The sequence below is a fragment of the Chelon labrosus genome (assembly GCF_963514085.1).
Source record: "Chelon labrosus genome assembly, chromosome: 7".
Taxonomy (NCBI): domain Eukaryota; kingdom Metazoa; phylum Chordata; class Actinopteri; order Mugiliformes; family Mugilidae; genus Chelon; species Chelon labrosus.
Genome location: NC_140343.1, coordinates 20,979,088 through 21,039,158, shown reverse-complemented (window position 1 = coordinate 21,039,158; position 60,071 = coordinate 20,979,088). Strand labels below are relative to the sequence as shown.

Below are 60,071 nucleotides of genomic sequence, written 5' to 3'. Positions count from 1 at the left end.
TATAATTGTTGCTTTTGTCAGCCCTGTGGGAGCACAAATTGAAGATGTTTTGGTTGCACAAAACAGGTTATAGATGACATCTAACTTCTGGCATTTTAGAGACAAAATGTTTAATCCGAAAGAAATGATCAAGCTGAATGCACCTCTAACTTGCATGTAAATATATAGCATAATTCTCTTGTAAATATAGTTAACAGGTGTGTTCTGTGTTTGTTTGATATTCATCTAAATGCATTCTACATAGAATTCATTGTGAGAGGGAAAAAAAAGAAAACAGCTGAACTAAAGTAATTTCGTGCAGGTGTAACAGCTCTTGTGAGAACTGCAAAGTAGTGCTTAAGAAAGTGGAGTGACGCAGACTTGGCCACGGAGGAGTTTTTAACGAATTGGGGGGCTCTCAGTGGGCACATTCAGAGAGTGCGCACCTGCGTAAAAGACCGGCAGTGTCCGCAATCGACGAGCTGCAAACCCTTTACAAGTGGCAAGCGGTTCCTTCGTCCAACGCAGAGGATATAGTTGAAAACGTCTGAGTGTAACAATGAGTGACAGTCCTGCTGGATTACAAACTATGGAGCGCTGTTTCCTCGCGTTCTCCTCTGAGCCACTGTGACCGTCGAGTCCAGACACCGATACGCACCGTCCTCTGTCACATCTCTGCCTGTCGTCCTCCTGCTAGAAACATGACATCCAAATTACTGGCTTATGTCTTGCTTCTGTCAGTCCTTCATACCTGGTAAGTGAGACATTTAAGTTCAAAACTCTATATGAAGGGAGGGAAGCGTGTTGCGTTAAATTCTGACTGCGTTATTTCCTAAAGAAAACTTTACGCACGGGTTTAAGTTTATGTGAAGGATTCTTGGTGACTCTGTATTCAGCTTACACGATGGTACTGTGCAGACTGCAAAGCGCAACCACAGTCAGGTCTGTCTTTTCAACCACCTTCTTTCATTTTTACCTTTGTAGCTCTCTAACAATGGAGTACGAGGAGGACTACGAGGATGTGACTGTGAACCAGATGCTGGCTCCGAAATCCCAGGAAACAGACGCCACGGAAATACTCAATAATTTACTGAAAGAATATGATAAGAAACTGCGACCGGATATTGGAGGTGAGGTTCACCTCTGTATAGTTTGTGCACAGTACTAGTCTCATACTGTAAATCAGCCATGTCATTATGCTCAGGTACTCTGGATACAAATGATCAAGCCTACAGATTCAGTGGGTAGCCTATTGTAACACTATAAATATGCAGGTAAGTGGTGCACTTAAGCAGCACTAATAGCCAACAACTAAATGAGTGAATAAAGAGTTTTATTTAATCCTTTGTAAACGCATGTATTTACACAGTTCTGACTCAAGCAACTCAAAGGGTTTTACAAAGGAAATCATTAGAGCAACATTCAAACCATGAAAGACGGTTAGGAACCAGAATAAAATCAATGAAGATGAGAGTAAAAGAAACATGGTAAAAATAAATTAAAGCATACAATTCGAGTACAAACTCAAATACTATATTGTATTCCCCAAAGAAATACAGGTGTGATGCAGAAATAAATAAATAAAAGCAGCATAGAGGATATAAGGGTCCACAGAAGACACCAGTCAACTAAATGACTAAAAGAAAACAACAAAGAATGCGATATGCAATATGATGACTTACAACTGATAATGCTTTTGCAATTTTGTGCAACGGACAGGTTATAATGAGAGAAGTTGAACCTGTGCTCTCAGGAATGTTTTTGGTTTTCACAGTATTCAAGATTCCCAGTAAATGTTCAGTGGGGTTGCGGTCAGGTGACTGACAGGTCAGCACTACTTGGTCTTCAAAGCTTTCATGTGTTCAGTCTCATTTTCCTGTTGCAGTACGGAGGTGCACACCAGGGTGTAGCACATCTCTGAAGGATAGAGTGCCGCTTCTCCTTTCCCAGTAGAGGAGACACAAACTTATATTCCCATGTCTCACAGTTAAATGCTGGCATATCTCAGTCCATCCCAAGCGCTCCGTCTTGGTTCTCCTACCGAGAAGTGGTTTAGATGCTACTCATCCTGAGACTCTACAAGAGTCTTCTTTTGACAGGAGTTTTCACTCTCTTTACAGAGCAAATCCTGTGTCAGTGAAGAGGCTGCTTTGCTTTTCTGTCTCTGAGCAAACAAAGCTTCATGTATTGATCTTTTCATGGTGTGATCACTTTTGGTCTTCCTGTCTGAGCTTTAGATGCAGTTTCAAAGTGTTTTGGAGCTCTGTGCACTGCCCCACTGGAAACCTTCAGTCCAGCCATGATCTGAGAAAGTTCATCTTTAATAAGAATACCAGTTTGACCTCGGACACTTCCACTTAGCTCTGATGCTGTGTTGTCTACTTTCACGATGCTGCTTGAGACACATTGCTGCTATTTTTCCTCAGTTCGTTTGCTGACCAAGTAATAGTGAAGAATCTTCCTGTGTTTTTAAATGTTTTCTGCATCCTCAAACTTTCTGATTATTTTCAGATTTATGTGAAAATATACGTAATTAATAATTTACGTTATCCTAATTCATGTAACTGTAGTCATGTTAGCTTACCAGTACCAATGGCATACTCATTAAACATGCTATTTTTAGGCTTTGATGATGAAAATATTCTCTCACATATTGTCTGTATGTGCAAAAGTTATGTAAAGAATCAATTAATTTATTGATAGTAGGTTTAATGAAACAACTTTAAATTATAATTTAATTTGGATGTGAATTGAAAATCATCACGTTTGTGATCTGACTGACTCTAACTTGCTGACCTATAGTGACAAAGGGTCAAGATGTAACTCATCAGCATGTCCTCATGAATATAAATTAGGTCTGAAGGTTGAAACATTGAGTGGAGGAGAGAGATATGAGGAGTTCAGTAAAGCATTGGCCATGTATGCAGTGAACGTGTTGTGTATCTGTTCAGGTGAGCCCATATTCCCCATCAGTTCTTTCACTGCCTCTGTTCCGCGTTCGGGTTTTAGGAAAAACAGCTTCTGGTGGCAGGATGCTGGCACGTGTGGTTTCAGTCGATGCATAACAATGGGGGGGGCTTTATGTAATACACATGTGTGACTGGTTGATTGTGAAGTGTCAAGCAAAATGCAGCTTTTAACTTGGTCAAAACAACGAGTGGTTGCAGGGCAGAGCTGGAATTCAGTTTTCATTCATCTATGAAACTCTAGTGTAAAAGCAGACAGATGAGCAGGAGAGGTCCAGCTGACACTTAAGACTTCAACAGCCCGTTTCAGGCAGGCACTGTCTCAGACATGGCAGTCGTCTCAGCTTCAGCTTCTGACCACAACTCTTCTTTACTTCTTTATGTTTATGCTAGTTTTGATTATCTGGATCACTAACTCGAATTATCATCCTTGACTAGAGTATGGTTTAAGGAGATCAGTAGACCTGTAGCGATTGTGTCTTTAAAGTTGCTGTGGTAAATATTACCTTATTAACAATGGATTGAATGACTGCTGGCAATGTGAAGACTTTTTAATTGCAGTCTTTGATAGTCCTCAGCCATTCAGATCATGGTACATCCAAAAGACAAATCTGAAACATGGAATTTTCTCTCACTCATCCCAGTACCTTCTTCAGCTCTAAATGACCGGTGGAGAGATTGGGATTACATTAGGAATACTGTATCTGAAATTTACATGATCAGGGTCTGCAACAACCAGGATCAAATCAAAGCCCTAAAGCGGAATTTATACCTCTGCGGTACATAGATGCCGTAACCTACGCACGTAGCCTACGCTGGTGTGAAGGCTACGTGATCAGTTGCCCTTCTTTAAGGTTTGGTTTTCGGAATTTTCTTTTTCCCTTATTTTCTTATTTTTTTTGCAAAAATGAACTCATACATACAAGTATCACCACCTTGTGCAGTTCAGGATTTAGCTCGTTGTTTTGGTTTAACTCATACTGTTTCAGGTCTTGTCATCTTTAAGGTGTAGAAATGACTGAGGTTTGTTGGCTAGCTGCTCCCTGATGTTTTTATCAGTATGCTGAGCTGACCAGCTGCTGACCAGTTTCATACTTCACCCGTATACAGATACAATAGTGGTGTGCATCTTCTCATCCAACTCTCAGCAAAAATGCACGGTGTAAAGTAGTAGTGCACAATAAAGCACCAAACAAATGTGTTATCAGTCAACTAAATGAACACTGGTAACATTGGTCTCAGACAAGAGCAGCAAGTACTGTGTCTCTGCTTAAACATGTAAAAATAAATAAAGCTTCATCAAAGTATTAGTAAGTATGGGGTCAGTCACAATTCAGGTTGGGCAGTAAACCAAGTGAAACCTTCAGTGTCACTATATTTCATAGGGATTGCTCTGACCAGATTGTTTCAGTTGTAACAGTCTTTAGCATCGACCTTAGTATAGACCTGAATCTTGTGTACTATAGCTGTTACTATGGATACCAAGCCACGTAAGCTCCGTTGCTCTGGCACACAGTGGATAGAAAACGACAAACGTGATTCACACACAAGCTGTAACCAAGGGGCACGCGTTGATGACCTCACACATGTAACCCTGTAAAAGGGCTCGAACGCAGCCCGGAGAGAGCTGATCCCTCTCTCACGACCTAACTGTCACTTTTCCCTCTTTGTGTCACTTTGACTGCAACCATTATCCTTAAGCTCTCGCTTTCCTTACGTGGTGTGACACATCTTGTTTTTCTTGTCCGTCCTCTCGCCCTGTGGCCATGTTCAGGTGCTTTTACAAGCCTAGATGCTCTTCTCCTGTTTCTTGGAGCACATACAACACTAATGTGGTGATCGGTTAGATTTATGACACACTGATTATCTCTGCATGACCTGAAGACGTACCCTCTGGAGTCACACTATGCTGGACAATTTACATTTAATTAAACCATTCATGTAACAGGCATTTTTTCTCTTACTGGCTTAATCTCTTATTGCCATGTATAGCCATGTTGCATGGTGCACTCAACAAGAAGGACATACTGTATTAGAGAGAATACATTTGGTGTAAATGCCCTGTAGCTTTGTAAAGTCCAAAGTATATTCTTTGTCAAACAGGGCTGCAGTATCAGTATCGTAAGCAGGAGTGGCCAATGACAAAACAGTCTCACCTCAAGATCAATTTAGTAGCTTCTATGAGCTTCATCCGCAAATATGATGGTCCAGGAGTGATAAGATTATTATTTTTTTAATGCCCTAACCTTCACACTACATCCTCACCTCTCAAGGGCAACTTCACTGCAAACAGCAGGCAACTACATACGCTTAACACTTCCAACATTACACAATTACTGGCTTGCAAACATTGGCTTTTTTCTACAGTCAGTGTCTTGCACTGTTGGAAATCATAATTGATATTATGTTATCCTTTTACAGCATTCGGTTATAAATTCACATTTTTCATTCAGTTGTTTATTACGACGTTGGCTCAAATAAGTGATACATTTTCAGCAAATTAGGTAAATATTTAAGGTTATTCATAACATCAGATGTCCTAGTAAAAAGTAACAGTGATGCACAGTTTTTCCTTCAGAGAGCGTTGCGTTATGGGTTGTTCGTAGTTTGTCAGCTCTAGACTCATGTGACATGCTTTGCTGTGAGGGAGGAAATAATTTTATCATGACTGTAAAGTTCATAGCATTTTACAACAACAGCTACAAGAAACAGTCCAGAGCACAGTGACTGGAACAGTGGTTAACTAGACAACTTGAGGAAAAAAAAAAAAAAAGGTTAAAAATGAATGTGAGCGCTTCAAGAGTGTTCACAAATGAGGATTTTACATGTTGTATTTAATGTTTCACTGACATATTCATCGATCTGCCACAACATTAAAACCCCTGACAGGAGAAGTAGATAACACTGACCATCTTGTGACAGTACAATGTTCTGCTGGGAAACATTTAGACCTGGCATTCATGTGGATGTTACTTAGACATGTACCACCCACCTAGACCAGACCAGACACCATACCCCATGACACTCCTTGATGGCAGCAGCCATCCCCAGCAGGATGCAGCCTGATACAGGAACACACAAAACAACAGTGTAGGAACAACTCAGACAACATGAAAAACAGCACGAGGTGTTGACCTGGCCTCCAAATTCTCTAGATCTCAAACTGATCAAGTATCTGTGGGATGATCCTCTCCCCTCAACCCATAGGACCCAAAGGCCCCCACTAACAACATTCTGTGTGGAGGCTCGAGGGAGACCTACACAATATTAGGAAGGTGGTCATAATGTTATGCCTGATCAGTGTAAGTTGGAATCAAAGTTTCAGTTATGTCTTTGGATTAATTGTAGCTCAGGGGAACTTACTTCCCAACAGGGCAACACATTTTTCCAGCTCTCAAAGTTTCTTTTTCTCAAAGGGGCTTGTTAGATAAGTTGGGCAGTGTAAGTTTATATACAGGTCAACATGGTTTTTGGATAATACGGTAACTTTATAATTTAAAATTTCCAGCCAGAAGTAGTGGTAGAAATAATATCCATCCTATGTATGACGTCAATAATATTTGAAATGTCAACATTAACTACTGCGTGGCGTTTGCAGAGTCCATTTATAACTTTATAATAAATTCTGGTTAAATTTGATCACATTAAATAAGCCGGAAAAAATTAGCACCAGCATAATATTTGCATATAGTGTCATTCTCTGTGTCATGGAAATCATTTAGTAATAAATGTAGTAACCGGCCAATAAATGAAAATCATGAAGAGAACAGGACTTTTTACATTTTCTGGATGATGTGTGTGCTGCACTGTTCAGGTGTCAACCACCGCACGTAGCAACTATGAGTCTGAGTAATAAACAAACAGTACAACAACAATGAACAGTAGAGACCTTTTCACTAAGCGACTACAGCATCCTCTTTTTCCTGTTATTTTTTTGCTTCTTTACCTCCACACACACACGAGAAACAGACACACACTCATTTGAACGGAACAATGTTATTCTGCTGTGTATCGGAGAGCTGCGTTTTTCCACGTTTCCCCAGTCAAAGCAGACTAAATTAACTTGTATGGTTAATTTCAAAGATGCGAATATAAACAGGATGCGGGCAATTAGCATTTCTTTTTAAATGTGCCTGACCGCAGATAAGTGAATTAGAAAGCCATTTGTTGAGTCGAGGACACTTTGATGGCAGATGGTGTGCTTAATTCATTTGACCTGGTCCTCTTGACATTAATGAATGTGACTTTCTGAACTCATGGTTGAAAACAACGCTTTCACTACATGGCTTGAATTTAAAGTGATACCTGCAGCGGTGACGCTGAGAGACAGCCGGAACTGAAAATAGTGTCTTAGTTTTATCATATCTGCTGGTAGTCATGTTGATGTTTGGTGGTTTCGTTAACTTGAGTGTTGTGAAATCTTTCTTGATGATTGATTATGTATGCTTAAAAACACCCTCTGCATGTTTCTTACAAAAAGGTAAATTCTTTGGCAATTAAACAAACTCTCACTGAAACAGATGAACATAAAGCAAACATGGAGGTGCCAAAAACTGCAGTTCCTCAAGTGTCCACTTGATGCTGATCACAGAAGTTAATCACCGCTGATCGTCAACATTTTGGTCAACAGTTACTCATTCATTTTCAACTGTATGGGGGTGACATTTTTATGTAAGTCACCCATTTAAATTATATTTCAGTTTATTCATTTCCATCAGTATTTAGCTGAGAGGTAGGGTACACCCTGGACAGGGATGCATTACAGTTTGCAGTGTATAGTATGAACAAATAAAGGTGTGACAGCTTTGAGGTGGCTGTCAGAGGTTTCTTGCTGTCTACCTTGTGTTTTCCTGAATTAGCTGAGTTTTGGGTGAGGTCAGGCATTGCCAAGATGACTGGAGCCACCACATTGAGCTTAAAAACTGCTGGTCCCGAATCTTACGTATGGGTGAAATCATTGGGGGTTGTTTCCTCCTTACTAAGAGTCTGATCGAGGTATGACTTGTGTTGCTATTCCATTCACTGAACAGCTCCTCAAAAGTGAAGCCAAAGGAAGTAGAACTCCCCCTGGTGACTGGCTGTGGTATAGGTCATAAGCTCCACCTCCTCCATGTTAGTGGATGAGACTTGGGCCAAACTAAAACACTAATATACACATCAAATATTTTTTTTTTCAGGGATGGATTACTATAATGCTGATGCATACTCAAGTGTAAATTTTTTGGATAAGTGTCGTTTTAGTCTATACAGATGGTAAAGGCGCTCCATGAAGCAGTACCATGGGACTGTGAGAGTTGGATTTTTTATTTTTTATTTTTTTAAATAAGTACAGTCTATAAGCCAACATTTATTTGTGACTGGCGGAGGTAGAGCAGAGTGCAGTATTAATCAAATGAAAACACAAGTGAGTCTGGCAGAAGTGTGGGCAGGTCATCAATAATCCATTGTCGGACTGCACTGTGCAGACTCTGGCTCCAAACTTGTGAGATGGCGCCACCCATATCCCCGCAAAAATAGCGTCAGTTGGACTAATGCAAGGAACTGGGGACACATATTATACACAGTCAATGTCACAGTCACATTGACTGTGTATAACTTGCTTTGGCATCTACCTGAGCTGAGCGTGCGCTATAGCAAAAGTCTCATTTCATTTTAAATGTAATTCTTCTGGGGGTCATTGGTAGGTCTGACACTGATCACACAATAGCCTATGTCAAGTTTACATTGTATCCATGTAGACATGTACACAAGCTCTTGACGAACATGTTTGCACCACTGGGCTGATATATCTTTGCTTTGTTCAAGGTGTACAAGCACAACTTGTAACCTGCAGCCACTTGTTAAAGCCAATTACTTTACTGAAGTTGTGCAGCGATGACAAAAGCTGAAAGCTGTGAATTTTTGATAAACAATTGCTGTCATCTAAAGCTAAAACTTGTGACAAATACATTGTGCTTTCTGTGACTGCTTCACAATGACATTTTAACGCTGAACAGTGGCAGTGTGAAATGTCAGGTACGCTTTAGCAGTGAATTCATACAACACTGACATGGAACAGTGACGCGAACAGTGAACAGACTCTGCCGCTAACAATAAAATAGACTAATGGACTGCAAATATCCCCTTGTAATTATCGTCTATGGATTTTTTTCCTCTATTGTGCATAATGCCAAGACACAAGCGGTTTAACGTTGACACCACGAGAGTAACATAATAGGCTTTCAAATGGCATAAAAGAAGAAGGAAGAAAAAAACATACAACAGGAATGTACTCGTTTAAACAGAACCCTTTCGCACAGACAAACAACTGAGACTTTTGTTTAGACCGTTACCTAGTAACTAAACCGAGCACTGTCAGAATCTTGTCAGACTCAGCTCAGCAACAGTGAGTGATTGATCTGGCTTACATGGCACATGGTGTTCACTGTAATTATTACAGTGTGTTGCATTGGAAAATAAGAAAACGGTTATGGTATTATTCTTGATATGTTGCAGAAAAGCAGTTCAGTCTTCATTGGTTAGCGTTACTAGTGTACTGTATATACACCGATCTGACGGTGTATATGACCACCTTCCTAATGCTGTGTAGGTCTCCCTTGTGTAAGTTGTGACTCATCAGAGAATGGACATGGTCCGTCTGAGGGTGTCCTGTGGTGTCTGGCAACAGAATGTTGTTAGTGGGGGTCTTTGGGTGCTATGGTTTGAGCGGAGGGACCTCTGTGGATCATCCCACAGATACTTGATCAGTTTGGGATCTAGTGAATTTGGAGGCCAGGTCAACATCTTGTGCTGTTTTTCATGTTATTTTTCTTTTGAGTTGTTCCTACAACTGTAAAATGTGTGGGGGCCTTTTGTTTGTGTGTGCCTGTGTTAGGCTGCATCCTGCTGGGGATGGCTGCTGCCATCAAGGAGTGTCATTGCTATGGGGTTGGGGTGCCTGGTCTGGTCTAGGTGGGTGGTACATGTCTAAGTAACATCCACATGAATGCCAGGTCCAAAAGTTTCCCAGCAGAACATTGTATTATCACAAGATGGTCGATGTTATTTACTTATCCTGTTAGTGGTTTTAATGTTGTGGCTGATCGGGGTTTGTATTTATATGTGTGTGTTTGTCCTACAGTGTATCATTTCATTACTGAATACATTTAAATTTACACAACAGTGCCACAAAAGAATGCAACTGATTTGTCTCATAATGCAAGAAACATGTGAAAAAGTAATAAATACACTGAGGTGTAAATACAATGCCCTGATTTAACTCTGTCTGTATTCCTACTATGTTATTTTCCACGCAAAGAGTTCTCTTTAAATCAGCTTTGGTGTCTGCAGAGTGACAGATTATTATTATTGTCCGTGTTGCAGTTAGCCAGAGGGTGGTGATTTCAGAGCCCTTTGGCATTTCTTCTAGTAATGAGCCTGGACAGTGAGAGGAAAAGTCGGAAGTCTTTGCGCCATCAGTCATCGTACTGATTCTCAGAGTATGCAGACGCCAACCAAGAACAGGCTGCGACTTTCCCAAATGTAGTTATGTCATCGGGAGTTCCTGCTAGCTTACGTGATTAATGTGTAGACAAAAATGTGCAGCAGTGGGGAGCAGTTACTCCAGCCATGGGGGAAGACGAGAAACAAGCAGCCAATGACACAACTCTAGGAGGTGCGGATAGCGGATGAAAGCAAGGTAACATTTTATTATGGTACGCTGGTGGAGGACCATTATGGCCATGTAAAGATAATAAAGAGGTGAACTGCAAAAATGTGACTACGTCAATATTAGGATAAATTATACAATTGGAAATTTGGTTAAATTTTGAGTCAGACAAATGTTTTCGTTACCAAAAATATTGAGTAGAAATAATAACAGTAGAAATAAATGTGACCTAAATTAAAATTTGTAGACCACAAACCCAAAAATGGGAAGTAAGCAAAAATTTAGAATGTATGATACTTAACCTTTTCCTTGTGTGAATTATGTTTATCTACTGTATTTGGTCACGATTATAAAATTATAAGACAAAATAATGAGTTAGTCAAATTATTACCAAGTTACCAAGGCATATCATCATAAGGAATAACCTGACTGATACTCAAAATTTTTGGGAAGTTAAAATATTTTTAATGGAGTCTTTTCTTCTTCATAATATGTTGGCATGTAATATACTATAAGTGATTGGCATTATATATTCTTTTTCCATTGTTTTATACTTTGAAAGAATAGACAGAGCAAATGCTATTTCTGTATTTGCATATACACAAGTTAAAAAAAAATAAAAAAGCTTATTCCAACTGTGACATTCACATGCCTGAAATCGCCTTTGCTCATTTGTTTTTCAATGAGCAAAGGTAAATCCTTTTTATTCCAGCACTGACCAACCATCCCTAATATGCAGCATGGGCAACACCTACTCACTGCGTCCACCTTTTTGTGATCGGTGTATGAGGAACTATTGGAAATCAAAGATGGATTATCCTCTTTAGTGAGGAGCCATTCAGGAGGGTGTGTAGTGGGAAGAGCTAAACCCACTCAGAATAACACTCTGGGCAGCAGAGGTCAAAAGAATTGATCAGTTTGAATCTTCCCATCAGAGGAAGTTTAATCAACTCATTAACTATTTAGATCCTCTGTAAGCCAGGAAAGTCACCCTTGGTGGTGAGGGCACAGATGATGAAGCTTCATCTGCAGTGCTGTGGTTTGTCAGTTGTTAGATAGACACATAGACAAAAGGTACATTTAAAGACAGAGAAACAATCAAACTCTATGTCTGTGACAAGCGGTGAGCTCTTTTTTAGCTTATTTGAATAAGGATAACAGGCTAATGTGGTCTGACAAGGACATTTCTGATTTAGTTTTCATCATAAAAAGGCAGAAATCCAGCTGTGGTCACATGTTTGCCATAAATATTCCTGTCAGCGTGTCAAACAGGGAAACAAGGCTGCTGTTTGTCTCCGCTTGTCACTGGCAGCTAATGTTCACCCATTCGTCAGAGCCGGGCCACGGTGCAAACCTGGAGAGAGATTAGCTCATGTCTCCATAGACCTGCTCATCATCCTCCGCTCACATCTAATGACGAATAAATCTCACAAGAGGTTACGGCTTCCCTATCCGTTCACTGGACCGTTTTTTTATTTTTATAAATGTCTCCAAGTAAGCGTTGGCCATTGCAGAGCAGATTATGGGCTCCCCAGAGAGAATCCATTCTCAGTTATTCTCTTGTTATTTCGAACTGCCCATCATCACATTTGTACTGTGCTGGCACCCGAGGAGATAGCATCCTGAACAGTACTGTATATTTAGTATGACCTCTGAGAAAGCTCCACTGGTGGCTGCACAGATAAATAACCCCCACACAACTGCTAATTAATTTCTAGTTCATGTTATCTATTTCCCTAAAGTTAATGAGCTGTCCCCATTTACTGAATGACTAGTTACAAACTAAGTGCTGCTAAGTGGCAGTGTAGGCAGGTGCCGAATTATAGCCAGCAACACAATTAGCATTGTATAATGAAGAAAGTAATATAATGCAGCTCCATTGCCAAGGGAGCAGCATTTAACAACCGAAATACCTACTATTTTCAGCTTTTTATCGCCCAGGCCTCAGAGTTTATTTTTGTCGTAGTGCAACACCAGCAGTGCTTTTTACCACTGATAGCAGTGGCAGTCGGCACAGAAAGTTTTACTTTACTTCGGTCAGAGAAATACCCAAGGCTTCTCATTTCTTTACACCTGAGATGCAGATTTTGAACACTTTTCTCATAGCTGACCTACTGGTTATGATTAATAGTGAATACTGAATGAATGTTTCAGTAGTTTTTTTTTTTTTTTTTTTTGATGTTTGAGTTATTTATATTTGTAGTAAAATCAGAGCACATTCTTAAAGAGGTTTTTGGACTATTTGATGAATGGAAGTTGTAGTAGCATGATCTGGGCAGTCAGAATATTGTTCTAGTAGCACACTATTTGTATTTTATTATAAGGCGTGTTTCAGCTGATAGAGAGGAAAAAAAAAATATCTCCACATGCATTTTGATTTGGAGTTAGTCCTACATTTGCTGTGAACGCCCTAACAATTGCATTTGGCCAAGAAGATCTTTGCCAGAGCATAATCAGTTCCCAACAGAGAGAATCTAGATCAACTTCCCACCACAAAAGTGTCTGGGTGGGGAAGTTTGTCTGGCCTCCAGGCCACCATCTAGTGGTATGCACTTCTTGTTGGGACAATGCAACGAGCCAGTTTGAGAAAACACAGTGTGAAATGGGGATGCAAAATGTTATCAGAGAGCCTGTAGGTCAACTTATGGAGACTACACGAAAACGTTTGAGATTCATAATGTCTTTTAATTATCCATCCCTTGGCTGTGTTTGTTAGGGAGACGAGAGGAGAGGAGAGGAGACGAGAGGAGCAGCAGTGTGTTGAGGTCTTACTATCAGATTGATTGTCTCCAATTAATTCCTTGTCTTGGTGGCTGCTCTGCAGGTCATAATACATCCTGCTGCAGGAGCTGGCATTATTACCTGACAGCTTTCACACAATGAGCTCACTTTGAAGTGTTTGCTGCCTCGTGCATTGTGCTGTTTATATGGCATGAAACAGAAACAGAGCTGAGGAAACCACGATTTATAAATGTATAAAGGTGCCATGGAAGGTTTAGAACGGTTGCGTCAAATATTCCTTTCAGATCTTTAGCTATTTTTTTTAGAGTTTCATGTAGATTAATTCATTTTATTCGCCAGGTGTTGTGCAGTTATGAACATAGCGCTTTTGAAAATGGGCCTCAGCGGGGACGCTCCAGAAGTGTCCTCTAGTGTGCCATCTGTTAGCACGTGAACCAAACGCTGGAACGGAGACTGGCAGGTGGAAAAATTCTCACTGTGGATTTAATTGGCAGAGACACGGAGACTCCAAAGACAGGTAATGTAAAATGATGGAGGGGCTCTTTGCTATGCAAATGTGAACGCTCGTGGCAACAGCGTGTCACAGCTGTCACTTAGACGTTTTAAAAGTTCTAGTTTAGACTGACACCTTTAGACCTGAGCGTGAAATCTCTGTGAGCAGCAGGGGAAAGCCAGGGGTGTTCCACTATGATTGCAGCGATAGTTGCTGAGAGACCTTCCTTCGTGACTTGCCTGAACCTTCTTGGTTGAGGTAATTGTTGGCAACGTGTGGCGTATAGAACGTGTAATTGCATGAATTATCACCACCAGCTGCATATAACAGTGGTCAGGGGCTGCACAGCACTGATGTTGTCAGATTAGTGTACTGAACTGGAAGTAATCAGAATACAGTATTTTAAACTACACTGAAAATAACTACAATAGATGGAATTCATTCAAAAAGAAAAAACACAGAATTCACACAAAAATCCAACCATTCTGGAGTTCCCCTCAGGACTGCAGACAGTTTTGGTGTTTTGGGTCACTAACAACTAGCAAGTGAACATACACTCACTTGCCAGTTCATTAGGCACACTATTGAAAACAAATGCATTCTAATGTAACAGTCCTGCTCTAAATCTTAGCTTCATGAAAGTTCAGTTTATGTTGAAACATCAAAAAGGTGGTAATTCAACTGTAAGATCATTTTGGAGGATGTAGTTTGTGGTGCTGTAAATCACCGAAGTGTTTCTGTCGCCGAGCCCATTCACTGCATCACAATACAATTCAATTGTCATATGCAGTAGGAAAAGTGAAAGTTAATTTTCAAGAAAAACAAACAAACTACAGGCACTGCAGAAAATGAGGCAGGGTAGATCCAAAGAGAGTCAACATATAATCCAAGAGCTAAGCCAAAAATAAAAGGAACTAGTGAACACTAGGAATCCAACAGGGAAACAACAAGGGAAGACCGGCAAGGGAACACAGCAGGAAACGTGCAGGGGGAAGACAGCACTTTATATAAACATACACACAAGGGCTGACAGGGTAACGAGAGAGAAATAAATTAATGAAAGTGGAGCACACAGATGACATACACGAAGAAGGAGAAGTAACAAGACAAAGGTGAAGATAAAAGCAGGAGAAAGTGTAGCATGTAGAAAAATGACTTTGACTTTCGGACAAATTGAAGACGCTAATTGAAGATGCTGGACACACTGCTGGCAAAGTTACATGTAATGTGGGTAATGTGAACCATCAAAGACAGAACAAATGAAATAATGTGAAGTTCTTCTTCTTTAACCGCTTGAGAGACAGACAACCATTCACCCTCACATGCACAAACTCTACACAGAAAAGCAAAGTCAGCCCATGGATTCGAACCCGGGACCTTCTTGCTGTGAGGCATCAGTACTAACTACCTCACCACTGTGTCGCCCTAATGTGAAGTTATTTTAGTCAAAAGGAGGATTTTCTTTCCTTTTTTCACTTACGGAAGGGATAGTTCCTTTGCATTTTAAATCGTGTGATGTTGTCATACTTTGAGCAGAGGACTGAGTGACCAGACCTTAAAGAGGTCTCCTACTGTAACTGAAAACTCAGCACATTGCCACTGCTGTGGTTTAAAATTTGTCGGCCCTCGGGGGCCACCTGTAGTGGCCTGGGGCCTTAAGCAGTTGCCTGCTTTGCCTGTTGACAAGCTGCAACTCTACATCAGGTTCTGGCCTATTTAGTTTATCTCCGCCCTTTGTACTACTGCCTGATGGAGGAAGCCATAAAACAGCACGGCGCTTCATCCCAGCCCGGGCGCTGACTGAAGCTCTGCTGGTTTATCAGTTAATTGCATTTAGCTGACGTCCCAGGTGTAGTTCAGTCCATGATTAGTTGGCTTTGATAAATAACCAGCAGGGATAAGCAGGATTGAAACCCTGTGGACTATGCTGAGCTTCCTCTTTGATGTTCTACACTGAGTTGTCATCAGTGATGTCTTTAAATACTTCATTAAGATGTAATAGTTTGTTGTGTTGTATAGTCTATGGCCTGTTGTTGGGTGCACAATTTCTATATTGCGAAGAACACTTGTTGTGGTGTTTCATCAAAACTGTCGTGATGAGGACTAATGTGTGACCATTGTTAACAACTACTACTACTACTCCTCCCTGGAGACCACTTCACTTAGCAGCTACTCACTCTTCAAAGGATTCTGAACAACAAAGTTTCATTCATTTAATTTATCTGTGGTTCTCTTTGATTTACAAAAGATGCAGGTTTAGTGCCCAAGAATAAAAGCCTTGATCACTCAACATTTCTGCTTTTTTTTTTCTCCACAGTTAAACCAACAGTCATTGATGTCGACATATTCGTGAACAGTATTGGACCAGTGTCTTCAATAAATATGGTAAGTCAGAGCTTTTGCTTGGTGTTAGCGTGAAATGACGTGCTGGTCGTATTGGTCTCAGGGCTTGAACTGCATGGGCGACCTGCAAGTTGGACTCCAGTCTCAGATAAATGGGATGTCTCAGTGGGTGATTTTTATGGTTCCATCAGGGAAAAAAAAGGCATGCTGGAAATACACATGTAACACGTAGTAATTTAAATGCATACATAAATTCATAATTACAAAAAAATTATATATTTGTGTTGTAATAATATATTTTTGATCTAATTATTGCCGGAATGCAAATTGAGAGCGCTGTGGATTCTGTTATCTGCACTTAATTGTACGTTAAGCATCCTACTTTGAGTGGACTAAATGCTTTTTTACTTCACTGTACTTACCCTTTATATTTATATATGAAGCCCAAACAAGCATTAACATTTTAATTTAAAGCTTTTTTCACACATCTTTGTTCAGGCAAATGTACAGAAATTCTGGATGATGTTATCAAATACTGTTCTGTATTACTGCTGATGTATTACATTATAGGATCGCAACTCCAAATTTGCTTCTTAAATTACTCCTGTTAACTTACTTCGTGTTAAAGGAACTCAGATCTATATGCTAGTGTATCACGTTTCTCCCATGTTAGCCACCATTTATTAGAAAAGAAAAAAGATATCAGGAGAATTTTAACCATGGTGCCTGGTGACAGGTATATTTAAATATACAAAAATAGTTCTAAATAATTTAATGTGACGAATTAAGGAAGCCTAATAGTTGGTCATATAGGTGGTCACCACGGTTCCGGGTTCAAATCCATGGGCCGACTGGGCCTTTCTGTGTGGAGTCTGCATGTCCTCCCTGTGTCTGCGTGGGTTCTCTCCAGGTACTCCGGCTTCCTCCCACTGTCAAGACATGCTGGTTAGGTTAACTGGTGATTCTAAATTGGCCATAGGTGTGCATGTGAATGGTTGTCTGTCTCTCTGTGTTAGCCCTGCGATAGTGTTTGTGACCATTTTGAGACTAATTTCACTCCATATTGGAGGCTTTAACTGTGGTGATGAAAAGATGAGAGGGACATCAGAGCAGGATGAAAGCGGAGGGATATTGAAATGGAAGGAAAGAATAGAACACGCTAAGAGCGAGGTGAGAGGTTAAGATGAATGTGTGAAGAATAGCCAAGTGAGGGAGAGAAACAGGGCTCTGAAAGGGAGACAGACTGTACTGGTGGTCAGAAGGACAGACTGAGAGAGGAGGTGTTGTGTAAGGGGTTAACTGATGTCTAAGGTAGCAACCAATTAGGTGAGCTGGTGAAATAACTAAAGTTCATTATAACCTCACTCCCTGCCTCGTTATTATAATAACAACACAACAGAGTTAAGCTTAGAGAGGAAATAGATTTCAAGTCGGATTGAAAGAAGATGGGCCAAACAGAGAAAACAGTTTCTTTGGGAGCTTATCTAGACCAACTAAGATCCCACTTTCCAACACCGTGCAAGTCATGAAAGAAAAACAAAAGTAAGTCGGGACGGGGTTAATGAATGTCACAGAGCATTGACTGAATTTGTAGTAAGTCATTCAGTATGTATGCATAATAGCACACTTTGCATGTAACTCAATACATATCTTGTTGTTGTTGATAACGGCTGATGAATGAGGCAAATACACAAAAGGCATCGGCAATAAATAAAAAAAATACATTAAATAAATGGACACTGGGAATGCAGCCATGCTGAGAATAATAAAAGCAAAATGTAACTAATAAACATTGATGAGATACTGCTGGAGGATTCACATTAGTGTCTGTCTCTGTCTAATGGCCATAAATATTGCAAAAAGTCCTTAATGTTATGTTCTATTCCAGTGTATCTCCAGCCTAATTTCAGCTCACTATGGTTATCAAAATCTGCTGTATGCAATGGCCACCTGGGGATGGCTATACGATGATCAGGCAAAACATTATGACCACTGACAGGAGAAGTAAATAACGTTGAACATCTTGTGACGATTCAATGTTCTGCATGTGGATGTTATTTAGACATGTACCACCCACCTAGACCAGACCAGGCACCCCCACCCCATAGCAATGACACTCCTTGATGGCAGCAGCCATCCCCAGCAGGATGCAGCCTGACACAGGCACACACACAAAAACAGTTTAGGAAATACTAAAAAAAAGTATCTGTGGGATGATCCACAGAGGCCCCTCCCCTCAACACATAGGACCCAAATGCCCCCACTAACAGCATTCTGCTGCCAGACACCACACCTTCAGAAGGCCCATGTCCTAGAGGTGTGCGATACCGCTATATTTGGTATCGATCCAATACCAAGTAAATACAGGGCTAGTATCGCCGATACCGATATCGATATCGATACTTTTTAATAATTACGGTGGATGCATTATCGGTCTGAATTAATCTAAATCTGAATGAATTTTCATGACATTAAAGTGTTTTTGCGATTTGCCTTTTGGATTATTAATCAGTTAAAATTCAGTACAGAATTTGGGCAAAGTTTATAAGTAAATAGAAAATACTTTATTATCACAATAAAAGTTTTTGTTCAGAAACAATACAAAATGATCACTTGAGGACAAATAAAAACAAATAATTTTTCAGGCAGAGTGTTCAGAAACTACAATACAATTATACAACCAACTCATTGCACTTCTTTCTGGATTTGGATGTACACAATTATCACTTCACAACAAATATTATAAATAATGTAAGGAAGTGTTTGGGAAGTGCAATACAATACAAAAATAAGACAACATTTCTCCCCTTTACTGCACTTTTTTTCTTCTTTTCAGGGGTCTGTCGGGGCCAGGGGGCGGGGGATTTTAAAGAATTCCATATGCTTATATAAGTTTGCTGTGTTACCACTGTATCTTACAGCCTTTTTACAAATAGTACAACTTGCTATTGTTTCATTTTCGGCCTGTAAATATAACCATACAGCCCATTCTCCTGCTCCGTCTCTGCGTTGTGTGTGATGCGTTGCTGCTGGCCGGGCCTGGCAGGTAGCGGTGGGCGGTGTTTGGTCACCTGGCGCCGCGGAGTCACGTGACGGTACAACAAACACACGAGCAGCGGCATTTAGACAGAGTCAGGCCGCTTTTTAAAACTTAAGTATCGATCTCATTACATTGGTATTGATCAATCTCGATACCAACATTGGTATCGATATTATCGACATTTGGATCGATCCGCCCTCCACTACCATGTCCATTCTCTCATGAGTCAGAACACTTTTGGAGGCACAAGGGAGACCTACACAATATTAGGAAGGTGGTCATAATACTATGCCTGATCGGTGTGTATCCCCATAGACCTCCATGTTAAAATGAACAACTTTACAGCAAAAATAAACATGTTTACAACTTGGTACGAAAGGCCAGCTCATTTCATTCAGCACTAGAGTACGAGGGTGAAGAACCCGATTATTATAAGGCTCAAGGTTCTGCATCATTTAGGGAGTAGTTGTTTTGAGAAGTTGGGGCCCCAAGCGTCATCCACTCACCTCAGCTCCACTCATGCTCTACTCCTTTAACCATTTTTGAGATGGCATAGATTTAAGAGAATTAGAGAATCTGCTTCAACTTAAAGCCCATGCTAAAGCATGCAGGTGTTTTCAGTTACTCTGAGCGGTTAAACCTTTCCAACTGTTCAACCACACATAATAAGTTCCCACCCTGACATTTGCAAAATTACTGCTTGACGTCGGTCAGTCTTAACACATTCACACAGTCTTGCAGAGGTCTAATTAGTAAAATAAAGAGGAAACAGCTGCGTGGCTGCACCATGGGTTTGCAGCTATTGCTATAACCTCGTCATCATGCATCGTTGCCGCCTGAGTTACTGCGTGGCCAAGAATAACAAATGGTCCATTCCTTTCACTGACTTTAATTCACACACACAGAAAACATTACTCGGCTACACCTGCAGACAGCTTTTCCACTTGATCCAGCTCTCAAGCTGAAAGGTACCTGCTGGTATCCCTCAATTCCCTCAAGCAACTCTATAGGTGCAATGTCCCCCACGTGTTTTGCACTGTCTGTATTGTATTGTCTGTCTTTGCACAGTTTGCACTGTTTACATTTGACATTTGCATTGTCACAGGAAGATGATAATAGAGCCATATCCCTAATGACTGAAGTAAATAATTTTGACGCGCTTGCTTAATAGTGTAGATAAAACCAGGCCGTCCCTGTATTTGCGATTCCTGTCTTATACTGTGCTGATATTTATTGCTGTGGCAAGGTGCTGGGTTTTCTATTCAGGAATGTGTAGTGGGGAAAGCACGAGAGCCTGTAATTTGCTTTAATTTGAATGAGAATTACTGCATATTCATTGCACATTCTTTGCTACTACAACAAAAGGTGAAGTGCCGTCTCTTTTTTTTTTTTGTATGACCAGCTTATTTTAAGCCACATTGTCACAGACGAATTCATATACTGGTTTTCATACTTGTATTGTTTCTAATTGCAATGCGGTGTATAATTTAGGGTGTCATGACTTCTCCAAGAGACAGATTGTAATTAAATCCTTTCTGAATGAACTCGGCGGACCATTGTCACATATAGAGCGCAGTCAAAGAGAAAAGATTCTGCACTCAGTGGAGAAATGTACTTGATTTTCTTTTTCAGTAGCCCACTAAAACATTATGCCATTGTCTTCTGACACAGTGGCACTTGGTACTAATGGTGGTACTGCCTAATTGAATGCTTCGAAAACTATATTAATTCACTGGCATTTGTACTGTTCCTTAAAAGTAGGTTGAAGATTTGCCGAAACCATCCATCCATCCTTCATCCATCCATCCATCCGTGTTTGAGACATTCCTGACATGTACTGTTTTTTTAACAGTGTCTTCTGCACACAGGTAATCATATAGTGTACTCTTGTGGTACTTTTGCAACCGCAGAACAATTCAGGCTAGAAATAACATTTTCAAAGTAATAATAATCATTAATATCAGTATCATATCACGTATCAATATCACATGAAGTAATGATATGTGAGTTGCTCCGGCAGACAGCGGTTGATCCACAGATCTCATCAATATTCAATATATGTTCTGATTAATAGCAGATGGGTGGGTAGAATAAAACCATACACCATTAATGACAAATATTTTGTAATCCCACAGAGAACTAACAGTAATGTAAAAAATAATGTTTCGCTGTGTGGCAAGTGGATTATGTATGTATGCATGCGGAGTCCTATTGTACCGCCAGTCAGTGCTAAATGCCTCTGTACTGTGAATGTTGTTGTGTCAAGCAGTTCTAAGGCAAAGTAAAATGTTTCTCCAGAGTTAAGGCTCTTTTAGAGTACTGTTGGGCCTAGACACCGTAACTTACGCATGCGCCGGTGCGAGCCATTTATACTTGTGCACTCGTCAGTCTGCCTCACTCTGTTACAATGTTTCTACTTCCTGCTTCACTTTCAACAATCGCGACTGGAATTCTAGCCAAAATTTTGCCGAACAAATGTTTGTATCTCTTAATCTCCTCAGATGATCTTTCCTCGACGTGTTCCATCTTTAATTAAAAATGTGCTAAATTAAAAATCCTGACTAGCATGATAACATGTCATGACGTCTAGCTGATACAATACCAAGTAAGCTCTCCCAGTTTACTAAATGGTGCATTATATTTACTTTGAAGATGAAATATATACACTGTAAGATTTTCTATTGATAGTGATTAGTAAATCTAATAAATCTCTCCACTGAGGAACTAATGAGCATCTATTAGACAGCCTGTGGCATGTGCAACCTGTTAGTTCATCTTGTAGGCATGCTAACGTTTGCTAATTGGCTTTCAACACAGTGTACCGGTATCCCTGGTATTACCATCGTTTCCAGCATCTCATGGAGCAAAATAGAATAACTTTACATTCATTAAATCAATGCATAGGATAATTACCAAAACATTAAAAATGATCAATTCTTGGAACACTTGGCATATTTCCTCAGATTTACTTTCCAAACTCACCATTTAAAAAAACTAATCATTCAATATGAAATGAATGCTTACATAAATTTGGAACCTAAATCTGCAAACACTGCACCTGGAAAACTGTCAGAAGGAGGCAAGTGCTCTCAAGATTACATATTATGTCTCGTGTCCTTATTGCTATTAAAACCGTGAGGACAGGACAAGGACTACTACATGTAAGAAATAATTAAAGCGCCAAAAGTTCATCTTGTCCCATAAATGCAATGGAAGTTCCAACGTCTGTTTTTATCAACTTTAATATAGACTTCAGCTAACAGACTCCTCTCTGAAACTGTGCTCTACTGTGCCAGAACAACTTAAACCTCTGTCTTTATAAATGGTTGGCAGTGCATTCAGACACACAGTTTGCACATTTAGACACACCATTTGCACATATTGGCTGGACATTACATATGATTAGTTTATTCATTCATTCATTCTCTCTGCATGCATTAAAGTAATTATTTTGAAGCGTATAATTTAACTTTGGCCCACATGGATATAGAAAATCTGGAAGTTCAACCGTTTAGGCGTCAAAGTCATGGATTTAATTACAGCCTGGATGTGATGGCTAAGTGAGTTTGTACCGCCACCCAAAAGATTTGGCTTAGGTTCAGATCAGCACTTTTATGAGCTTATTAACTAAAACATCATCTGAGGGTCCTCTGCTAAACTGCCAGAAAAGCATAAACACACACAGTGTGTGCGTATATATAAGTTTTAAGCCTAAGTGTTGACCTTTAGCAAATGCATTACAGACAAATGACAAACAATGACAAACGAGTTAATGTAGGTAAAATTATTCATGAAACTTTTCACCCATTCTGATTGACGGCAGAGTTCTGCATGAAATACTGTAGAAATACCATGGATTAAAAAACACACAAAATGTAGAACATAACATAAAGCGAAGGGAAACATAAGAGATATGAAAAACTATGATATTAAAAACGGATTATCCAAAAGTTGATCACCTGTTTCTCAAAAAAGCAACAAGTGTAGTATCTTCTTTACTTCATTGTGTGTCATAAAGCTGTGATTAGCTCATTACTGCCCCCTGGGTGTAATGGAAGGAAAACCCCCTTTTCACAGCTGGTGTAGAACAACAGTTTTAAATGTTTTTTAAGAAGGAGAAGCAATAAGGCAATTCCTTACCCAAGAACAAACTTTAAAGCAACACAAGGGTGTGATTTATGCTGTGTGGAAATTGTTTTCAGATGGTACTTTTTGGTTTTGAAAGAAAAAATATGCCGACATTACTTTCTTGTGCCAGCATAAACACTTGGCTCATTTCTCACTGCTGTTGACTTTGTGTCTAGTCTCCGTTGGCATTGTGAATGGTGATTATGCTTTCTCACCAGAATTCTGCTTCATGTCACCAAGCCAGAGGTGGTAGTGCTGAAGTCCATGCTTACATGAGCAACAATGGTTCCACCCTGCAGATAGCACAAGCTACATTAATTTCATTTGTGGGCGCCTTTCAGAGCTCTCAAGCTCACCTTACAAAAACAGCAAAGCATTAAGCACCTCGAGACTAAATCAATATAATAAAATAAAGGCTAACCTAAAGGTAAAACCAGGTTAAAATGGAGTAAGCGTTTCGATATTTTATTTTTGCGTTCATTTATGCGTTGAAGTTCTCTCTGTAATGTTGGTGGGCATCCACACAAAATATCCTGTGAATAGACTGCCGCTAATTGATTATCAAACAAGCTTAAGATGGTCATATGATAAAAGATTTAAAAATTGAGAGGGTATGCAGCTTGGGATAAAATATAATAAATACTAAAATATCTGCTTAATTTGAAAATACTGACAATGAATCAGAAGAAACATCATGCAGAGCTATGTTTTAATGAGCAATAAACAATATGTTAAGCCGGAGAAGACGGCATCTTTGTAATTATGAACAACTAATTTTATACTTGCGGGCCATGCAGTGTCCAAGGCAACCCCCTGTAATCTAGGAATTCCTGCCAAAAGAAAAGGTGGTGCCAGTGGAGTCGCTGATGCTATTCTCACCCTGTGGGGATAGCTGCCCACTCACAGGCTCTCACACACAGGATGCCCAGTGAAATACAACATTCATGCCAGTTCATTTCGCGTTGCATAAGTGAGCTGCTGGCAGGACTGCTGCAACATCTTGTCTTCTGTGGTTTTCCTTAGCTCCCAGCACAATATTCATTTAAATGTTCCTGGATTTTGCTGCGTACTGTAATTGTTTGGCTCACACCTGCTGTGTTACTAATGACCTTGATAATTTCATTCACAACAAACGTATCTTTTTACAATAGGTCGGTGAGCTGGTACAGCGTAGTTACGGGATGACTCGGGTAAGGAAATGAAAAAGTGTGTTCTGGCTTAATAAGACAGAGTGCTGCATCTCATTTTTTGATTTTTCTGGCTGGAAGATTTGGGTAATGAAGTCATCAGCATGAGGATCATATAATGAGGCTCTTGGTAACGCCACAAACGGAACAAACCTCAGCGGAATATTAATGTGCTGCTGTAGTGTGGTTCAGTCAGCATGTAATGAACTCCCAAAAATACCTTTCCTGTTTTACCGCTGTTCCTAAGTTTCATGATACCTGTCTGACCACTTTATGGAGCACCCTCCGTGGCTTTTACAGACAGTACCTCACCTGCAGAATTTTGTACTGTTCTGATTCCTGTCAAGAAATTAACAGATTGTACTATCACTGTCAATCACCATAACCTCCTATATTCAGTTTTGATTCAGCATGGGCCCACAGTACTTACACACGGAAAAGGAAATACATGTACGTTTTGAGTAGCAGTACTTGATGCCTGATTGACACTAACTGTAGCACTGTACATTAGATTCTAGAGCTAGACAAATACATGTGCAAACCACACATTTTGTTGCTTGTTGAAGTGAATATCAAACCACTACAACAAAGCATGACACCAAAAAATAACCCCTTCTTAAATTGTTGCTATTCCTCTTACGTGTTTAATTCATGAGCGTACTAGTGAGGAAATCTGAATAGAAAATTTTCAAATCTGTCCATGGCCTGGTGACGAGGAGGACAAGAATATTTAATTTATTTAAAAATTTCACAACATGTCTCTCATCTAGAGATCCCAAGGTTGTTCATTTTGGGTTTGCAGTTCTGGACGTATTCCTGACTGGACACGGTGCTGTTTTATCAGGGGAAAAATTCCTCAAAATAAGTTTTTAAAAAATGTGATTGAAAAAAAAAGTCTTTAAACACCCTTTAAATATATACACGATGCACTTGGTTGTAATAATAGAAAAGGGGATGTTAGTGAATTACAAAACAACATTTCCTATTTCATTTATTTGTAACTTATAAGATGCTAATAATTTTGAGAGCTCAGTTGGAATGATATAGGCCTTAGTTTTAGAGCAACTTGCCTTACGTGTAAATTAAATGTAGACGCTGGCTTCCATGCTCTGCAGAAACAGTTGAAGATTTTCAGTGATTTTCCAGTAAGGAGACTGTGAGAGCCATTAAAGCAGCTTCAGCTTGCATTTCGTGAACTAGTTCAAGAAATGTTTAATATTGCCACCCCCATTCCTAACATCAGGCAATGCTCTTTTTTGTGATGGGGTCTCACGAAAGGTGCATCAATACCATTTAGTAACATTTTGGACAGTAGATATTTCAAGCTGGAGGCACTTTAATATATTTTTAAATGCGTTTCCTTCCTTGTAGGCACCACTTAGCTTCTATTTAAATTTTTTGCTTAAAGGAGTCCACGATTGACTCACTGTCGAGTGCTCACACAAGGTTTGAAGAATAAGAGAATTGATCATCTTCGAAAATGTCAACAAATGACCGTTCTTAACCTGCTTAAAGTAAGTTCTGAGGTCCAAACTTATATAGACAATTAGAAGAAAATGTCTGTTTGCTATACGCTTTGTATTACTTGATAAATGATTTCAACTAAAACATAGTCTATGCCCCGTTCAGACGTTGTATTAAAATCCAATCTGGTCAATCTAATCAGTGGGGAGCTTTAAGTACCTATAATCACATCTGGCATGTATTTCCACATGCGTCCCCAGCCAGCCCTTGAGAGACCATCTCAGCTTTGCACTCTGTATGCAAATAAACATCAACATCAAGTGGGGCACAGTAGAATAAGATATCATGGGTCAATACCTCTGTTTGCTGTGTGTGCGTCATAACTTTGGGGAAATAATACATATTTTGGATCAAGCTAACTCTGTCTCACTAAAAGCACATGCCAAAAAAAAAGTTGCCACCTGGATTTAACTAACCAAATAGGTACGAGCCTCCTATTGGATAATTACTGGCAACAAGTTATTTAACCCCAACTGATGCAATGAGTAGCTTCTCATTTCTTAAACAACCATGTCTAAAGACACATCCCGTGGTCATGGAAAAGATGTTAGTCTGTTTGAGAAGGGTCAAATCATTGGCATGCATCAAGCAGAGAAAACATCGAATGAGATTGAAGAAACTACTAAAATTGGGTTAAGAACTGTCCAACTTATTATTAAAAACTGGAAGGATAGTGGGGAACCATCGTCTTAGAGGAAGAAATGTGGTCGGAGAAAAATTCTGATTGATCGTGTTCGGCGATCACTTAAAAGTTTGGTGAAATTAAATCGAAGAAAAACAACATTAGAACTCAGGGCTATGTTTTATAGTAAAAGTAAGAGCATTACCACACATACAATGTGAAGGGAACTCAAGGGATCGGGACTTAACAGCTGTGGAGCCTTAAGAAAACCACTAATCAGTGAAGCTAACCAGAAAAAAGGCTTCAATTTGCTAGGGAGCATAAAGATTGGACTCTGGAGCAATGGAACAAGGTCATGTGGTCTGATGAGTCCAGATTTACCCTGTTCCAGAGTGATGGGGGCATCAGGGTAAGAAGAGAGGCAGATGAAGGGACGCACCCATCATGCCTAGTGCCTGCTGTACAAGCCTGTGGAGGCAGTGCTATGATCTGGGGTTGCTGCAGTTGCTCAGGTCTAGGTTCAGGTTCAGCAACATTATGTGCCCAAAGAATGAGGTCAGCTGACTACCTGAATATACTGAATGACCAGGTTATTCCATCAATGGATTTTTTTCTTCCCTGATGCCATGGGCATATTCCAAGATGATAATGGCAGGATTCATGGGGCTCAAATTGTGAAAGAGTGGTTCAGGGAGCATGAGACATTATTTTCACACATGGATTGTCCACCACAGAGTCCAGACCTTAACCCCACTGAGAATCTTTGGGATGTGCTGGAGAAGGCTTTGCACAGTGGTCAGACTCTCCTGTCATGTTAATAAATGGTTTATACTTTTACAACAAAAGGTTTTGTTCTATGAGATTGCAGAAGTTTTTCTTCATTTTACAGTGTACAGTTGAAATAAATATCTGTCTGTTTGGTACCACTCAGTACACTCAAATAAAAGATATGTTCGATTTACTTAAAAAAGTTTCAAGTGGTTCCACATAAATTTGTTAAGTAGATGTTAATAAACCAGTTTTCATACAATTCACTCAATAGACTTAAGTGACTTAACTTAATTGGGTTACTTTCTTGTCTGCAGTGTCTGAACAGGGACCATGACGGAGTCACTTAAACTTTTGTGGACATCTGTACCAACTGTGAAATTTGGACTAGGGTTTAGTTCTCTCTGCCTTCTTGGCAGTTATTGCTGCTTTGTTGAGCAAAAGAGCTTGGTTTGAGTGCTCCAAAACCATCATAGTTGGGTGTGATAGCATATGCCGAGCATAATGTTAAAGAGACCTTTTTATGTTGGCCACATCTGTTGAGGGTTGAATAAGTTCATTGAACTGTGCAACATGAATAATACACAACAATACACAATACAGAACAAGCATTGAAGTACACGGAGGGCAGTGGAGCATGCTGTTAACAAACTCCAACCTCAGTCCATTCTTTTTATTTTCAGTATCCACTCAGTATCCTGTGCAGGGTAGCGCAGAGCTGAAGCCTTTCAGAGCATGCACTTGGTGATAGGTGAGGTACACCCTATAAGCAGTTTAGCTTCTAATCCATCTGACCTGCATGTCTTTAGACTATGTGAGGAAACTATTGCAGTTTCTGCCTTGCTTATTCTCTAATTTGGTTTCAAAGGGAAGGGTTGCACACAGTGTTTGAGCCATACAGTGTGTCAAGTTTTATCACTAAGGATCGCCCTGGGTTTTGTTACATCATAATGCCCTGAATCAAAATTTAATCTAATTGTGAATTATTGAGATTTCCATCCTCAGCATACTTGTGCACCCTGAGCAGTAGGACTCAGCAAAGGAGCATGACAAGATGTCTCAAAGCACAAGATAGATACAGTGTGTACTGTGTGACTTTGTCCTGAATAGTTTTAAAGTGCCAGGTTCACACAGCAGAGCTTCGACCTAGATTACAGTATCTGGTGCCATGAGCAGCACTGGACCCACCACTGTTACAGTAAATAAACTATACAACTGTAATGTAGTACAGATTTAGTGCATTTAGCACATTTTATTGGGTGTCTGGTGATTTCTAGAACGTCTTGATCTCCCACAGATAAATGCCAAAGTTAAAAGCTGGTAGGATGGATGGTCTCCTGGCCATGAAATCTCTGCAGAACAACTTATTGGTTATTATTGGTTATTCGTATTGGATATTCTAAGACTTTTGCAAACTGCTATCACCTCTTACAAACATGATCAAGGAAGTTTTGATTAACTAGACTCTACCCAGCTTCCTCAATTTAGCTACCATTACACTACTACCAAAACCTGACAAGGACAGACAACAAATGTAGTTCCTGTAGGCCCCTAAGTCTTCTAAACGCTGATTACAAGGTTATCTCTAAAAAGCTCGCAACTAGGTTAGAGGACATTATGCCAAAAATGATACACCCAGATCAAACTGGGTTCACCAGAAATAGGCAAGGATCAGATAATGTCCTCTGTTTATTTCATATAATTGACTCTGCAGATGACAAAAGGGTCTACGCTGATAATATCAATGGACGCTGAGAAGGATCGAAGCTACCTTTCTATTTCAAAGATTTGCAGCTATGAATTTTGGTGTAAAATTCATTCACTATATTAAAACCGCTTTTCAAGGCCCCTAAAGCACAAATCCTGTCGGTTACCTTCTTGCTCTCCAGAGGGGTCTTGCAGGGCTGTTGTGTCTCCCTGTTATTATTCTCACTTGCCATCGGACCATTTGCACGTTCTATTCGAGCCAATGCTGCCACCTCCAGCATCCAGTCTGGTGCCTCTCAGCATAAATTCTCTCTCTATGACAACTTTATCCACTTAACTGATCCAACCGACTAAGTCCCTCCACTCTTTCAATGTCTTCAAAAGTACAGCATTGCATCAGGATACAAAATTTAAAAAAAACAACAACAAGGTCCTGCCCTTAAACACACAGGATTTGGACACTGGAGCTCTTGTTGAACCGCTGACAGTACGTCCTCATGGGTTTAAGTACCTAGGCATAAATATTAGAAAACGAGAAGAACACAAAGGTGGATTGATCTGCCTCTATCTTTAATTGGGGGAGTAAATATAGTTAAAATGAATTTGTTGCCAAAACATATTTATTTACTCCAATGTATCCCTTTACCCCAGAGTAAAGCTTATTACTTTCCAAGCGCTGTATGCTAAAAGAGGCTTGAACCTCTCTAATTTTAAATGCTACTATTTGGGATCTCAGTTTCGTCCAATATAGGCTTGGTTACACGCTGAGAGTAGTGACATCAGATCTCTACATTATCCATTATACATTATACATTATCTCTATAGAGCAACATGTACTGAAAACTACCTCAATAAAAAATATCCACTTCTTGGGCAACAAAAAAATCCCATAATTTTGAGCACATCTTGGGTGTGGCAGGAAACTCGTGCATTGTTGGGATTAGACATCCCATTACTGAGAAAGACCCCTTTGTGAAACAGTCCCAATGTTCCTTACCCTATTGCAGATGGAACTTTACAGAAATGGAGCAAGAAAGGTATTGAAACAGTTAGCGATCTATATAGAAACAACGTACTATCGAGCTTCTACCAGTTATCTTCTAAATTCAATCTATCGCAGAACAACCACTTTAAGTTCCTTCAAATTAGATACTGGCTCCAAGATAACTCTCCTGACTTCCCAAATTTGCCAGAGGAATCCCCCTTTGAGAAGCATTTGCTTGATACACGAGTCTACTCCACAAGAGGACTGATATCCTCTATATACAACATTTTGAACAGAAATCTTATGATAGACTATTGATTAAAAGTAAATGGGAGACAGACCTAGGTACTATTTACAGACCACTACTGTACTGTTTAGAGTACAGGAGTTAAGTTACTGTCTTATGTGGTTTTGTATGTTTTTTTTTTTGTTTGTTTATTGTCATTTTATTTTATATGCTGTATAAAAATGGCACATGTACTTTGTGCGTTGTCAATATAAGAAGCGGATGTCTGAATGCTATTTTATTCCCTGAGTGAGATTTAGTTTTTACCTTGAACTGCAGAGAAGCAAGGAGAAAATCTTAACTGAAAAAAGAAATTTAGAACTAGTTCTAAAAGAGCTTCTGTTCAGTAAGTAGGATAATTGAAAACTAAGAGTGAGGGAGGTTATAAGTTCACAGGAGAATCAGGCAAGAATTATTACAAAAATACTGACAAAAACACATCATGGTCTTTGGCACACAGTTACTGTCTGCATTTACTACAAGTTTACAACTAGCTCAGACCAGCTTACTGTGTGTTATAGTATTGCATCTGTATGTAGAATAAAGAGCACATGATGCAGGTTATTGATAATAAGTGTAACATTATTTGCCCTGAGTTATCTCCTATCATGCTCTGTGTATATATAATCATATAATCAATAGAATATTTCTTAGTTAATGACACATTTTATGGAAACACATTTTTATGGGCACATTGTTATCATTTTACTAGTGTGTGTTGATTGTTCGTGGCTTTGAAGATATGGTGTATCCCACTTGGCTCAGGCAACATAGTGTGGAAGAAGGTTCATGTTTACTTTTTTTTATAATAAAATGAAGTAATTAATAAATTCTAATTTGCATAAAAGGGAAGGAAGGTCAGTGGAATAGGCCTCTACTTGCTTCTCATAGAAATTAAAGGCAAAGAGCAGCAGTGTCATTTTGGTAAGGTGGCTTCTGCCAGGCTGCCTCACATTTCAGTCCTATGCCCCTTCCTGAGCCATTAGTCAGCCCAGTGGCTGTCTGATTTGTATTCTGGTCATTTTAAACAACGGGCAGACAGTGGCAGAATAATTCCTCACACATCAGAGTCGACGTTAAGCCATGTGCAGATTTTTCAACAATGACTAATATTCTCATTTGTCCACATGATTTAAAAACGGATGGGGAAATATTCCATTATAGGAGTAAATCTGTTCAGTGTGACCCAACTTAACATCCCTTAGACGGTAGAGAATGATGAATGATGGAATTAAACATTTCACTTTTTCCCGCTGTGTCTTCAAAAAGTGAATTGTGTAGAACAGAGAGAAAGCAGGTGGAGGGACACCATGTAAATGCAACATCTAGCCCTCGTCACATCCAAGGTGTCACATTAGGTGGCGCTTGAAACTTGTTTTGACCTAGTATATACAGTCATTGGTTGTGAGACAGAGGCAACAGGCAAACTGCTTGCACGCTTGGAACATGCTAGAACAAGTCAGTCAAATGGCTATGCAAGTTAGTTAGTTAGTTGTGAGAGCTGTTGTGACACTACTAGCTTCATGACTAACAGTTTGCTTGTTAGCTTTAAAGAGAATATATATATAGATTATATTCAAGAGACCTTTAACAGGGAGCTTTTGTACAAAAGTGGCATTTTGTTTGGATTCCAGGTTATTATTCGTTTTATGCTAACAATCTTGGCAATAAGATAAGAGATACCTATGCTGTGGGAACAATATAATACACAGAAATTAAAACAACATAAAACATTCTCATAGAGATGGCAGCCACAATGCAGTTTAAAAACGGAAACAAGCAAAGCTGTCTCTATTTAACAGTCCAGTGTTTAGTTGACCCCTCTATCCACCCTCCTCACTTTGTCAGCTCACTTCTTCTTCCTAGACACTAGAGGGCAATGTCACCAAGAAATCTAATTGTGGATCGTAATAAGCTGTTGTAACTAATGACCCAAGGGAATTAATGCAAGAGTTTCGAACTTGGCTGCAGAGATTCAGCACCAGTCCTATTCAGCCAAACGAGCATCATCAAAAACCTGGCGCACAGCTGATATTCCAGTTCATTCCAAAGGTGTTGGATGAGATGGAGGTCATACCAACCTAGGGAAATAATTTTTTATGGACCTATATCATACTAAAACGTGAGAGAGCATTTCCCATACAGTCAGCACAAAGTTGGAAGCACTATTATGTACTGTATATATTATCATGATGCTTTTTTTCATACTTGTTATTGTGACAGATAACGTTTCCGTGTTCCAGATGATCATTTGCTCTCTACTTCAGTTTGAATGGAATTATCATGTGGGGTCAATTTTTACTTATCATCAGGCCATTTATATGTGAGTATGCATTGTACCTCTACATTAGCATCCTTAATATAGCAGTGCATTCAAGGCAATTGAGGTGAAAGGCCCATTTTCTTCACAGCAGAGTCTATTGTAGTGACTGGAGGCTGCTGTGAGCAGCAGGGAAGGGAAGTGGAATCAATATTCTTTCAGCATAGTTATAATTACCTTCTAACATGACATTACATAAGAGGCTACAAAACTCAACATTTTGATGAGTTGCGTGCGATTTACTTTTCACCCATCTGCAGCTCGATATTTCCAGATGTGATTGCTTCAGCCTCACATTAGTTCTGTTTGTTTGATTTGCAGCACTTTTCATTCACTGGTCATTAAATCCTGGATAATGTTCCGTTTTTTCAAATCTCCTGAGCGCTGCACAATTAAAGGTCATGAGCACCCAGTGGTTCTCTTGATTATAGACTTCATTCTAATTGGTGAGTTACTCAAAGCGGTGTGGAGTCTGGGTAAAAGGTCAAATGCAGCCGTATGAAAAGGTGCAGGTTCCTGGAGGGGGGCAAGGCTATCATTAATGTCATTATACTGTATATCTTTATCTGCATTGTTACTAAAGCTGAAGCCAAGAACTAATCTGTTGCCAAGGAGATTTTTGGCAGTTACACAGAGCATTTGCTGAGTTCATTCCTTGCTAAGTCAGGGCCGTTTTGGCAACATGAGAAGGACCAACAGAATATTAGGCAGGGGTGTATCAGTGTTTACCAAGACAGCGCTATTTTCCATCAGTACTTTTCTGTTCTTATCCTTGAGTTGAGTTAAAACAGAATATATAATTATTACCCATTCCTGACTGCCTTAAATGAAAATTAAATTAGGATGTCTCAAGTCAGTTGACAGGATCCAGATCATAGTTGGCATTATTTATTAGACAGAATTCCTTATTCCATTTTCATTGAGGCTGTATATTTTTGGCAAGAGGTGTTTTGTAATCGCACTGCTACATTGAGGTGCATAGACCTGAATAAAGGCAGGAGATAGACTCCCTGCACTCTAGACCCTGGTGGAAGGGTGAGCAGATGATAATGAACAATTGGGAGAGACTCTCTGGACATCCAGTAGGATGAGGTGTTCAGTGAGTAAGCGGAGGAGTGCAATATTAAGTCTGTCACACTTGACAGTGGGAGGTTGTGTGGAAGGAAGCAGGGACCAGCATGCAGGCGTTGTATTTGCAGAAAACAAGCATTTATTTAGACAAGTCACAATAATGAGAAAAATACACCTGAGACTTGATGATTTCAGTTAGAGGGGAAAACCTTCTTTAACATTAACCTTTCTCCATTTCCCAGGAGACAACAACAACAAACAGACCAACCAGTTTGCTATCTTCCAGTACCTTTTATACTAGGGGTGTCAAACTCATTTTAGTCCAGGGACTCAAGCGGACCAGAACAGTAAGATAATAGCATAATAACCTTTAAATAGTGACAACTCCAGAAGTTTGCCTTTGTTTTATTGCAAAGAAGTACAAGTGCATTATGACAGTGTTAACATTTAATGAACTCTCCTTTTACAAAACATTTTATGAGCAACCTAAAATTGTGTAAAAGTTAGGGTTCAGTGTTGCGTTATGTTTGCACTTCTTACTAAAACAGCCCAACTCTTAGTGGACAAATTAGGAACAGGTACCAATTTTATTGAAGAATTGCAGGTAATACCTTTATGTAATTTTTGTATTGTGGACCCCCTGGCAAGCCAGTTTTGGCCCACAGATCGCTTGGTTGACACCCTTGTTTTGTACCTTTTTACCTGGTTTCTGTGGCCAGTCAGGGAGGTTCTGTGGAATTAGTGCCACTTGGAACCAGATGACATAACTCACTGCTCATTTGGAAGTGAATGTGAGTAAATACTGTCATGACCAACATTACAGCAGTAAATGTAACGAATATATATATTTTTTAAGGATGGTTTCTGTAATTTTATGTAGTTAATATAACGTTGATGAATGTTCAATCAAGTGTTTTTTTTTTTTTTTTTTTAAGTTAGTTATTTCAGGACCTCAGGATTAAACAGTTACTTTTGTAACTTTTGCGTCCATTTGTATCCCTCTAGTATGGAGCGAGATATGCTTTCAGTGACTCTAAAGAATCGGAGAGTCACTGAAAGCATACAAGCATACATCTCTGCCTTCTCTGCCTCCAAATTAATGAGGTAGTCATATATATCCAGATACTGCAAGTCAGGAACATTGTCTGGCTGTTTCAATGCTCGAAAAAAGCACATCTGTTTAAAGCAGTAAACTCTGACAGCATGAAATCAGCACTGGCGCCATTCATTTTTTCATCAGAGTTTTCCTGGCAATATGGCGGCGTCAACAAAAAGTCACGTGACGCCCGGAACACTATAGAAACAGGATGTGACATAATGGCGACCACCAGTTGCCATGCCACCGTGGGGCCGTGTGAGTTGTAAAAAAAATTAGTGCAGTGTATTGTCCAACTTTTCCTTGTAACTGGTGGAGGTAGAGCAGAGCACAGTGTTAATTAAAGGAAAACACCAGTGAGTCTGGAGGAAGTGCGGTTGGGTCATTGATATCGCAGCTCATTGAGATTCAGGCTCAGTTTGGCTAGTGCAAGGACGTGGGGACACGTTGTCCGTACTTATGCGGTTTGCTGTCGTAATTTAGTGTGTTAGACAAAGTAATGTAAGAAAAAAAATTATATCAAAATTATATAAATGTCAAAAAATATAATAAAAATCTGGAGGCCAAGTTAATTATTAAAGAAATATCTTGTACTCCTTGAATAATGTCCAAATCACACAGGATATGAATATCCAAATTAATTTAATAACTACCATATCATATTCCAGGCATGATAAAAACCATCTGAGACTCATAACAGGGCCAGGGTGAATGGAAAGGTTAGCTAATAATTAACAAACTATATATTGATGATGACATTAGAGACTAGAACTTGAGTTGAACAATTAAATTAATTATAAAAATATTTCATCAGAGAAAATATCAAAATTAAAAGATCAGTAGGCTCCGGAGTAAATGTAGATTAAGTATTTAACTGTCATTTACTATCTCCATATTTAAATGGAAAAGTTCTCGTTTTGATTTCTGTTCAATACTGAGAACTGTTGTAGTGCTGAGCTGCAGCCTTGGAGAGGTTGCATTTAAACACGGTGAGTTTAGAAGATCACTGAGAGGTGCCAGGTGAGGGCTACACTCGACGGACAAAGAAGTAAAATGATAAATGCTCCTGCTGGTGAAACTGATGAATGATAGATGGCATACAGAGATGTGTTTCTGAAACACATGATCCTCCTTTTTGCTGTCTTCTAAAAAGAAAATCAATACTCTGGAGTTGCTGGTAGCTCCCTTTTTCTCTCCATCATCACACAACAACATTTGTGATCTGTGTTGGGGTTTTTTTTTTTTTTTTTTTATGAAATGACATCAAATGAATGCCCACATAAATAAATTTTGCTTTTATGTTTTTAGGAATACCAAATTGACATCATCTTCGCCCAGACATGGACAGACAGCCGTCTCAGATACAACAGTACAATGAAAATACTGACTTTGAACAGCAATATGGTTGGACTTATTTGGTTACCTGACACCATCTTCAGAAACTCCAAGAATGCAGATTCCCACTGGATTACAATGCCTAACCAACTGCTCAGGATATGGAACGATGGGAAGATACTCTACACCTTAAGGTAAAGACATCAACCCAGATATCTGCTGTGCTGATTTCACGCTGTGGCATGATAAGGGCCCCATAGCATGTTGCTGCTACCGCTATGCTTGGTCTCAGCAGGTGAGCAGTACCTGGTGTTCACCAGATACGATGCTTCTGGTTCCGCCGTAGGAGTTCAATTCTTTATCAGATCAGACCAGAGATTATTTTTTTCAGGCTGTTGGAGTCCTTTAAATCCATTTTGGCATGCCTGCCTAGCTTTTCTACCATACACCCACTCTGAAAAGAGACCACTGGGTTCTTGCCATCCTGACCAAGACCCTTGTTGCTTCAGTTTGTCAGGGCCGACAGCTTTATGAAGAATCCCGGTGGTTCCAAACTACTTCTAATGCAGAATTATTGATAAAAATGTAAAATGATAGCACATCACAAATTTAAAAATCCTTCCGCTTTGAACCTGAAACACGTAGATGTCTTTTGTGACGTGAGCCATATAAATCTGTGTAATGTGAGTACTTTGTGCTGGATTTAAACATTTGAGATGTGCTACCATTTTAATTTTTATTGGAATACACTCCGCAGAAGTTTTTATTGTTGAAGTGCAACCTCTTTCTGAAAAGCAAATATTGACGAGTATAGGTTGATGAGGAAAACTTCAATTTCATCCACCTAACAACATTAAAAGTGAACTCTGAATACTTTCTGAAACGACTATGGTATATAGACAGCAGACTGTTTGCTGGAGTTGGCATAAGAGGTGATGTTAGGTGACCATTCAGCCTGTGGGACTTTCTTCAGAAAGTGGTCACATTGTGTCACATTTTCACCTGAGAGAAATCCAGTCACAATACAAAATGCAAATGTGGTCTGGCTGATGCAATTTGATTCCAATTAGATTCTGCATGCATTTATGTTTTGCATTAGTGCATGTTTTCTCCCTTTCAGTTAGCTGGATACAGGTTGAATAGAGTGTACAAAATAAAATACACTGATTGCAGAAGTTTGTAATATTAGTAATATGTAATATTAGAGTGCTGTTTATTTTAACTTGAAAATGTTCATGAATTTAAGTATAAAGACCGCATTCACTGCACCACTCTTTCTCAATATGGTTTTCAAATCTTGGTGTGATCTGTGCAGTTTGACTATTTAAACTTCTGCTTGGAAATCAAGACAACTTATCAACACATCACTGCATATTTCTTCAAACTTTAGCTGTCCTCCTTACCAAAAAATTTAGGCAGAACCATTTGTGATGCAAACATTGCTCAAACAGAGCAGTACAAAAGCAATTAGCCCCCGTCATCAGCAATTGTAAGTGCAAATTGACTGCTTGAGCATTAAGACCAATTTACTAAGGCAGGCACCCTCTGGCCTTAATCACTCTTTGTAATTGGAGCACTCCACATGCATAAACTGCTCCTTCAGTGATAAGCATCTTCTTGACTGTCCTCTTTCTTTCTCATTCTGCCTTTCTGTTTCAACTCATGTCACATCAAAATTTTTCAACAGGTACGTTTTTTTTTTTTTTTTTAACTTTTCATTTTAGTGCGCTGTATTCCAGCACTGTTACATGTTGTTTTCCTCCTGTTACTCTGTAAAACATGAGTGACCGGGGGCAAATGGAACGATTCACACAGAGCTAATACATTTCCCCAAGAACAAAGAAGTGTCTGCTTTTCAACATGCAAGTCAAGTCACAAACAAAAGCCTGACTCCCTTGTGCAGACCTATTGAATATTCAGAAGCGTGCAGACTTTGAGGAGTAATATCCGCTGATGGCGTGAGAGAAAAGACAGTGAAATGTCTTTTGGTATTAATTGTGCATTGGCTTAGCTGGAGTAAACAGAGATGACATTTCGGGATATCCATGACTCTCCCACATGTATAGTATTGTTACAATCCCATGCCTTAATGAGGATGACAGGTTCTACCAGAACAGTACAAAGATACTTTTTCCGTCTCCTGTTTTCACTCCGTGTATAATTTATACATTTCTTTTTAGTATTTCTCTTGTCTTTTATCTTGCAGCCTATTTATCTGAGGGGGGAAAGCCATTTAAAAAAAATCCTGCTAATTTTTTATGAACATTCTTCCTTTCATGTTGTATTGGTTGATTTTTGTAGCCACAGTCTATTTCATCCTGTTTAAAGAGGTCAGGGCATCCTCGACGCTTCCTTTTTCCCAGCGAGATAAGAAATGTTACTAGCTTGCTTTAACTGGTTTATAATTGAAGGTCAACGACATACTGGCTTCATAATTACACCCCATGGCAGACGGCTTTCTCCCATCATCTGCGTGAGATAATTGCAGCAGACTGTTTCCTATCTGGCGTGTGCAGGGTTTTCTTTGATACATCGTCACCGTTGAGCTGTTCTTCACGTGGAGCCAGAGCAACGGGACTTATCTAGATGTCACGTTCGCTCACCGCAACAACGCCAATCAGTATTTTATGAGTTTCGGGAATCGCGGGCTACTGAGCGCTGTCAAAGACAATTCAGCGCTGCAGGTCCTTGGTTGTCACTGAAGGTTATTGCTCACTGAGATACGGCCTGTCATGTAATGCAGTGAGAACACAATGTGTTAACATGACACAATTATTGGCCTAGGAAAGTCGGTGTTTTCTGCTACTGCATCTTCCATTTCTAAGTACAGGTGTACCAATAAAGTGGTTCCATTTATGATATTAATATGTTCTAGGGCTGCATCCACCTGGGTGGAGTACATACATTATCAGTTCTCTTGATTAACCAACTAATTGTTTGGTCTAAAGAATCTCAGTTAGTAGTGGGAAAAACACTCAAAGACAGTCCAAACACCTAAGATGCTGCACTCAGACACTTCTGGAGCTTTTACTTGAACAATGACAAAGTACTGATTCTTTGAATGCTTGCACATAAGAGTTATATTTAAATGTAACATTTCTCAGCAGTTCATTTTGAGTGTGTATCCTTGAGGCCTACAAAGGTGTTCACTATATTTCATTCCAAATACAACTGTAGAAGAAGAGTGACAACAGTCGACAGGAGCATGTGCGCGAGTGCGCGAGTGCAGAGATGCAAAACAAAACACACATTGAATCTTGAGGCTTAAAAGCTGCACTCATGGTCAGATCTTCATAGAGTGGCTTTCATTTTTTCTCCATCCGCTAACCAAACAACAGACAAGTAGTTTCAGCTTCAACATACACTGCACAGCCCACTGAGCTAGACACTGTGTTGAAGATTTTTCACTTAATTGCTCCTGGAAAACACGCATTTATGTTTTCTCTTCTTACAGGTTACAGGAGTCACTACTTGGAAGCGGCATGTTATACCCTTAATCACGTTAAAATAACAATGCTGCAGTTGGAGACATGATACTTTCAAAGTCTGAACGGTTTAAATTCATACGTTTTGGTTACACGTTAAATGCTATATTGCGGCAGATAAACAATAGGAGCCTCTTCTTTTGTTTGCAGGTTGACGATAAATGCAGAGTGTCAGCTGCAGCTGCACAACTTTCCGATGGACGAACACTCATGTCCACTGATCTTCTCCAGCTGTGAGTACTTCTTGCTCAGTGCAGCACTAGTCTGTTTCTGCTATGTCTATCTGCCTTCAATTTATTGAACATTACCAATGCATAATACAGTATACTACGCTTTTGGGTACAAATTTACTCAACAAACATAAGTGATGATAATACATTTTGGAAGAATTATCTTGTTTTTTCACAAAGCAAACACATGAGCTGGTGTTAGCTGTGCTAAGACCTTTATCAGCACAGATAATGGACCTCCAAGCTTTTTTCTAACTAGCCTAGCTTAGCCCCATTTCTTTAAAGTCTCTTACTGCTCATTTGTCAAAACCTGCACCAAAAAGCAGCCAGCATTCAAGTCATTATGGGGAAGCAGCATGATATACTGTATCCTTAGCCTCTCATTGTCAGGGTGGTTTGCAGCTAGGTAATACTTGAATTACACAACTCAGTAGAAGTTTGCTCTGCAGTGTCTATAAAATGAAAAATAAAGTGCTTTCAAGTGCAAAAACAGTGCAGTGGGGACTGGGAACTGCTCTGTCTGTACATTTTCTAGAAGCAATCTCAAAATCCCAAGTTAATTATTTTATTCTCTAGACATTCTCCTATGATAACAGGTCCATTTAGCTTCATGTCTTAAGGAATCTAAATATAATATCAAAAGATAATTTGGTAGAAGAAAACTCATTTCTGTTTTAATTGATCGCACCTGATTTCAGCCTCAGAGATTCATGTCATGACTGTGAGGGAAAAGCCATGTTTTCTTAAATGACGAGCACTGATATGATTCACATCAGTATGAATGTTATACATACAGTACATATAACTGTATGTTTTTTTAACTGCACCAAGTGATGCCTAAACTAAAAAACTAAAAAAAACTGCAGCTGAAAACTGAAAATTATAAGTTCATAAAAAGTCAACACTTCACAGAAATAATACGGAACACAAATCGCTGACACATTGGAGCCTATAATACAGTGGCTTGCAAAAGTATTCCTACCCCTTGAACTTTTCTACATTTTGTCACATTACGACCACAAACATAAATATATTTTATTGGATTTCACTGTGAAAGACCAACACAAAGTGGCACACAATTGTGAAGTACAAAGAAAATGAAGCATTGATTTAAAATTTTTTTTTTTACAAATAAAAAACTGAAAAGTTTTTTGTGATGTGCAAAAGTATTCAGTCCCCTTTTCTCTGACTGCAGCCAGTTGCCTTCAGAAGTTGCCTGATGATTGCTGAATGATCGAATGTTGACCTAATGACTAAATAGAGTCCACTAAATAGTGTGTGTAGGAATAATAATATATTCAGGTAGTCAGCTAACCTCATTCTTTGGACACATAATGTTGCTGAACCTAGACCTGAGCAACTGCAGCAACCCCAGATCATAGCACTGCCCGCACATGCTTGTACAGTAGGCACTAGGCATGATGGGTGCATCACTTCATCTGCCTCTCTTCTTATCCTGATGCGATGGTTCCCTATCCTTCCAGTTTTTAATAATGCGCTGGACAGTTCTTAACCTAATTTTAGTAGTTTCTACAATCTCCTTAGATGTTTTCTCTGCTTGATGCATGACAATGATTTGACCCTTCTCAAACAGACTAACATCTTTCCCACGACCACAGGATGTGTCTTTAGACATGGTTGTTTAAGAAATGAGAAGCTACTCATTGCATCAGTTGGGGTTAAATAACTTGTTGCCAGCTGAAAGATAATCACCCATGCAGTAATTATCCAATAAAAAAAATCATAAAATTCATATAATTGTTTTCGCAACAGTTTCTTTGTCATTTTCAGGGGACAAAATGTAGAATCTCTGCACACTTTTTCTCATCAAAAGAGTCTGAAAAACAAATCCTTTTGGCTAAAACACTTCTGTTGCCATTTTTGTTGTTTGTTTTTTGTTTTGTCTCCACCAACTCTTCACTCCTGCACTGCACACCGTCTGTTCATGGCTCTTATAGGTGTAGATGTTGGAGTAAGCTGAACCAAAACAGGCTGTAACTAGGAGCAGCACCTTTCATACCAGTGGTCACATAAATAGTCATGTGATCCATTGTTAATGGAACAATTTTCATACTAATTATAACATATTTTTGGCTTAAATGTCAACCTAAATACTCCTCTTGTCCTAACGTGTTATAGTTTTTGAAGCAGAGTATTGTAACTCTCACTAACACAAGGCTGTGGACCGCGGACAATACATGTTTTGGGATGATCAGACTTTCATTTCCAAGTTATTACTGAGAGCTATCCAATTTCCTGCAGTTGTAAATGAGTAGTTTTATTACATGATCCCAGTAATCCATTTTCACTGGATTTCCTGCTGACATTGTCACACTGAGACACTGGCCTATTTTTCTTTTTTAATATATAACTGGCAAAAACAGCCAAATGATTCTGATGCTGCCCCTCTAGCTGCAACGCAACAGAACTGAAAAGGAAAAAAAAACAAAACAGTATAGGTGACAAATGCAATTTGTCGATGTCAGATAATCAGACTTGCAATTTTACACCAGAGTTCAGGGGAAATTATTATAGAAGAGTCTGGGGTGCATCTACTATTAGCCTCAGTGAGAGGCTATTACGAGAAAGAAAATAATAATATGTAGGGGAGTTAAGAGTTTGTCTTTTCAGAACAGATTTCCACAGAAACTTGTCCTACTGGTTCCTCTTATTAAAGCATCGTCTGGTTGTTCTTTATATTTTCTTATTTCCAACAAAATCCCATTAAAGGACTAAAAAGTAAAAGTGTATCTAACATACGCACAATTGAGTGCACATCTCACACCAAAAAGCTCTCCTATTTGTATGTAGACCTGGAAATAATATAATAATTAAATGCTATAGCTCTGACATGTATAATGAAGTTTCTTCGCCATTTCTTGGTCAGCTATCCATCTGAAATAAATGAGTGGGATTGACCATTCTTTGAGGTGAAGGTCAGATTTCCTCCAGTTGTGTCCTTTCACTGAAGCAGAGGGAAAACTCAGGTGGATTTGATCTACCTGACCGGGGCTCAATAATGTAAATCAACATGCAGTCCCACTCACTGTTCACCTTTTATAAATAGGTTCCAGCAGAACATTGCTGTAGTATAAAATCATGGCTGGACTGAATCAAAAGCTCAATCAGGAAGACCAGCATTCCGGACAGGACCAGATCGACCTGTTCATCAATGTTTGTTCACTGAGAGATAGAAAAACAATTCATTACGGATAGAAAATTCCCTAAATAAAGAGCACAAGACTCCACTCAACAGAAGTCATGTCACAAGAAGGCTGTCTAGTAGAGTCTTAGTAGTGTCAGGATCAGGAAGGAAACTGACACTAGGCATATTGTATAGGCATGTGGTCACAGTGGTCGATGACAGGAAAGTCATATTTAATAAAAGTTTAATAATAAATTGTTTTGCTTTAGTTGATCCCCCCACATACATTTTTACACACAAGTACCAGTAGGCAGCCACCAGCTTCAGTGGTTAATGCCTTGCTCAAGAGCACCTCAGCCCTCGACATGGGGCTATTCAAACTAGGTACACATCGGCCCAAATGCCACCTCTCTAACCGCTTCAGCTACTCAGAGAGGTGTAGCAGCAAAAGAAGTGTGTATGTAAGGAGACAGTCAAGAGAGAGAATGATGCCACAGAGTTTACTTCACAATCACAGTCACAACTTTAGACCCGTTTTATTTTCTGAAATGTTGAAGGACTGGTACATACTTAAAGACACCATTAATAGCAAATGTGAGGGCTGTGGTAAATGTTAATGGGATTCATTCATCAGGTATATTTGAAAACAATTAGGCAACAGTTTCCCCCGTGGGTAATGTTTTTGTTAATTGAAATCCTATTGCATTAAGTTGCTATCAGGCAAGATCATAATTTTTTTAGCTTTTCTACTTAAAGTGATTATGTGTCTGTTTAAGGCAGGCTAGGACAACACTAAAGCTGAAATGGAATCATTAACCCATCATTAAACTCACATGATCGATTGTAAACCACTCGCAGGCTCTGTGCGCATCATGTGAAGGTCAGACCCAGCATCAAGATGGATTCAGTGTGCCACTGAACCAAAGCTTTCATTTAATCAACTTTCCTTCTGCGTCTGTCTTCATTCCAGACTGTCTTTTCATTAGTAAGCCTCCACCGCAAGACAAATGTTGCTCTGGATGGCCCTAGGTCCGTGTGCACAAGGTATCCATCATTAGGTTTTGCTATGTAACGCAAAAGGGTCACGCACACACATGCTCTGTGTAATTGCAGATGGATACCCACAAGATGAGATGATTTACAAGTGGAGGAAGAACTCTGTGGAAGCGGCTGACCAAAAGTCGTGGCGTCTGTACCAGTTTGATTTTATGGGCCTGAGAAACACTACAGACATAATCAAGACTACAGCAGGTAAAGAAGCACGAATTGTCCATTTAATATTTGCAAACATGTTTTCATTAAGCTGGAATTGTGTTGATATTAAGAGTCGGCACGTATGAGGCTCTCACTCTGTATCGCTTCATTATCTTTCGCTCACTCATTCGCTGTGCAACAAGTTGTGTCCCATCACCTGCAAATTGTTATTGATGGTTATATTTATGAAACGGAAGTACAGCCAAACAGTTAGGAGAAGAAATTTTGAATATTACATAAATAACACACAAGAAAAAATACCAGCAACAAAATATCAGAAAATCTTGAGTCTAGTGTAGTTATGGCAAGAAATACCAGGGTTTTCGGTGCATGCCACGACTACTAAATGATTTAATTTAATTTACTAGTCAAAAATAACTCTTTGTTAAGCTCTTGTGGAGTCAATTCCATGTTGTTCCCAGAAAGTCTTTTTTAAGCTAAAGAGACAGAACTATTAATCAAACCCTCTTCTGCCCTTTCTAGTTTTACACTGAGCTTTCAAAAACCAGAAGGTTTAACTTCCCAAAACACAACTCCATATCTTCTCTTCTCCATCTGCTGTTGACACAACGGTTTGATTTAGTTTAACACATCTGCAATGAGGGAGGTGGGCCTTTTACTTAAAATTACATCATGTCATCATGTTTGTTTACCCTGTTCAGACCTGGTATTAACATGCACCTTGATTGATCTGATCACAAGTGGAGAGCTTTAAGTACAGGTGTGAAGACAAGAGGCACTGAGGACTCACTAGAGATCCAGTCGCTTAGCCACCATTTGCTGTATGTCTGGGCCACATTCCTTTTATTGTTAAACACATATTTGTCATGAGCACATCGATGGACCTCTTACTCTGCTGATGTCCTGTTGCGCAAGTGGAGTTGTTCCCCTTTCATTCAGACAAAGCACACAACCGCTATTTTCAACGATCGCCTGAAAGGGAAAATCACTGTAAGTGATGTCCGTTCATTACTAAAGAGCCTTTTAAAATATGTTGTTCTTGTAGCTGTTAACAGACTAAACTCATAAATACATCTTAACAAGAATAAACAAATTAAGCTATTGAATATACGTAGGGTGTGTAATTTCACCAACATATGGGCATATGGTTAATTGTTGATGTGATTATGTTGATGTATGTAAAGTAGCCATGTCGAGTTAAGTTATGTATTTCTTCAACAACGGCTGGTGTTTTAATTCAGCTTTATTACTGGAGATATTCTGTCATTAACGCAAACAGCTCAGCAGTGACATTACTCTGTCCGTAAACTTTTATAGAGTTCTGTGCAAGCCCCAAAAATAACGTCAGGGCACACGTTACTTATTTGAGTGAGAGAGACTTAACAGCTCATGCTGTATGTTCAAAAACTTGTATTATATCCTACATCCTACAACGTTAGATCCATTAGAGGTATCAACTGTTTGCACAATGTTCTACTGCATTCAAAATGACAGGGAGCTACTTATGATTAGACCACACAAAGTTCAGGCCTCTTTCATCTTTGCCCATTGTTACCATAGAAACATCAAATGGAGTCTGATTTTACAGCAATGCTTTTTTTGAGCACCTACAATACCAGAAATGTGTCTTGCTAGCAAATGCCTCTAATGTCATATAGTTTGCATCAGCATGTAAAACAGATGCTGTCTTTGCTGTAAGTGAAGGACTTGATATGAGTGGCATGAAAACGTAGGCAAACTGAATGCAGTGGAGAAAGAGTGAATCTATTAGTGCATGAACTGACCACATGGATTTATACATGGATTTAACTGTCAGTGTGTAAAATGACTTCTTGCAACTCACTGACTACCTAAACCAGACATGCTTATAAAACAGTGCAGTAATAATAACTATAAAGGAAGATAAAATTCATTTACAAGGGCCTACCTTAACAGGAGGACGTATGTGATCTGCATAGAGTTGACTCAGCTCTTGTATTTTTGGAAATGCTATACAGTTCTATTCAAAAGTTTTAAGCACTAAAAATAAAAAGTTAATTTTTTTTCTGAAATAAAGTCATGACTTTATGATTTAGTTAACTTTATAGAAAGTGCAGTAAGCAGTAAAATGTTGGTGTAAGCACCATTTGTTTTAAACAGCTCCAGTTCTCCTCAGTGCACTTGGAGACAAGGAACAGGCAGGTAGCCTCAGCCAGCATAGTAGAGAACGTTTAGTCTGTATCAGTGTCTTGTGTCTCTTCATGTAATACCAGACTGAGATCAGGGCTCTGTGACCATGTCTTGTGGGGCTCATGTTCTTCCTGTGGCCGAAGATATTCTGGCTGGATATATGGGCTCGGTGTAATGTAGTAGTATAAATTCCAGATGTCTCCCTGATGATTACATTATGTGACAGATTAAAATCTAAATCTGAAGTGCCTTTGTGCATGATATGAATGCAGGATTTCCCATTAATGTTAACCATTACAGCAAAGTGTGTTACTTAGACACAAATCCAAGATGGGTTTAAAACTTTTTTTAACAAATTTACGAAGACATGCCGAGCTTAAAAGTTCCTAGCAGTTCGTCAGAAGAACTCAATGTGGGAAATTCTGTAACATACAGTGTGACAGGGTGAAAGTTACTGGAAAGAATTGAATAGAGTGTGTGTTTTGCATAATAAGACAAACACAGAAATATATACCAATCAGATATAACATTATGACTACTGACAGGAGACGTAAATAACACTGACCATCTTGTGACAATACAATGTTCTGCTGGGAAACGTTTCCATCTGGCATTCGTGTTGATGTTACTTAGACATGTAGCACCCACCTAGACCAGACCACCACCCCATAGCAATGACACTCCTTGATGGCAGCAGCCATCCCCAGCAGGATGCAGCCTGACACAGACACACACACACACAAAAACGATTTAGGAACAACTCAAAAAACGTGAAAAACAGCACAAGGTGTTGACCTGGCCTCCAAATTCACTAGATCCCAAACTGATCAAGTATCTGTGGGATGCACTGGAACAAGAATGATCCACAGAGGCCCCTCCCCTCAACCCAAAGGCCCCTACTAACGACATCCTCTTACTAAACACCCCAGGACACCCCCAGAAGGCCCATGTCCATTCTCTGATGAGTCACAACTGTTTTGGAGGCACAAGGGAGACCTACACAATATTAGGAAGGTGGTCATAATGTTATACCTGATCGATAAGGCTCAAATTAAAGTGTTCTTTTGTAACTGGTTTAACTAACATCATTATGAGAATGTGTGAAAGTTTAGAAATAATGATCTGACTAATCTTAAATCCCCTGAAACTTTGAGCAAGAGTTTGGTCTCCAAGTTAGGACACCATTAAAAGATGGTCCGAGTGCATACTCAGGGTAGAGAGGGAAGTCCCTGAAATCCACAAATAAACTGGTCTTGTTTTTTTTTTGTTTTTTTAAGCAGGTGGAGAATAGGGCAAAGTCAGAGCATAAAAGTAGAGAGCTCAGAGCAGTTTCTTCTGTTGTCTCCCGGGAGCAGCTTAAGAAGGGTCACTTTTTTGTTTTGGCCTGCTTGCTGAATAAAACCTTTCAAACAGTCTCTGTCTGTCTCCAGATTTTATTTTTTGAGGATTTATAAAAGAACTTTGGACAGGATTAATTACAAATTTTGTAATATATATACACACATATATATATATATATATATATATATATACACACATATATATATATAAGTACTGCAGGGGTATTGCAATACAATAGCTAGTGTAAGTTGTGAACTTCTATTAAACAATAACCAGTGATGCTTTTGTTCTTTCTATACTCTTTAATATAGTTTTATTCATATTGTTTGCAGCTTGACCTTTGACCCGCAAGCTATTTGTGTTCATTACAACAGATGAAACTAAACACGGTGACAGCAGGCATGTCTTTGCGTAAGTCTTACGTTGTGTTGTTTTCACACACACAGGTGACTATGTGGTGATGACGGTGTATTTTGACCTGAGCAGAAGAATGGGCTACTTCACCATCCAGACCTACATCCCCTGCATCCTCACCGTGGTTCTGTCCTGGGTGTCCTTCTGGATCAAAAAGGACGCCACTCCAGCCAGAACGGCTTTAGGTACTGTGTTCAGCAGCTCTGTCTTCAGGACAATGCCAGCAGAGAGGAGAATGCTTTCAGCTAACTGAAAAAAAAAAAAAATAGAAAAACTGATTCAGACATCATCTTAAAGTGCTATTTTTGAGATTTCCATTTGCACATTTTGATAATGTTTTTCTTTGAATATGCTTTTTCTTTATGTGCTATTATCAACACCACATGCATATTTGTTTGTCCATCTGTCTTTTCTGTTGTGTGATTTTTTTTTGTTTTTCTTTTTTTCTGCATGCTCTCTGTTGTTTTACAGTCCTGTGGAGCCTTTTTGTGAAGGTAATTGATTTTGTTCATTTTTTGTCTTTTTCCCTGTGTACAGTTTATTTCTTATTCATGTGTCTGAGTGAGGTTCTGTTTGCCTGAGCCCAAGTCAAGGAAGGAACAAAGAGTTTGACAACAGCAATTTTAAACTAATATATGTGTGCAAGCTTTCCTCATTAGGGTTGTAACAAATCATTTTATTTGGCAGTGAAGGTGTGAGTTTCACTCAGTTCTTATTGGGGATAAATCTCCAGTCTCAAATCTCTGTAAAGCATGTGCATCACTTGCTTGAGAATCAGGAGAAAGATTGAGTATGAGAGATGGGTCTTAGATGTATGGATGCTGATTATAAAGGCATCAGGCAAGACCAGGCCAGTGTAGCAGTAAAGAAAGCCCATTTAGATGTAGAAAGTGATGACTGGTCAGCCTAGGGACACAAACATTACAAGTCAGGTTTTAGCCTTTTCATAGTTTGACTATTAACATGATTCAGATCCAAGTTAATTAAACGATTTGCTTGCTTGGCTTTGGAGTTAGTCCCATCTATTTACACTATATTGCCAAAAGTAATTGCTCATCTGCCTTTACACACATATGAACTCAAGTGACATCTCATTCTTAATCCATAGGGTTTCATATGAGTTCCTTTCACTGGAACTAAGGAGCCAAGCCGAGCTCCTGAAAAACCTCAATCCCCCCTCCACCAAACTCCACACTTGGCACAATGCAGTCGACTTCTGCACACTATGCAGCTCAGCATCCGCTGACCCCGCTCTGTCATTTTCATTGTGGTTGAGTTGCTGTCGTTACCAAACGCTTCCAGTTTGTTATAATACCACTGACAGTAGACTGTGGAATATTTGGTAGCGACTGGACTTGTTGCACAGGTCGCATCGTATAACGGAACCACGCTGGAATTCACTGAGCTCCTGAGAACGACACATTCTTTCACAAATGTTTGTTGAAGCAGTCTGCATGCCAATGTGCTTCATTTTATATACCTGTGGTCCTGGAAGTGGTTGGAACTCCTGAATTCAATTATTTGGATGGGTGAGTGAATACTTTTGGCAATATAGTGTATGGTTGACACATTCTATAAGCAGCTCACAGTCTCATCCACAATTAAAATGTCAAGGAAGACAAATGCCTCTAGTCCCTCGCTTCAAAATTGTTGTTCGCTCTATTGTTTAGAGCAAACTCGGGCAAAGTGCCAGAGCATCAGCAGAAGGCAGGTAAGGGTAATCACTGTGGCAAGCACAGGCTAAAGGAAAAGTGTGTGATGTCCGCCCCGAAATAGATGGGGGGCAGCTTGTTACCATGGGAACATCAGTGAAACGGTAATAGATGTTTTATTTTTTTAAGGCATCTCTTTAAAGCTCTTGGGAGATGGGAGAGAAAAGATGAAGTCATACAGAGGTGCTGAAGATCTTTATGTCTGTCAACCTCAGTAATTCTGAGTTTGTCCCATAAATGTCATGGTCCCTGTCAAAATGAAAATGTTTCGCTTCTACTTTAGTAGCTAAGTGACACTGTTAAAATAGAGATACAGGTACTTTTACAACATTATAAAAGACAAGCATATTGACAGTAATTTAGTTCCAGCAAATCTTAAAGCTGCACAAATCAATGTTATTATATTAGCTATCGATCAAATGACAATGTTTAATATAAAAGGGATCACTTACAGCAGTGGCGGGTTGTGCATTTCCCACCTAGGCCTTCAGTGACCTCCAACCTTATTCAAAACACCTCTTCATATGATCAGTATGATGCCACTGCTATAGAAACCATCAACAACATACGGACATTGCATCATAGATGGGTATCTCATATAGCGAGATGAAAGCCATTACTAAAGCAAGACACTCACTTAGAACAATTCTTCTGCTGTGCACCGGCACATACATCAAATCCAGCAGAAGCATCAGTGTCGACCCAATAAAATGGCAAAAATATACACAAATTATATAAATATAATTAATTTTACTCTGCAGCTCGCAACAGATGAACATGAACTGCTAGCTTGACTGGCTTCGCTCTGACCCTCCAATCAGAGGACGCTGATTGACACTACTGTAGGCCAAAGAGAAGGCCAAAGAATACGAACTTGAAATGTGATTGGTTAAAGGAACAGCGTCATTACAATGTGTTTCAAGCTTCAGCCACCTGCAGTTTTAATTGTGAACAGGCAGATTTCTTTGACTCCGACAACACATGATGGCTGAAATATTATTGGATAAAAGTTCTAATGCAAAGTTACATTGCCAGAAGCCCCGCAGCTGAGAGACAGACAAGCCATAAAATGAAAAGAATGAGCTATTGGGAATAATTTAATAAGATGGGTGGGAAAATCAAAATGTAAGTTAGTGATGTGGATAAAGTTTAAAACTTATTAAAACACACTTTTTGTGTGAAGCATCTTGCATCTTGTCTAAAATGTAAAAATGTCAGTAGGATTTATATTTTTTTACCAGCTATTGAGGCCAGAGAAGTCAAACTATCATATACAAGACCTAAAATCCTAAAGTCTTATTTCATTACTTGTGAATTCATTTTATTCAAATATGCTTAAAATTAAACCACCAGTTTAGTCGTGTCTCTATGTTGAGTAAGAGATAAGGGAGTCTTCCAAAAGGATTAGGATTTAGTTTGTGCTGTTAAAGCCAAACGTGTTAAAGAGATTGTAATTTATGGTGGGTCTGGTTCAAGAGCAGTGTTAGACATGCGTCATGTCATGTAAGTGGGAGTCATCATGAAAAATTAATTTTCTCTGGAAAAAAAAAAAAAAAAACACTACCAAGCAGCAAAAAAACATTGGCAATGAGTTAGCAGAATGATGTAGCTTCCAGGGGAAGTCTTAGAATATTTTTTTTTGCAGAGAGAAAGGACTGCAGATCTTGGATGTTGAACTGGAAACATTTCTCTGTTTGGAACCCAAGCGCTCATATTGTCTCCTGAGTTTAAGCGATCATTAATGATCTTGAGGCAAACACTGCGCAGATCTGTCAATGTTTTAGTTGAGCAAGATCCACTTAGTTTGCTTGATCCTCGTCCTGGTGCTTTTCTGTCAAACTGGCTCAAACTATGATGAGATTTGTCCTTTTTTTTTTTCCTGTTGTTTGTCCACAGTTTTATCATAATCCTGCATTGCTGGCTCAGGTTTCTCTTGAGATTTGAATTTCAATGAGACAAATTAAACAAGTGAAATCATGTGTTACAGTTTAGGCTGTTGGTAAGTGGACACAGTGTGACTACAAACTTCACTCCAGTGAATGTGAAATGTGGATGGAGATTGTAGATTTCCAACACTTCAAAAAACCTTGGATGAGCCCTCTGTCTGCACCTATCTATCACAGCCTATGATTGCCTGTCACCAAAGACTATTGTGACACCTAAAACATGTCCATAGATTCTAGTGGTTTCTTATGGGACACTGATTGGTCACAGCAACTGCTGTTTGGCCACAAGCTCAGAGCTTGAAGCTTGGTAAGATGGATTGTTGCATGATCTTCAATAGTCCAGCTGCCTCACAAAATAATATTGAGATGAGTTTGTCCTTTCTTCTGTCCTTTAGGTATAACCACAGTTCTGACTATGACCACTCTCAGTACTGTGGCCAGGACATCACTACCCAGAGTGTCTTATGTCACCGCCATGGATCTTTTCGTTACTGTTTGCTTCCTGTTTGTCTTTGCTGCTCTGATGGAGTACGCAACGTTAAATTACTACTCGTACAGCGTTCGAAGACCCAGCTGCTTGGAACCTAAAAGATCAGTAAGTTAACCTTGAGTGTGTTATTTTATTGTTTCGACCGACCTGTAAAATATTCTTGCTTCTGACTGAATCATAAAATATAGACAGAGATGGTGACCTTATGTCCTTATGTTCAGGATTACTGTTATTTTACAGAAATAGCTTTTCTCTGATTGAGTCTGCGCTTTAGTTTTCTTATCAAAGGGTTCAAGTGGGGAAAGCGTCCAGGGTTGAGATGATGTGACGCTGCCCTTTATAAGCTGCTTTGATAAGACCGTACTATTTTAAGGGACACTGCATTCGTATGAACCAAGCAGAAGATCCTGAGAACGGTTACCAGAGCTCTCATCTTATGACTTTATTCCAAATAAATATTCACAAACATATGTAGTCTGTTTAACAAAACTGATCTCCTGCTCTTACATGTTACAGTTTTGCAAGAATAAAAGTCGATTAATGTGTTTGAAAGTCATTATGAATTGAGAGGGGAAGATGCAAGCTGCTTGTGAGAACTCTCACTAGGTGTGAGAGGAAAACTCTCAGTACGCCAGAGAGTAGAATTAAGATGTGGTGATATTGTGTACGGGAGAGTACTGGCCAACTTAAAGCACTACTACTGTCACTGTAAACTGTCCTGATACCTAAAATTTACTGATTACAGCCAGTAGTTCCTCACAAGATGCTGATTGGTGGAACCATTGTGGTTTGGCCACAGGCACAAAGCCTGAGTCCAGCAAGACTGATTCCAGGTGCTATCACTCTAAAACTGTCATGTTAAGTAATAAGCCAACTTTACATACCAGTATTAAATCATTCAAAACCCACCTTTACACATGATATTTTCATTGAAATTGTATTGCATTAAAAATGTTGTGTTAGGCCTGTGATAGACTGGCAACCTAGATAATAATAGATAATGGATGGATGAATCAAAGTTAACCTGCGCATGTTTCATAACGTGCTAAGAGACTGTCTAGACTATAAGACTATAAAAATAAGGACATAGAACCAACAATTATATATATATATGTATATATATATATATATATATATATATATAGATAGATAGATAGATATAGATATAGATATATAGATATATAAAACTGAATAGCTGTAAAAATGTTCATGGCTCAACGTTCTGTTAAAGAAGCATACTCTGAGAATACATGGTTGCAAAGTGGAATATATAGAGTCTGCAACTGTGCAACTTCTGGGGAAACAAAAAAAAAAATGTTTTTGGAAAATAGTTGCTAAATCAAAATCTTCTGTATTTTCAGAACTACTCTGTCCTGGACACGAGGCCTCCTCCACACACAGTCATCGCTTTAAACAACTCCATGTACTGGCAGGACTTTGAGGACGCTTGTGTCTATGAGTGCCTGGACGGAAAAGACTGCCAGAGTTTCTTCTGCTGCTTCGAGGAGTGTAAAGGAGGTGGGTGGAGAAAAGGACGCGTCCATATAGATCTACTGGAACTGGACGCATACTCCCGCGTTTTTTTTCCCACCTCCTTCTTGCTGTTCAACATTGTCTACTGGGTAGGCTATCTGTACCTTTAGGTGCCTGTTTGGTTTCAAAAGGAAGACAGAACAGCTTAATACAGGATATTTATTATTAATAAAAGGCAATGCCAAATAAACACCTCCCTGTGGCTTCTGAAGCCGTGACCTGGAGATAAAAGCAGTCAAGAGGACAGTCTGAGTCTGCAGGCCTGTGCCTGGCGGGGACTTCTGCCTCCCTTCTGACGTCAGGTATGAGAATACAAGACTAAAATGATTCCCTACACATGCTGTACGCTGCTGGTCAATACAGGACGGACTGTGCATTAGTGATGGTTTAAAGACAAAGAAGAAGCTTTGCACTTCTATCCCAGCCTCAGTCAGAAGGATGGCTTGTGTTGTAAGGAATGTTATTATCCAGCCATCAGTCAAATCCAGTTGATGAAAATCCAAGGACGTTCAATCCATTCATAGTGCCTTCCTCTGGAGGGGTAGATACTATCTGCGACAATAATCAGGGAATAATAATTTATTGAAATAAACATAGATGAGCCTGGCTTTGACTGATTATGGCTATTCCCATTCAGAGCTATGAGTTACATTTATAAAACAGCCATTATTTGGAACAACCACATGAAGAATCATTAGATTCTAATCACTTCATTATGACTTTTAGCCAATAACCATGACTCATCTTTCCTTCTTGTGACACCGTTAGTACTCTGTAAAGTGTAATGAATAAACTGGCTCCCTGGGAAGAAGAGAATTCAAATTAATAGAGATAATGGTTTGTGCTTTATTTATTTAATTGTTATTTATATTTTATTTTTGCTTGTGTTCGTACTAGGACAAATCTGTAACGGGGTGATTCTTAGTGTACCCACTGGGAGAAGAGAGAGATTAAAATTATTACAGGGAAATCCCTTTAGAAGCTGACTTTCGGCACAGAGCAACCGCACGTACAGGCTTAATAAAAGAATAGTTTTCCTTTTTTTTTCTTTTTTTTTTAAAAAACAAATATTGTTAATGTTATGTACTGTATGCACACTACATATGAAGTTAGAACAAGCAGCCTGTTAGTTCAGCTTAATTGAAATGGCTGGAAGCAGGGCCTGGACAGGCTTTCCCCAAACATAATGAATTTTGTGTATCTGCTCTTATTTTACATAAATGTTATCTTGCTTTCCTTTCCTTTGCTTTTATCTTGTTTTCTTAAGGTTACTAACAGCTGATTTTAGCTTTATATTTAGTGCACATGAGTGTAGCGCCAATCTTCACATCCATCTCTGGGCAAGAAAGCAAAGAAAATATCAACAAGACTCATTTATACGAGTCGTATATCTGAATCTGTATTTATTTATCAAACCGTGGAAGGAAGTGTCATAAATCCTGGGTTAAATATAATTACAGATGGTAGACACGACTAAGCAGTTTGTTATGTCTACCAGCTGCATTGTCACAGAATGGGGTCCCAGAGATGAAACACCCAGGGAGCAAAGGCAGCCATGCTTATAATGCAAGTGTTATTTTTCTGCATGTTGCACATATTCACACCGTGTATTGGCTTCACACAGCACCCGCTTCTTACTAGAGCTCACACACACACACACACACACACACACACACACACACACACACGACATGAATTGAATGGGCAAAGACTTGTGGTTGTTCTTTCAGCTGTTAAACTAATGTCCAAGTTAAATATAATGGATGTCATTTATACATTACCGTAGGCACAAATATAATAATCCCACTTATTAGGATCACTCATCTCCGTGACTCTAAGTTGCATGCAATAGACAATTGACCATTACCCTGAAGATGTTGTGATAAGTTTGGAGATAGAATTCTAGTTTTAATATGGACTGTTTGAATTATAATTTGATTTCCCTCTGTTTAGCTGGCATTAGCAACTATTGAATTGCCTTAGTGTAGCCCACCGACAGCTGAGATTAACACCGGGAATACATATTTACCTCTGATAATAACCTCAGCATGGTGGCGTCCTTACTGCCTTGGGCAGTGTACTTAAGTAAAACTTTTTATATCCCTTTTTGAGCTGTTTTTTTTTTGTTTGTTTGTTTTTTTTTGCTTTTTCTTATATTTGCTATGTATGTGCCAGTTATTTCACCTGTCATTTTTTTTGAAGTCTGAACAGCCCTGACATGGTTATATTGATATGCTTTGATAGTGCACATACAGTAGATGTTGGAAACTTTAAGAAAAAAAAAAAAAACATGTTAAGTATATATGATAATGGGTTTTTAAATGTGGAGTATTTAGCGTGTACCAGGTTTGATGGCATTCACATTGTGGCAGAATGCAGCTGGTCAGAGACTGGTCACCATTTCCAACAGGAAAACAGCAGTAAACTCTGCCAGCGCTGGTGTAAAGTGCCACCCAACGTGCCTGCAGACAAACAAGATGCGGAGTGAAAACGACAAATGGATGCACTCACTTGTTAGTGCACCTGCTCATCGTGTCTCCTCAAAAAACACAAAACATCAGACTGTTTTGTTCCTTTCTTTGACATTTATACCAGTAATTTTCTTAGCCACAATGTGGATGCAAGACTATACTTTTATAGGTTTGTTTTGCAGTGCTTGCTGATTTAATTATCTGTGCTGCCCAGATGGTAGTGTTCTGACTCCTTTCTTCTGACAGATGAAGGGCAATGCAATAATGTATTGTGAGTGGTGCTACTACTAATACTTGCCAATAATGCATTACCACGTGAGGATAAGAAGTGTTTTTGAAGATCATACACATACAGTAGAAACATCTAGGCCTCAGTGCTAATTGTTCTAGGGCATTTTTGCTTGTATCAAACGGCTAACTGAAAGTTAGTTTACCTTCACCAGCTGAGCAACTAGGATGCACCCATTTGTAAATATGTATTACGTCAACGGGCCCTGACTGTCAAATAACCTGTATTATCAGGCAATAGTGTCTAAAGCAATAGACACAAGAAGGTTGTAACACTTAACTCACTAAGGCTAAGAAGTTAACGTCAAGGGTTACTGGGAGCCAGGCTGTCTGAAAAAGTGCAAATTTCATTGTTATCAGTTGTCTCTGTTATATCTTATTTATAGTACTTTAAATAGTCTCATATCACATGGCATAATGGCACATATCCCTTCACTACATCCTTTCACTGTACAGAAGAGAAGCCAAAACATCTTAGAAATGGACACTGCCATCTTGTACTGGTGACGCCTTTTTCAACTCCAGGTCACAAAAGGTCACCAATGTCACTGATTACGTTACAAATTAGAGTCAGCAATTCATTTACTGTTTAACACACAACATAAAACAAACAACTGCTTATTGGCTACCTAGCTGGCTATAAATATAACTACTCTTTCCCCCTTTACTGGTTGTGTGGTTAGCTTTCTAGCTTTAACATAAGCATATCTAGAACAAAGCTAAGACAAAGGCAGATGGACTTGCTTGTAGTTTTTTGAAAATGTTTTCACAACCCATCCAAGTGGTTATCCAGGAAGCCACACCAAATTCTCCACCCGCAAACATTTTTATGGCAGAGTCTGTGTTGGGAACTGATCAGCAAAGCTCCGCCAGGCCAATCAAATCACTTCTAATGTCTAATGTGAAGATTAACAGCAGCATAGTCATCCATGTCATCTGAGCACCATGGAGTTGAATTCATTTACGGCAAGTTGTGCTGGCTCAGATTGGTTGTAGGACTATCTAGTTGCGTGCAGAATCATTTTTATTCTCTGTGTCAGTTGATGACATCCACATGGTGGCCTTGGTCCTTAGTCATTGAGTAGGTTATGTCTTCAGGATACCTCAAAAAGGTCCCATTGCCCTTGCTTTAGATTTCTCTCTGATAGAATCTTAACAGGCACATAGTATAACACAAGCAATAGTATTCAATAGATTAATATAGCAGATTGAAAAAACGGAAACTGTCAGCTAAATCCAATCGGTTAGTATGGTTCTCTGCAACAATTTTTTTTGCCGGTAACATGGAACAGAGGGGGTTATGTCCTACTGCAACCAGCCACCAGGAGGAATCAAGCCGTTAAAGGCTTCACTTCTGCGAAGCAGTCATGTTGCACATATCTTGACTGGAATGTTTAACCTGTTGCACATTTACATAAGACATTTATGGCTTAGCATGAGGTTCAGTGTTAGGATCGAAGTTCATTGAGTACAATGAAAGATCTGGACAAAATTAATTCAATGTGCCTTTTTAAATGACACAACTGATTTTCCATTGACCACTTCCTCTGCCATTTGAAGTGTAAAAAGCTTAATTTCCAACATCACATTTGTTGCAGATTTTCCATAATGATTCTCCAACTGGACTATCCACATCTTTCCAGACACTGGGAAAGCAAAGAGGGTAAACATAGGAAGGGATGCTGGCTGGGATTTGATCCCAAGCCTGTATGTGCATGTGTGTTGCTCCAGATTGAACCAGCTCTGGGTGTGCCAACGATGAGCAGGACACGAAATTCATCTGTCTGTCATGAATGTGCTGTGTAAACCTCTTGCAAAGAAAGTTGTGTGTTTTTGTGATTTGGAAAGTTTTGTCACCTAAACATGGTATTAGTTCAGTTTTGATGACATGAAATACGACAAACTCAGTGCAAACAATGCACTTAATCTTCATTACGTGATGTAAGCCAAAGACATGCCAGTTTGAGTTTATTCTCTGATAGCTGAGATCATGTTTGAGGAACTTGCTGTGTTTTGGGTTTAAAAAAAAGTTTCCATGTATTCGGGTCCAGTACTGTGAAGTGTAATTTGAATGGTATCTATGAGCGTAACGGAAATAATTAGCCTAGAAGTGCTCTAAGGTGGTTTATGTCATTTGCCAATCCATCCACTGTTGTATTATTTGCAGCAGATAACACAATTACAGCTCCTGTTTGTGCCAAAGAGGCTTTCAATAAGCGTTTCTGTAGGTGGACACAACGTTTTCATTCAAGCTTTCATTCTGTACTAAACTCTGGCTATTTGCAGTGAACTTCAACAGTGAACAGTCTCAGTTCTGTTGACATGTATCCTCTCCTATCTAACTTGCTGTGTACACTATTCAATTGTGCCCCTTTCCCTTCTTTGTGTTTTCATATTTGTGAATGGTACAGTTAAGTGCAGGTGTTGAGATTGTACTCCTCCTGTAGGTGGGGTTCTTTTCATCACACTTCTCCTTTGGCTCAAGCATCTACAGTCCATTTCCAGTGCTCATGCTGTTTTCATACATATGGTTCTTTTTATATCTGAAATGTGCGTCACTGCTAAGCCTAGACAATATAGAATAAACTTTTTTCATAAATGTCCATCAGTGTTGTTTATTAGATGTTCTACTAAAGTGTTTACCAGCTGGGACGGTCAAACAAAAAAAGCTATCAGTCTCCATAGTTACATCTTAGCAAACCAATTATTGGGTATTTCAGTCCTACGGTGACAGATGTTTCTCCAAGGTACAACTTTTTTAACCTAGCAGAACCAGGATTGGGTGTTCTGTGGAGTACAAATCCAATAATTACAAATAATAGTCAGTGATGAATAGTGTAAGTAAATGATGGAATTACAGCATGTTTCAATTTCCAGGCAAAATAAAAGTATCTACATGGTACACTTGATAGTCATATTACACCATTAAAATAATCATAAACATTTAAGTTCCAACAAGAAGCTCTGGATTAGCTAACAAAGTACTATAGTACATTACGTTTTCAGGTTATCCATCCGCCCAGCCCGTTTTTGTGAACAGGATCGATATTTGAGTAATGCTGGGACAGAAATCCTTCAAACTGGTGGTTACAGGTCAAGGTCACTGCTCATTTCTATAAACCTTTAGCACAAAGATGACTAGATTTTAATGTGTTGTTCAAAGGTAACTGTATGTATGTATGTATGTATGTATGTATGTATGTATGGACATGTATGTACAATACCATGAAGATGTCATGGTTCTTTTATGATTTCCTGTGTTCATGTTTTGAGTTTTGTTCATGTTTCATGTTTTTGAGTTTCCTGTTTTATTTTGTTAAGTTTTCCCTCGTTTCCTGTCTTGCCTTCTTCCTGTCCTGTGATTTCCCACCTGTGTTATTGTCTGCTCCGCC

General features: G+C 39.2%; 1 protein-coding gene across 1 annotated transcript; it reads left to right on the top strand.

The window, feature by feature from the left end:
• Positions 1-946: 946 nt before the first annotated feature.
• Positions 947-54,030, top strand: gabrg3 (gamma-aminobutyric acid type A receptor subunit gamma3; the record flags this gene model as incomplete). Its single annotated transcript, XM_084548525.1, has 8 exons — positions 947-1,109; positions 16,146-16,213; positions 36,214-36,434; positions 39,876-39,958; positions 44,214-44,351; positions 48,272-48,424; positions 52,293-52,492; positions 53,719-54,030. Exons 1-8 carry the CDS (start codon positions 974-976, stop codon positions 54,028-54,030), a joined length of 1,311 nt encoding a protein of 436 aa, XP_084404651.1. The 5' UTR covers positions 947-973.
• Positions 54,031-60,071: the final 6,041 nt, after the last annotated feature.